This window comes from Zingiber officinale, chromosome 4A (assembly GCF_018446385.1).
Source record: "Zingiber officinale cultivar Zhangliang chromosome 4A, Zo_v1.1, whole genome shotgun sequence".
In the NCBI taxonomy this organism is placed as follows: Eukaryota; Viridiplantae; Streptophyta; class Magnoliopsida; order Zingiberales; family Zingiberaceae; genus Zingiber; species Zingiber officinale.
In genome coordinates this window covers 36,951,105-37,023,193 of record NC_055992.1, presented here as the reverse complement: position 1 = coordinate 37,023,193, position 72,089 = coordinate 36,951,105, and the positions used below count along the sequence as shown (strand labels likewise).

Here is a 72,089-nt window from a genome sequence, read left to right as displayed (position 1 = left end):
TATAATTTAATTTTTAATGAATATTTAAATTTATAATTTATATTTATTAAATTCGTTTAGACTCGATAAAAATTTGAATAAGCTCGTGAGTCATGAATATATTCGTTAAATAAAGTTTGAGTTCAGCTCGATTATAAACGAACCAAACTCAAACATTCAAAAATTTAACTCGACTCGACTCGATTACACCCCTAACTGCATAGACCCTTTGAGCGAAACCAATAAGATAATTACTTACTATACATATACACTAGCTATACTTTTTCAATTGGGTACATGTTAATAACAATTTTCAAAATGAATTTGGTTGGGAATAAATGCTTGTCTAAACTCCACATATACACCAACTATACTTTCCCTATTTGGTATACATTAGTTCTTTCGGATGGGTCTAGTGGCTAACGCATGAGATATTACCTTCATGAGATTTGGGGTTCAAATTTCGATAAAATCGAGGTAAATACCTCCTTTATATGTTAGTCATTATTTCAAAAATTAGTAGTCGTCCGTGATTTACTTTCCTATTTAATATGCATTGAAATTAATTTTCTAATAAATTTGGTTCGATTAGAAAATACAATAAATAAATTTTGGGATTGAACTACACTAGAAGAGCATTTTAAGAATTATGTGCGCCTTTCGATAAAAAGGAGCATTTTAGGAAATCAATTTAGTGCGTCCTTTCGATAAACGCCGAAAATAATTTCTTTAATGAATTTGGCTAGGAGTAAGAACAACTCCCTTAAATGTGCCAACCAATCAAGCATGGGCCAACACCCCTATAAATTGCCATGGGGCTGCCCTTCACTCTCACCACACTCCGTTCTTCTAGAGCAACTCAAAGCCATGGCTCAACCTCAACAAGCACGCAGTGCACTCGTAATATTGGCACTTGCCGTTGTCGGCCACTGTCTCCTCGGCCACACTGAGGCCACTGACTTCGTCGTCGGAGATGCCGGCGGGTGGAAATTCAATGTCATCGACTGGCCCAATGGGAAAAGCTTCAAAGCCGGCGATGTCCTCGGTACATGAATTAATTACTACTCTAGAAATCCATGTTTACATAGTTTTGGTGTTTAGTTTGAAGGAAAAACCTCTGGTGACCTTAGTGAAAGAAAAACCATATATTCTTTTGCAGTGTTTAACTACGCTGTAGGGGCACACAATGTGGTGTCGGTGACCAAAGACGGCTACGATCAGTGCTTGCCGCTTGACGGGAAAGTCCACACTTCCGGGAAAGATCGAATTACCCTTGTCAAAGGGGACAACTACTTCATATGCTCCTTCCCTGGTCACTGTGCTGCAAATATTAAGATCAAAGTGACAGCAACCTGAGCAAGCTTTTTAGATTAAGGCATTAGTGATATTTTCATTTATTGCTCAATGTCATCCTAATAATGGTTTTGTTCTGCCCGAATTGAGGATTTAAGCACTGTGATGCTCTATCATCTTCCTTTGCAGTCAGCTTGGTTAATTTTACATCTAAGACCTTCTTAATTATATTATTCCTTGCAAAGATTTCATTATTTAATTAACATCTAACGTATTAGTAAATGATGGGGCCCTTTTCACGGTTCCTTCTCTACTTCTTCCTCAACTGCGGCGGCGATGGTGGTCCTCCGATGAGTTTGCTCCAAAAAGTCTTATGGATCAAAGCACGTCAGTCAAGGGTTGACGTTGCGCCTCCAACAGTTAAATCAGCGCCGTATTGAATGGATGAAGGCCGGTTTGCGTGAGGGAGCCTTAACAGCTCAAAAGAGATAGATGTAGGACATTATGATGGCTTAGAATCGATTAATAACACACCCAAGACACACACTAATATGCAACAGGAATAGAGTAAAGAAAGATTTTTCCTTCTGTTGAGAAACTTTATAATGAGGCTTTTTAAATACATGTAAGAAAAGACTAATTCAAATATTAACATCACTAAACAATGAAGATAGGAGAGACTAATTCTACTAATTAATCTCTTAAAACTAGGAAAGATGACTAATTCCACTAACTAATCCCTTAAAACTAGGAAAGATTAAAACTACTAATGCAAGGAGAGAAAAAAACGTGACCATTATTTATCATGTCCGGATTATATGCTCACATTACCTCTCCTAATCCTGACATGGTTCTAAGTTACGGACGCCGAGTAGTGTTCGCATGGCAGCTAACTTCACTCCTGGCAATGCTTTAGTTAATATATCGGCTCGTTATTCTCCGGTATTAACGAACTCGACCACAATCTATCCATTCTCAACGCATTCTATGATAAAATGAAATCTTGTATCTATATGTTTGTTTCGGCCATGGAATACCGGATTCTTCATGAGAGCTATGACAGATTTGTTGTCAACAAACAAAGTTACCGGCTTTGGCTTTACACCTGTTAATTCGCTGGCAAGGCTCCTCAACCACAAAGCATGGCATGCCGCAATTGTGGCTGCCATGAACTCTGCCTCACAAGATGAAAGCGCCACTGTCTTATGCTTCTGTGAGTTTCAGGACACCAAACTTTCATTAAAATAGAAAGTCATTCCACTTGTGCTTTTCCTTCCATCGAGATCGTCGGCTAAATCACTATCCGAATAGCCGAATACACCAATTTCCTAGGGTCCCTTTATGTAAGCAAGTCCAAAATGGATTGTACCTTTCAAATACCTGAAAGTCTGTTTGACCACCTTGTGATGCATGATTGTAGGCCTCTCCATGTATCTGCTTGCTATTCCGAAAAAATATGACAGGTCCAACCATATGTGTAACAAATATCTCAAACAACCAATGATGCGCCTATACTCCGTGGTATCAACTGGAGTCCCTTCCAAGTCTTTATACAGCTGTGTCTTGGGTTACATTGGATGTTTTGTTGCATTGCAGTCTGTCATCTTGAACTGAGATAGAATTTTCTTGGCATAAGTTGATTGCCTAAGTAAAATTTGGCTCTTTTGTTGCTTCACTTCAATCCCTAAGTAGTAGGAGAGAAGACCCAAATCACTCATCTCAAATTCTGTCATCATTTGTTGTTTGAACTTGTTGATTTTTTCTATGCTACTTCTTGTCACGATGAGATCATCGACATACACTCCAACAAGTATCCTTGCTTCTCCACATCTTGTATATACTGCATGTTCTTGAATACATTTTTTGAAGCCAAGCTCTTCTAGACTCCTGTTCAGTCGCATGTTCTAAGCTCATGGAGCTTGCCGCAGTCCATAGAGGGCCTAGGACAACCTGTACACCTTATGTTTTTGATTTTGTACCTCAAACCCTTCCGGTTGAGTGACATATATTTCTTCTTCTAACTCTCCGTTAAGAAATGCTGACTTCACATCTAGATAGTGTACCTCCTAGCTTTGGTTTGCAGCAAGTGTAAGAATGACTCGGATAGTGTCAAGTCTAGCGACAGGCGCAAATACTTCTTCAAAGTCGATGCCTTGTCTTTGTACATAGCTTTTAGCCACTAATCTTGCTTTGTGCTTAACGACTTTTTCATCTGAATCTTTCTTTAGTTTGAACACCCACTTTAAGCTGATAAGTTTGTGGCCTAATGGGAGCTCAGTTAGGTTACAGGTATTGTTCATCTCAATAGATTTCAACTCTTTCTCCATTGCTTAATACCAGCAAACCTCGGTTGTAGCTTCTTGATAACATGTCGGCTCTTCAGACTATCATCACCTCACCCTCTTCTTCATCAATACTAACCACTTCCTCAGTGTTGACATAGATATCAGCAATGGATCTAAAATGGACTGGCCCTTCATAAGACTCGGGTGAGTTTGTTATCAAAGGCGAGGAAGTTGCATGAGTGTTCAATGATGGTGTAGATGCACTTGACACTCCTGTCATGGGTACCATGCCTATTGTCGGTGTTATAACATCTTCCGCCCCTGCCTCAATGTCTGCTGCAACAATCACCTCATCGGTGTCAAATGCATCCACTACCATAAACTCTGGTACCTCTTTTTCATTGTTGGCACCTATATTCCAGTCCATTCATAATTTTCTTGAAACATCACATCTCTACTTACTTGTAGCTTGCCATGCCTTGGAGCAAATAGACGATGAGCTTTGCAGTCTTCCTCGACACCCAAGTATACCATGGGTGAGCTTCTGTCGTCAAGTTTCTTGAGGTGAGAGGCTGTATTTTTCACATATGCAACACAACCGAACACTCTCAAGTGGAAAAGATGTGGCTTTCTCCCCATCCAAGCTTCAAATGACGTACGCTCTCCTAGCGCCTTAGTTGGGAAACGGTTTAACAGATAGACAGCATGCGTAACCGCCTCTCCCTAGAACCATGTCGACATGTGTGTACCCTTGAGGAGAGATATTGTCATAGCCATCATGGTGCGGTTCCGACGCTCCAGAACACCATTCTGTTGGGGTGTATAGGGAGCCGTGAGATGTCGCTCGATTCCTTCATTTTCACAGAATTGAGTGAACTCCGTGGATAGAAACTCGCCGCCCCGATATGTCCGAAGTGTTCTAATTTTGTATTCAGTCTTGTTCTCCGTCAAAAATTTGAACTTCTTGAATGCTCGGAATGCATCATTCTTTGCTGCAATATAAACACCCATATCCACCTTTTGAAATCATCAACAATCAAAAGGAAATACTTGTTACCAGCGAGTGTACATGGTGTGATTGGCCCGCAAATATCAGCACGGAGATGTTCCAATGACTTCTCCGCTCTAAAGTTTGCTTGGCACGGGAATGGTGACCTTGCATGATTAGCGATCACACACACCTCGCAAAGCTTGTTCGACTGGAGCAATAGTGGCACATCAACCGCCAATTTCTTCTCACCCAACATCTTCAAGTAATGAAAATTGACATGTCCGAGCCTTGCATGCCATAACCAGGTTGGGTCTTCTAGTCTTGCTAGGAGACAGACCTGCTTGAATATCTTCAAGGTTATCTTGTACAAACGATTCTGTGTTCGCCTTACCAGCATCAAGAGCTTCCCTCTCCTATCAATCACCTTCATGGTATCTTCTTCCATATGCACCTCATTCCCAGTTTCTGTCAATTGACCGAGACTTATGATATTACTACAAAGTTTTGGAATGTAGTATACCTCATGGAGAGTCTTTCAATCGTCATTCTTGCATTTGAACACAACCGTCCCCTTGCCCATGATCTTAATGGTTGATCCATCGCCAAACATCACTCTCCCGGTGATGGTTTCATCTAGTTCTTGAAACTTCTCGTGATGGCCAGCCATGTGGTTGCTGGCACCGTTGTCAAGGTACCAGACATCTTTATATTCTTTCTTAACGTCGTGGTACATCTCCGGTAGCAACCTATCTTCACTAACCAGAATGGTATCCTGCCGCTCACGCCTAGTGTGAGACTCCTCGTGGGACACAGTCATCATCAGTGTTGACTCTTCATCGGTGGCGCAAGTGAGGTGAGCCTCATCATCACGACACTTGTTGTAGCATTCAAACGCATAATGCCCCATTTTCTCGCAATTGAAACACTTTATATGGCTCTTGTCTCGAGTGCCACTATTGTTGCTGCTAGTCCCTCCTGCACTGTCTTGGCGCTACGTACCACGACCATGATCGCGCCCTCGCCCATGCCCACGCCATTTGCCACGACTAGGGCTGCTGGACCCACACCCCTTGCTTCCTGACGAAGTGTCCACGTTGCTCCCCTTCTATCGCATTTGCCATGCGACATGAGTAAGTAGGAGCTCTCCTTCAGTGTCGTTGGTGTTGCCACGTAATCGTAGTGTTCGTTCCTTGTACGCCTTCAGTCTCCCAATAGTCTCTTCAAATGGTATCGTCTCAAGATCATGAAATTGCTCAATACCGATAACAATAGGGAAGAACTTATCAGGGAGAGAATCAAGTAACTTCTTTACCAAAGATGAATCTTCAAGTGTGGCACCAAGAGTGGAGAACTTGCTGCTCATAGTGCTTAGTTTGCCAGTAAACTCATCAATCGTCTCGGTCTCTTTCATCCGAAGGATGTCGAACTCGCTCTTCAACGTTTGTACTCGTGCCTTCTTCACTCGATCACTACCAAGGTACCTCATCTTGAGGCTGTCCCAGACTTCCTTCACTGTATTCTTTTTTGCGATCTGGAGAAGTATGTCTTTAGGGACACACTGTAAGATGTATGCACATGCCTTTTTATCCTTCTTTGCATCCACCTGGGCTCCTTCCACTGGCTCCACCGCCTCCCAGACTCCCTGGGCATCAAGAATCGCCTTTTTCTTTATTGCCCATACAGTATAATTGTGAGGACTTAGCATCGGATAGGGAAATGGCACTCCTCCGTTCTCCTTCGTAGCAGCTGGTGGGATGTCCGACATTTTGTGGAATCATGGATTCTTGGGTGTTCTATACTACCAAAGCTCTGATACCAGATGTTGGCTTAGAATCGATGAATAGCACACACTAATATGCAAGAGGAATAGAGCAAAGAGAGATTTTTCCATCTATTGAGAAACTTTACAATGAGACACTTTAAATACATGAAAGAAAAGACTAATTCAAGTAATTAATAGAAAAGATTAACATCACTAAACCATGAAAATAGGAGAGACTAATTCCGCTAGTTAATCCCTTAAAACTAGGAAAGATGACTAATTCCACTAGTTAATCCCTTAAAACTAGGAAAGATTAAGACTACTAATGCAAGGAGAAAAAAAATGTGACCACTACTTATCATGTCTGGATTATATGCTCACAAATTAGCCTCCGCGTGAGAAGAAAAATTATACTTTCACTTATCTTCGCGGACCCTTATATAACCAAGGGGTGGAAGTCATTAGCCATGCAAGCCCTGGGTGGATAACGTGGACCAACCACACATGCAAATTGTTGTTCTAAGGGCGACAATCGTCTGTCCATACTATTGGCGTTGTCTGGTCATCATTAGCTGGAGGTTGCTTTCTTGGTGGACAACCTTGATCAATTGTGTGTCAGGAACTATCGGAGGTAAAGCCCGCTCGACTAAGATCCCTCCTCTCGAAACCACTCTGAGCACTCGAGTAGAGAAGTTTAGAGCTTGACGGACCTTCTGTGTTGTGAAGGGTGTAAAATACGGTAATTTAAAAATAAGTGTTATTGGAGAAATAACCTTATTACAATTTTTAAAAATTTTTAGAAATTTTTTTGGGGATTTAAACGGAGTCCGTATGACATGTTTAAGGGGATGAGCCTATTGGGCTTAAGGAAAACTTGTTTGGATTATCATTTTAGTGAGAGTTGATTGGATTAATCAACATAAGGTTGGATTTAATTAACCTAAGGTATAAAATTATTAACCTAGGTTTCTCTTCCTTTCCTCCCGATTCCCTCTTCACCTCTTCACCTCTTCATCGCCGCCTACCCCCTCTCTTCATGTGCATCGTCGATGCTACCACCATCATCATCCCAGCAGCCGCGAGCCCCTCTGTTGGCGTCGCGTGGCCTTCTTTCCCCTCCCCGGCAACGGAATCATCCCAGACTTGACCCTACCATCGATTTCACTCTTGTGTCCTACTCCTCTTCTTCCTCGATCCGATCTGAGCGCTGCCTGCCTTCCCGGATCAGTGCCGCTCCGGAAGACCAGCTGGTGATGTAGTAGCTACAACAGTTGCAGGGGCAGCACTATGGGCTATAGCAAGAGCCGTAGAGCCCCTCACTGTCGGCCGAGCCTTACCTCTCTTAATCTGATTGTCGGCTTGTCGTGCCTTAATCCATTGCCGGATAAGGGTTACTGATCTCCTTCTCCCTCCATATCTCATTCTATTCCGTTCGAGCCATCCTACACAAGGGAGTCTTTGACCAAGGGCGGGGGGTCGTGCCATAACCGTCGACCTGCCTTCACCATATATGTGTGCCAAGATTTTGACCTCGGATCCCTCCGGCTAACTCTCTACCTCTAGGGATAGTGTCAACCTCTTCCTCTGCTCTGAAGTGAAGCTCCTGGCCAGAATCCCTATTCCGGCCAGAATCCTTGTAGGCGTTAGTGTTCCGAATAGAAATTAGAGATCAATTGAAGGTAAGATCTCTTGTTTAAGGGTTGTGGATTTAGATTTGGGGCTAATGCTCAAATGTAAATGTGTTAATGGTGTTTTAGGGTATTGATTTGGGAAATCAGCAACTTCACCTTGCCCCAGCTATAATTTCAAGCAACAAGCACTTCTCTGGCTATGAGTCAATAGTTGAGCATCCGGATTTTGGTGAGTTTTAAAGTTGATTTCATTGTTACATTGGATGTGAATAGTGTGATGTAGGTTGGATTAATTGAGGTGGAATTATGTAGGGTTGATGCATGATGTTTAGTAGATGATATAATGGATTGAATGATGAGTTAATAGATTGTAGAAATTGATTAAGTTGTATTAGATTGATTAATGGATTGTAGATTATGATTGGAGAGATTAAAGGATTCATGGATGAGAGTAATTGAAGTTAATCATTAATTAGGATAATTAATGATTATTCGATTAGGATTTTTCCTAATTAGCTTGGGTTTGGGTTTAGCTAGTTGTTGCATATGTAATTAGCTAAATTGTACATCATGTGATTTATAGGACTTTAGTTTGAGACGAGCATCTCAACATGGGATGGTTTGGAATGATCTACATTTAAGACAAGTATTTCTTCCTTAACCTATTTAGTTCTTTGAACTTAGTGCATGATTGTTTGATTGATGGATTATGTTGCTTTACCTTAAATCTGTTCATTTTGATATCCTGCTTGAGACTTATCTACTTGACCTTAGAGATTATTTGGTTATTTCATATACAGTCTTGGCTTTTGGATATCTATACTCTGTTGTGTATATACATGTAGAGTATATATGATAGATGATACTTTGTTGACGGTGTTAACATACTGATTATGCATATGTTGTTGGGCGTACACTTATTGGGTATGAATTATAGGAGTCACCTTGTTGATTGTCTATTTGCATGTTGTATGTGTACACATGTCTGGTGTTTACTATAGGAGGAACCATGTTGATTGTATCTATGTTGTGTGTACATGTGTTGGATAAGTACTATTAGGAAAATTATATTGATAATACCTATGTTGGTGATCATATGTGTCTGGTGTGATATTTGAGGTATCATATTGATTATACATACGTTGTAGGGTGCATATGTGTGTGGTGTATACGTGTCTGGTGATGCTACTTATTGTATTTATTGTTTAGTAGATACCAGATAGATTTACCTATACTTATAGATATATGTGTTAGATGGATCATTGTAATGGAGGTATTTAGGTTGATTGTGTTGTTGCATTGATGATGACTATGTTTATATCATGATCATTACATCATGCCCATCATTGCACTGCATGCTGACAATCAAATGTCTCCCTTATGGTTGAGCGGGTTGTCACTCATTTCTAGAGACGCACACTCGTCAACTCATGCGTAGTGGTAGCTAGAGTAGTTGTCGCTTATCCTATCATGCTCACTTGGCTGCTCAGTATTATACTCTATTTGCCTCGGCCACTCATGAGTAGTGGGTCTAGAGGGTATAATAGTCAGGGAGCTAGAGATGTGAATAGTCAGAGACCCTGATGCTATATAGTTAGATAACTACTTAGCGAACTATTCGCCTTGACCGCTCTATAGTGGTATCTCGAGGGTAGTACAGTTATCACGAACCCAAACCTCTCGGCCATACAAGGGTCGTAGTGTCTTGAGAGGTGGCGAGGGTGACCATGTGACATGCTAAACCATTTGCATATGATGTGCGATGTATCTGTGAAGATATATATTTGCATACATATCTAGTAGATACTATATACATGTGATTGTGATATGTTGCACTTATTTGAGCTATGATTGTTGCATATGGTTGTCATGCTTCATACATTTCATTTATTATACATGTATATGTTATTGGTTACATTGCTCAGGTGTTTCGAGCAGATCTGTTGTTGATCCCTGATGAGTTTACTGATCATTATACCATATGTGTCGGTTTTAGATTGGGTATGTACATTTCTTATGTCAATTATGATTATGTGCGCACTACACCTAATAGGACTTTCCGCAGCGTGAAAATATGCTATTCGCAACCCACATTGCATGTTGCACAACTGCAAGCTATTAAAAGTCATAAAATATCGACAGCACACACCACACGCTGCGGTTAAGAGCATTCGCAGCGTGCACCACACATTGTGGTTATGAGCATTTGCAGCGCACGCTGCACGATATGGTTACAAGCATTCATAGTGCGCACCGTGCGCTGCAATTAAGAGTAATCAACAACATTCACAGTGCGCATCGCACGCTGCGGTTACAAGCATTCGCAGCGTGCGGTGCGCGCTGCAGTTAAGAGCAATTGACAGCATTTGCAGCATGCACCGCACGCTGCAGTTAAGAGCATTAGTAGCACGCACCGCACACTGCGATTAAGATCATTAATAGCATGCACCGCACGCTGCAATTAAGAGCATTCGTAGTGCACATCGCACGCTGCAGTTACAATCATTCAAATACCACATATATATACCTCACAAATTACAATACTACATACAAATTATAATACCACACGTAAATTATAATATCACATACATATACCACATACACACAATTATAAAATCAAAACTCAAACAATTATAATATCACATGTAACCATAAACATCACACTTAAGTAAAAGAATCCAAACTAGTAACAAAAAAAATCACTTAGTAACATAATTTCTTTCCTACAAAAGAGCATATGACTTTAAAATAAATAAAATCTATATTAGTCATGCACAACTATATGTTAGTGTGGTTAGCACTGATGGTCTAACTCAGGTTTTGATAAATGATAAAATAGATTAAGTTAGTTTCATTGTGATATAACACTTTGACGAAGTGTGCAGGAGAAGCCCAGCTAGGTCGACGAGTTGACCTGATAGCTGGCACGAAGTCTAGATTGGTCGATGGTTGACCAGATGTCTAGCACGAAGCCCAACTAGGTCGACGGGCTGACCTGATAGCTGGCATGAAGCCCAGACTGGTCGACGGGCTGACCGAATGTCTGGCACGAAGTCTAGTTAGGTCAACGGGTCGACTGGGTAGCTGACACGAAGTCCAGATGGGTTGACGGACTGACCGGACGTCTGGTAGGTAAGTTAAGGTAAGTCACTGGAGGGGAGTGACTTGGTGAGGACGTGTTCCTAGTTAGCGAACTTAAGCGTCGATCCAACTTAGATCCATTCGGAAGTCTAAGTTGAGATCGTGACTAGATTCCGGTCTCGGTGAGACGAAATCTAATTATTATCCTATTTTATTATATTTGTGCTAACTTTTGTTTTGCAGGGTAGTATAACTTTTATATTTACTTTGGACTAACATTTTCTTGCAAAAAAAGGAGCTTTCTAGAAAATGATGGTCTGGGCGCCCGGAAGGCAAAACTCATCTCGTTGCAGATAAGGTGCACATTGATTGGCCGAACCTACGTCATGGTCTAGGCACCTAGAGCATGCCTATAAAAGAAGGCCTCCACGAAGCATCAAAACAACAACTTTTTCTACAACTGTTCTGTTGCGATCTACCCCTACGACGCTGCGAAGCTACTCTGACAACTTGCAGTTCAAGTTTTTTTTATTATTGTTGTTAGTATTTCATTTTAATAGTTCTTGTACCTTCTATTGTAATCTTATTAGTGAACTATTAGTGATTGCCTAACGAAAGCACTCAACGAGTGCGGACCTTAGAGTAGGAGTCGACGAAGGCTCCGAACTAAGTAAAACTGGTTCGTGTTAGCGTTGTGTTTTGTCTTTCTTTTCCGCTGCTTACTCTATTTTCGATAATGATTTTCTGATCGCTATTCACCCCCCTCTAGTGACTTTCACGATCCAACAAGTGGTATCAAAGCAGGTACCGCTCTGATTTGGTACAACCACCAATCAGACAAAGGGGGTGAAATTTTTTTTCTTCTTTTTGATTTTAAGTTTTACTATATAATCCAAACTGGTATCATTACCTTTTTGGAAATTATTTTTTTCGTAGCAATCAAGCTGAACTGGTGCAACACCAATTTAATTTAATTTAATTTTTTAATTTAATCCCACACTACTAATCCAAGACCAAGTCTTGGGATTCATTTTTTCTTTTCTCTCCTTGTGTGCAGAATCAATGTCTCAAATTGAAGGTTTTAGCATAGTTCATCCACCTCTGTTCAACTGTGACGACTTCCCCTATTGGAAGAAGCGTATGGAGGTCTACTTAAAGACTGACTTCGACCAGTGGTTCAGTGTCACCCATGGCTACAAGGCACCTGTTGACAACTCCAGAAATCCATTGGACCCGGAAAAATGGAATCCGGACATGAAGAAGAAAGCACAGACGAATTTCAAAGCGCTCAACACACTGCAATGTGGGTTGACGAAGGAAGAACTGAACCGAGTGGGACCACACCAAAACGCAAAAGAACTATGGGACAAGTTCGTCGAACTTCACGAGGGAACCAACAACGCCAAGGTAACCAAACGAGACCTTTTTTTAAATAAGTTATTTAATATTAAGATGCAAGAAGGAGAATCCACGAGTCAGCTCCACGTAGGATTAAGGATATCCTCAATGGACTTCACGCTATCGGCCACCAAATGGAGAACCGCAATTTGATCAGGCACGCTCTAAACACATTTCCTCGAAATTCATTGTGGGCATCCATCGTGAATGCCTACAAGATTTCGAAGAATCTTTCTAAATTAAAGTTAGATGAGTTGTTTTGTGAACTTGAGCTACAAGAGAAAACTAACACCCGAACCGAGAAAGGTATCGCTCTTTTTGCAGGTTCCTCCAAGGAAAAGACAAAGACCAAGCCTAAACCTGAAGATGAGTCTGACCAAGATTCAAAAGACGAAGAGTACCTGGTGAACTTGGTAAGAAAGATGTTCACCAGGAGAAAGAAGAACTTCAGCAGGAAGGACCTGCAGAAGATCAACTCCACAACTGAACCAAGAAACATGACCTGCTTTGGATGCAACAAGAAGGGTCACTATAAGAACGAGTGTTCAAAATTAAAGAACGACAAGTCAATGACAACCAAGAAGAAGACATTTAAAGTAATGTGGGATGATTCGTCTTCAGAAGAATCAAAAGCCGAAGAGCAGAGGCATCAAAGCCACCTCGTGCTGATGGCCCACGAATCAGAATTAGAGGACGAATCGGAAGACGGGTCCGAACCTAAATCAAGCCATGAGTCCGTACTTGTTTCTGAAGGTCCCAAGGAAGTATACCTTAGTTTAAATAAAAAGGTTTTGAAAATTATTGCATGTTTAGATACAAAGTTAACTGCAATTGAAAATCAAAATAAAATGCTCCTTGAGGAGAACCAACACCTCAAGGAACAAATTACAAATTCTAATCCAAATCAAGTTTTAACACTTGAGGAGGAAAATTCAACACTAAAAGCTGAAATTGATAAACTAAAATGGCTCTTAGAAAACTTTACAACTAGATCTAAAAATTTAGATCTTATCTTAAATAATCAAAAGGTTGTATACAATAAATCTGGACTTGGATACAAGCAAACGCAAATAAATCATTTATATCACTAATAACTCAAAATAAACCATAAACTAAAGCTTGGATTCCGAAAGCGTGTCTAAACATGCAAGTAGGAATAAATCAATACTATGTACCTAAAAATAAAATATATTATGTGAAATCAAATAAACCAAAGAAAAAAACTTAAATCAACTAAACCTAAATCAAACCATATAAATAATTGTAAAATCAACTTAAACCAAGATTATAATCAAGTATATTATAATTATAAAAGTAATCGACATAAACAAAAAACCAAAACCTAAAACAGATCAGTAATTCAGGGGGAGGCCCCAGAATAGTTGACACCTCCAAAAATAACCTATCCGGCAAAGTAATTATGACTAGTTAAAAAAGGACAAAAGTTTAACTTGACCTACGGTACTGGTGAAGTTTTGGATGATAGTATGTTAGAAAAACTCTGTCTATGCATGTCTAGGAAGATATGACTTCGACCTGGTGCATTTGACTTAGTGGAACTAACCGAAGCTACCCCTTACGAATCCTAACTAGTTAGACCAAGGTTTTGTACTAAGTTCAATGGATTGGAGTATTTGAAAAACCTCGAAGGCATGGTCACTCTAATGATGTCCAAGTGTCTCACCATAGCCCAGAAGTTTATCCAAAGAATGTCTATTTATTGAGCCCAATGCTAAACCTAAATTTAACACAAAGTTAAACCAAACCCTGAAACTAAATCTAATTAATCTCACAAAAATTATAGATTTCCTTGATTGAAAACATAGATCAGATGAGATAACTAAGGACTTCAAATCAAATCAAATCGAATCAAATCAAATCGAATAGAATAGAATCAAATTGAATCGAATCAAATCAAATCGAATCAAATCGAATCGAACAAAATTAAATTAAATCTAATTAAATTAAATTATATTAAATCTAACTAAATTAAATGAAATTAAATTAAATCTAATTGAATTAAATTAAATTAAATTAAATTAAAACTAAATAAAAATTAAAATAAAATTAATTTAAAATAAAAATAAAAATAAAAATAAAAATAAATTAGAATTAAATTAAATTAAACTAAATCAAATTTAATTTAATTTAAAACTGAATAAAAAATTCAATTTCAAATTATTTTCTTTAAAAAAAATATTTTAAAAAATTATTTCAACTTTAAAAAATTATTCTAACTTTAAAAAATTATTTTAACTTTAAAAAAATTATCTTAACTTTAAAAAATTCTTTTAACTTCAAAAAAAATTATTTTAACTTTAAAAAATTATTTTAACTAAAAAAAATATTATTTTAAAAAATTATTTAAACTTAAAAAAATTATTTAAACTTTAAAAAATTATTTAAACTTTAAAAACTTATTTAAACTTAAAAACATTATTTTCAAAAAATATTTTAACATTAAAAAATTATTTTAACTTCAAAAAACGTATTTTAAAAATTATTTTAACTTTTAAAAAAATTATTTTAAAAATTATTTTAGCTTTAAAAAAATTATTTTAAAAAATAAATTATTTTATTTTAAAAATTATTTTAATTTAAAAATTATTTTATTTTAAAAATTATTTTAACTTAAAAATTATTTTTTTAAAAAAAATTATTGTAAAAATTATTTTAACTTTAAAAAATTATCTTAAATATTAATTTAACGAAAATTATTTTAATTTTTTTTAGAAAATATTATTTTAACTTAATTTTTTTTTATAAAAAATCTTTTTAACTTAAAAAAATTATTTTAACTTTAAAAATTATTTTTTAAAAAAATATTTTTAACTTACAAAAAATTGTTTTAATTTTAAAATTATTTAAAAAAAATATTTTTAATGTAAAAAAATATTATTTAACCTTTAAAAATTATTTTATATAAAAAAATAACTCAATAAATTATTTTTAAAATTTGACTTTCGCTTCAAAATTAATTTTTAAAAAAATACGGTCAGAAACCAATGGTGCCCACCCCTGGTATTGCCTTCCGGGCGCTCGGAAGGCAGTCTGGGCGGCTTGCCTCGACTCTCTACTCCTGCCACCCGTAGCCGATCTAGGCGCCCAGAGTGCCCTATATAAGGGGTGGTAGGGGCGCCCCCAAATCCTTGCACCTCTCCTTTCCACTCTTGCAAAGGCTCTCACCGAGGTTTAACGCAAGAGGGATTAAATTTTAAATTTTTACTTCTTCAGTTATTACGCCGCTGGAAATCCTTACACCGGGGTCGTCATTTCTAGTATTTTTTTCATGATGCGTCGGTAAATTTTCTTTCCTTTTCTAAATTTCCTTAAATAAATATTTTCTATAATTTATTGCTTAGCCTATCTTTTCTTTGATAAAGTAGGAAACGTTCTAATACTAGTGCTGGACCCTCTATTGCTAGTACAGACCCTAAGTTTTCGACTGAGGAACTTAGGATTAGGTTTGCTAGTACTATTTACATGCATATCTAGACTAGGTGTTTAGATAGACAGTTTTTCGTACGTTCATGCATTCCTGCTATAGAGGTCATAGACTACTAAAGCTTGCATCGTCTGGTTTATTGTTGTACTAGTTCAGTCAACATAGGTTTATGTGCTGAACTGTACAATAACCTAGTTAGAGTAGATGACCTTATATATACCACGAGGGTAGTTGGTACTGATATCATGCTATCCCTAGCTGTCATCTAGACCTTTTTAGGTCTACAACCATCTACATGTACTTTTCAATGCTACTGTAACGCCCCGGCCTGGGCGGGCCCCACCCGAACCGAACCAGGAACGACACCAGAATTACCTATCGGTTTGATGACTAGCTCCACAGACCACCGGAGGTCCTTTCAGCGTGCTTTGTCCTCACTCGCACGCACCCTGGAAAACTTCCCAGGAGGTCACCCATCCTCAGATTTCTCCAAGCCAAGCACGCTTAACTTTGGAGTTCTTTGAGTTTGGGCTTCCGAAAAGGAAGGTGCACCTTGGTGATATGGATAGTACCATCTAACCTTTTAAGTCATACTTAACCAGAATCTCAGAACCGGGGTATTACAATCACCCCCACTTAAAGACACAACGTCCTCGTTGTGTAACCACAAATCACGCCACAAACAAATCCCAGAATCTCCCTCGCTAGGTGGTGCCCTGGGTGCTCTTACCACAGGCGCACTCACGGTCGCAAGGTCGCTCTGATACCATCTGTAACGCCCCGGCCTGGGCGGGCCCCACCCGAACCGAACCAGGAACGACACCAGAATTACCTATCAGTTTGATGACTAGCTCCACAGACCACCGGAGGTCCTTTCAGCGTGCTTTGTCCTCACTCGCACGCACCCTGGAAAACTTCCCAGGAGGTCACCCATCCTCAGATTTCTCCAAGCCAAGCACGCTTAACTTTGGAGTTCTTTGAGTTTGGGCTTCCGAAAAGGAAGGTGCACCTTGGTGATATGGATAGTACCATCTAACCTTTTAAGTCATACTTAACCAGAATCTCAGAACCGGGGTATTACAGCTACCCTCCTAGGGATCTACTATTTGGTGATCCTTACTAGCATATTACTCTTGATACGATTTATTCGTATTTTTTTGGGGGAGAGCGAGTACCCACTGTTACCATATTTAGGTCAGTTTCCCTTCGAGTCTAGGACTATGTCCTCTATAGGGTTTTAGTCTCCTATATTTTACCGTTGACCACTCGCGATGTCGCGATGATGCGTCCATTTCACTCTTTTCTCCTTTATGCCTTTTGCCATAGATTAGATATAGATATTAGTGTCACGCCCCCAAAGGAGTTCCTGTCAGACAAAAATCCGGCAGAACCTCCCCTGTATCGGTGACAATCTGAAGCATCACTACAAGCAAAATACATCAGCCACATGCGGCTGGAATATTTTTATACACAACCACGCAGGTATAATAACAGCCCACACGGCTGGAATGAAACAATCACAACCACGCAGTTATATATAAAACAGCTCACACGGCTGTACTAAAAACCAACACAGCGGAAAAACGAAAACGGAAAGCCCAATACAACACAATCAACACACTGCTAGCCGGCTAGGCTTATACAACAAATACAACACCCAAAACCATAAGATAGCCACACGGCTATACACAAATACAATGCCAAAAATAAGAAAAGAATATACAAAAGAAAACAATCACGATCTTCGGATGTGACGTAGAACCGCAGACAGGATACTCCGAGCGACACTCCAACCATCTACCCGAAAACAAATATATATACATGCGGTGGTGAGTATAGGTAACTCAATGGGTAATAGAAAAGATAGCATGGTCTATACATAAAACATGGAGATCACAAGTATATAGGGAGGGAATAAAGAACATGATCATACTATCATAATCAATGCATCCGAACCTACCTAACGTAATAACCGTACATAATCATAACTAACCTACAAACTGCACAAACCACTGCCGACATAATGGTAAATACATACCCAATCAAATCGACGCAAGGTACAAAGATCGGTAAACTCACTGGATCCGCAACAGATATACCCGTGACACTGTGCAATATAAGTACAATCGCATATACATGTAAAATAAATGACATGTATGCGATGACAACCAAATGCAACAACCATATCTCAATCAAGTGCAACAACGACAATCACATGCAACTAGTATCTACTAGGCATGTATGCAAATGCAGATGCACCGCGCATCAAATGCAAGAATAATAATTGCGATGCATGCTCCATGGTCACCCCGCCACCTCTCTAGACACCACGACCCTATGGCCGAGAGGCTTGGGTGCGTGACGAGTACTACCCTCCAACCCACTATATAGTGGTCGAGGCGAACCCGCTAGTAGCTATCTAACTACATAGCATCGGGGTCCCTGATCGCTCACAACGCCGGATCTCACTAAACCTCGTGGCCGGGTGGCACGACAGGACTAGCAGAATCGCTCCAACTACCACTACCCATGAGTGGCCGAGTGGGCGGTGCTAAACCAAACCAACTGATGACTCTCTCACCACAAGGGAGACAATGGTCATCAGATGTAATGAATGATGAACATGATATATATATATATAATCATCATCCATGCAACAACCCCAAACCTCATAAATACCTCCAACATGAGTATAATCGTCATGATACCTCCACATATCCCACCAAACATATGTATACAACTACACATGTATAATCAACCAATAGTCCCCAATGAACATATCAGACACACATGGACAACCCCACATATACAATCAATATGTATCCTCCAATAAAAACACATCGGACACGTGTATAAACCACAGACGTGCAATCAACACACTCCTCCAAAAGTACATAACGAATACGGATATACACACCGCATGTAAATGCACGGTTAACCAGATGACTCCTCTATACATACCCGCCTATGTACAGTCCACATCATATACCCAATCAGCATGATAATACCAACCACCCGACAATCCCTACAGGACATACTCTACCCGTGTAATCACCATAGAGTAGATATCAAGAGTTGAGACTGTATATGAATTAAATGGAACACCTCAAAGATCAAGCATAAGTCTCTAGCAGGAAGTCAACAAACAGATATGATATAAGGTAAAGCAGTCTAATCCATCGGATAACAACCATGCACTAAGTACAAGAAAATCTACATAGAGGTAAAGGAAGAAATACCCGCCTTTATCTGTCGATCGTGTCAAATACTCCAACGTCGAGACGCTCGTCCCGATCCCAAGTCCTGCGATCACATAATATATTTAGCTAATTACACGAGTAGCAAATAGCTAAATAAAACTCCCCAATCTAATTAGGGAAACCCCAAATCGAACAAATTAACCTAACCCCCTTAATCCAATTAGGTTTAACTAAATCCATAATCCTTCAAATAATCCTCAATCTAACTCCTTCTAGATCCAAACATAATCCACAATCTATTAATCAATCCAACACCCCATGATTTAATCTATGTATCATCTACTAACCTCAGGAATGAAATCTAAATAGTTCGTCCCCCTCGATTAATCTAACCACAATAATTCCTCCAATCCACATCACACCCTATCATCATCAACAACTAACCAAACCATCACATCTAATAATCCATCTAATGATCCCAATGACAAACATGAAGTCATGATATTCATCCACCCTACATAATCCATCATTTAATCAAACACTAATCCAAACTCATCATAAATCCTTCAAATCATAAACTAAACACCCCACATCTAATAATCAATCTAATGATCCCAATGACAAATATGAAATCATGATATTCATCCACCCTATATAATCCATCATTTAATCCATGACTTCGCATGATCAAACACTCATCAACCAAACTACACAGATTACAACCTTAAATGAAATATGATACATGCTAATATTAACCCAATACCATCATCAACACTCCACCAATTCATCACCAAAAAGGCAAACTCACTTCCAATTCCATAATGAAATCAATCCAATACACTAAACAACCATGAATTTATTTCACACTAAAAAGAAAACTAATGGTAGACACTTACCTTGAGGGATGGCAGCAAATCCCGTAGCTCAACAGTGCTACACTCCACTGTCCAGAACTACAACAGTCAAGCATAACCAACTCTTCTAAGTTTCAATCCAGAAAATAGAATATACACAAAGGAGTTACAGAAAACCTAATCCACAATACAAACTCACCTCAACAGAAACTCCAGCTTACCCAAAACCTTCACAGCTTCAAGAATTTGGGTAAAGACAGTGATCGACAACGGAGGAGGTCCCCAGAACAATGGCCCATTGCTTCATCTAATCCCGAACAGATAGATCATCACAACCAAAACCAATCGACATAATCTTAATCACTTCATGGCCATCACAACTTACCCTAATTTGAATTCATAGTCACCTGGTAAATGGCTTCCGTTGCAGCAACATAGATCAAGGAGTTCCCCAACAGAGCTATAGTGGCCGGAATCAAGAAATCTTCCGCCTTCAAACCCAAAACTGCCAAATCAACACCTCCCAAAGATCACCTACTCAAATCATACCCTAGGTAGATCTCTTACCTTCAAGATTCCGCTAGGGCACAGCGCTACCAAAGGAAGAGGAGGAAATCGAGGGAAGATTTGGCGCTGAGGCTTACGGGAAATCAAGGAAGAACAAGATAGCTCACCTTGATGCTCTGGAAATAGATCTACAACGGCGATCGTTGGTGTCGGTCCGTCCCCGTGAGAAAACAGAGAGGTCAGAGTGAGAAGAAGGGCTTCGGCTAGATCTGAGCTTGAGGGTCGATGACTGCAGAGGGAGATCGCCGGATCTAGAGCCTCTCCCTCATCGGCGTCGCTCGTCTGCGAGGGAGATCGAAGAAGGAGGGGAGGTCGGGGAAGGAAGGAGAGGAGGGATCGGCGTCGGGTTTGGGGAAAATGGCGTTTGGGAAGGGAATTAAAGGAAAAGAAAACCATTTATAATTATAAACATTTCCTCACCTAAACGGGTATCCCAAACAGGCCTTATTTGTACCCGAAGTTGATCCCCTCAAAACTCGTCTTATGAGCTCTGAAAAATTCCCAGAAAATTTCTAAAAATTCCGAAAAAATTCTATAAGGCTATTTCCCAAATAACCCTATCTATTTTAATTTTTCCGATATCTTACAATTAGTCTACATATCTTTCATGCCATTATCTACTTAGCCGGAGTCACCACCAATGGGCGGGTTCATATGCTGTACTATAACATTTTGACAGCATATATTGCCTCCTTAAATATTGACGTCACCAGAGGTGATGTCGAGTTCTGACTGAGTTTAATGTTGTAGGATCTAGGAACTTCTCTTTAGGTGGCATCCATACCGATGATGAGAGTGTCCTATCCTGGTGGAGGGGGGCACAACACCAGCCTGACCCAGATGTAGAGCAGATGCCCAGGAGGAGGAGGCAGGGCGGGATAAGTTTAGGCTTGCACTATTCGGCGAGGCCGCTCCTGCCCAGCACCTCCTCCAGCCTGAGCATCACATCCTGCTCCTCGCACTCTAGGCCACCGAGTGGTCGGACTAGAGCTATCTATGACGAGTCTCCATTAGGAGGTCTCCAATTTTCATCGAGGTATGCGTCAGGAGGTCTCTGACTTATGACGGGATATGCGACAAGAGGTCTTCGACTTACGACGAGATATGCGGCAGGAGATCTCTGACCTTCGACGTGACCTATCCAGCTCTCGAGAGGATGATCGGACTCATCACTCTGAGTTAATGGCGTTGTTACGCTCCTTGGGCTCCGGACCACCTCCTTCATCATCCCAGTAGACTAGGCATTATTGTATTTTCATCATGACTATAGTTTATTAACTGTAGTATAACTTGAGTTATTGACTTTTACTTCATATATTGCCTTGTCATGAATAGACTAGGATTTTTAAATTGTAAAATTATTTTCAAAAATTATCTTTGAAATTCTAGGGCAAAACATTTTATATTTATCAAAATTCCCTATTTTTAGAATTTTTGAAAATCAATGTTAGCCTTAGAATAGATCAATCCCTTAGAAAGCATGTTCCTATAGATATAAGATTTGAGCATCTCACCAACACATTAGGGCTAACTTGTTTGTGTATTTCTGAACTTAGAAAGGGGTGAGATGTATAGGCAAATTGCCTAGACTTAAGGTGCTTTTATCAATGCATCCACATAAGTCTGGGCGTTAAAAACTAAATAAATATTAATCAGGTTAAGTATTTCAACTTAGTCAAACACTAATTGGATACAATTGACTTAACTTGACTAACCAAGTGAAAGCTGCTATCCTCTGATAGTTAGTAAGTAACTAATGGTTAGACAGTTGAAGTTGTTTAATGTCAGGTTCGGGGGGATGATTATTATAAATTATTTTCATACTTAGTAAAACTATTTTTTCTGTGAAAATGTTTTGTCAACATTATTTTTGAGCATAATTATCTTTAAATTGCTTTAATTTTGCAAACTTATTTTTGAAAATTGGAGTTTATAAAACTTGTTTTTGATAAATGTTATGAAAAATTGCTTTAATTTTACAAACCTATTTTTGAAAATTGAATTTTATAAAACTTGTTTTTGATAAATGTGTTGAAAAATTGCTTTTATAAACTTATTCTTGAAAATTGCATTAATTTTGCAAGCCTGTTTTTTTTATAAAAAATATACTCTAAAAATTAATTTTGCAAACTTATTTTAACTTATAAAGTTAGTTGATTTTTACCTTATTATTTTGCAAAATTATTTTAGACAATTTTATTTTGAAAATTATTTATTTTAACTTGCATTTTTGCCTTAAACAACTTTTTTCAAAATATTTTCCAAGTTAACTTCCCCAGTCAACTTGAAAATTTTCTTTGTCATCAAATTTGTTTTCTTTTATCTTGCCATTTTTTTTTACTTATCTATGCTTGTTATTTTTGATGAATGTCAAAGGGGGAGGGTTAGGTGGTTTAAGTTAGTTAGCAACAAAATGGTGGTTTAAGTTAGTTTGCAACAAAATACCAAACATAAAACAAAGCTAACTTAAAAACCATGTCGTTTCTTATAATTGCTTATGTTTTGCATATTTTTCACTAACTTAACCCAGGTTGTCATTGCATCAAAAAGGGAAGATTGTTGGTATGGTTAGCACTGATGGCCTAACTCAGCTTTTGATGAATGAAAAATAGATTAAGTTAGTTTCATTGTGATCTAATACTTTGACGAAGTGTGTAGGAGAAGCCCAGCTAGGTTGACGGGCTGACCTGATAGTTGGCACAAAGTCCAAACTAGTCGACAGGCAGACCGGATGTCTAGCACGAAGCCCAGCTAGGTCGACGGACTGACATGATAGCTGCCACAAAGTCCAGACTAGTTGATGGGCTGACCGGATGTCTGGCACGAAGTCTAGCTAGGTCAACGGGCCGACCGGGTAGCTAGCACAAAGTCTAGATGGGTCGACGGACTGATCGAACGTCTGGCAGGTAAGTTAAGGTAAGTCACTAGAGGGGAGTGACTTGGTGAGGACACATTCCCAGTTAGGGAACTTAGGCATCAATCCAACTTAGATCCATTTCGGAAGTCTAAGTTGAGATCGTGACTAGATTCTAGTCTCGGTGAGATGGAATCTAATTATTACCCTATTTTATTATATTTGTGCTAACTTTTATTTTGCAGGGTAGTATAACTTTTATATTTGCCTTGGACTAACATTTTCTTGCAGGAAAAGGAGCTTTCTGGAAAATGGTGGTCCGGGTGCCCGGAAGGGATTTGAGTGTTTGGGAGGCAAAACTCATCTTGTCGCAGATAAGGAGCGCGCTGATTGGCCGGACCTACGTCACAGTCCGGGAGCCCAGAATGGATCCGAGCGCTTGGAGCATGCCTATAAAAGAAGGCCTCCACGGAGAATCAAAACAACAACTTCTTCTATAACTGTTCTGTTGCGCTCAGCCCCTGCGACGCTGCGAAGCTACTCTGACAACTTACAGTTCAAGTTTTTTTTATTATTGTTGTCGGTATTTCGTTTTAATAGTTCTTGTACCTCCTATTGTAATCTTATTTGTGAACCATTAATTTTGTTTTTATAGCCTAACGAAAGCACTCAACGAGTGCGGGGCTTGGAGTAGGAGTCGACGAAGGCTTTAAACCAAGTAAAACCGGTTCGTGTTAGCGTTGTGTTTTGTCTTACTTTTCCACTGCTTACTCTATTTTTATAACGATTTTTCGATCGCTATTCACCCCCCTCTAGCGACTTTCATGATCCAACACTATAAACTTAGATAATCAAGCGACAGTACTTCCTATTGCATCCTCAAGAAAAAGTATTTCATCATTTGGTCTAATTAGGTCCACCTTCTCTACAAAAACTTTATCAACCCAAACTTTCCAATATGATTCACCAAGAATAATGTGATGCACCTTTGCTTTTGGATCTTTCAATGTCATTTAACCTTTTACCACAACTCCATCAATGTACAATGAAGTAGCTTACATTTAGCATTATCCTTGATATCTCCATGACTCACATCCTTCATTTTTGACTGTATAATAATACAAAATTATTAATTTTACCATATCTATTTTATAACAAATATGTAATTTAGAAACCAAAAATTACAAAATAATTACCTGAGCTACAATTAGAAGTTGGTTAATATTATAAACATTACTACTTTTTTTTTCCATGACTACCACCTCTAAACTCATTACCAATACCGCTACCAATGCCACCACTAGCAATCTAATTTTATAAACAAATTGTGCCAATTAATATCGCCATAAGATAATGTTACCAACAAGAATACAAAATAACTCAAAGTAATTAAGACAAATGATGACAAACTTTTCCATATTACATCTTATGTTGTTAATTACTGACGTGTTCTTGTTCATTTTGTTGCCTCATATTTTGAAAAAACAAGAACCTCATTTCTTGCATTTATTGTTGAAGGTTATTCACCATACTTTCAAGTCATTTAACAATTCCATTTTGTTGCACAGAAGCTCTAACTTTCTATGGTGATACTCCAAAGCCCATTCCACACACTCTACCTCGAGCTTCCTTGCTAAATACAAGACTAATTGCATCATCATGAATGTTAGTTGTGTTGTGAGATTCAAGTGGATATCGTTCTATTTCTTTCCGTAAATAAAAAAAAAGATAACTTTTAAAAATGATAAAATAAGAAATTTAGATTGTCTATTTTTTTCTTGCGAATTCTACAAATAATAAAGAGATGACTTTATTATCGTTTTCTCTCTAATAGCTTGACTACTAAGTTCTCCAATTCTCTTCTTGTGACATTCAATCCAAACTTTTAATCGTGTAATTGGTATATCTGTAGGACTTGCTTTTTCCTTAAGTATAAAACATATAAACAGTGTTAGAACAAATAATGTTACTAATTAAGTGTAAATGTAAAATTTTTTTATAAATTTTGATAAATAAAATTTTTTACCATCATACAAGCCAAAAGGCATAACCTCTACAGCTCATTATGTGACTATGATCTTGATTTTCCCTCATTCTTATGAATTTTACACTTTTTCCTTGAGAGTTATGATCCATTGGATTGTCGCCAACCAAAAGAGTTAATCAAAATTGGAGAAGCAACATGAACATTCACATAATTAATATATTCATATGTTCAGTTATTAATATCAAAAAATGTCTAACATATTCATATATAATTAATGATCCATTGGATCAATAAATAATAATTACTTAGACAAGGGAAATGAAAATAAACCGTAGCAATTAAAATATAAAAGATAAAATATGAAATGGAAAGAAAGTAACAAAAATATTAATAACCCCTCTAAAAGAGTTAATCAAAACAACATAAAGCAACATGAACATTTTGATTTTTCATAAGAAGATTGTCGCCAACATTAGATCAAATGGTGATAATTAATCGAAGATGTAAAGTTTCAATATTATGCTAATTTTAGTATCAGCCTGAAGAGTGCCATCTCGAAGCATATATGTGCCAAGACTCAACTCATGAGCTCAGGTATAACCGTGTGAACAATCCAATTTGAATTGTAAATTATGTCAACTTAAGATCTTAGTTTACTCTACAGCTTCACAAAATTCAATTTTCACATGTCATATAAATAAATATTTATCCATACTATTCTCATATGCTTCTATGTCATCTACACCTACGATATTTCTACTTTCTCCACCCACTTCTTCAGTCTCCTCTGATGAAATGTTGAGAACCATCATCGGTGGAAGCTTTTGGAATCAATGATGTTACATATTCAATGCAGTAGTTGATGGTAGTCTACTAACTGATTACCCAACTCAATGCCAGCAAAAGAGAATCAAGCCAGCATATGTGGACACAGATGAGCTTGGTCTACTAATTGATGCTAGTTTTAACAAGTTAAATCCTCCGCATTGAACATATGTCTTCACCACATATTGGGCAACAAACTTTTCCTTTTGTAGCACATCCAACTAGATTTCTATAAGTAGGAAAATCATTGTTTGTCCACATCAAAATAGCCTTCAAATTGAACATTTACTTGCTAAATGCATCCTAAGCCTCTACACCTGTGTCCCACAACTCTTTCAAATCCTCAATAAGGGGTTCCAAGTAGATATCTATATCATTTCCAGGTTGTTTTTGTTGGCCGATACTCAGAATACCGTTCTGCTTCCGCTGTTCAAAAATTTGTACAAGCACAGAACTTTCCTAACAACCTATGTGTTCTTCACGAGTTAATCTTGAATTGGAAACGAAACTTAACATTTTTACTTCAAGTTCAACTCATGTGTTCTTCAGTAGTTAAAACTTGAATTGCAAACGATACTTAATATTATTAATCTAAGTTCATTCCATGTTACAGAAGTTGATTAAATATCTATTTCAAGGATTGATTTTCAGGTTAAACATGGTGATGCACTTGACCTTCTTGGGGATGAGATCATTCACCACTTCCTAGCCAAAGTCTTTCAAAGAAATTGAATATTTAAACTTCTTACAGTAACCCTAGGTTTAACTACAAAGACTTCAATAGAAGCACAAGATCAAAACACTAAATCGAAACACAAAAACGAAACACGAAATCGCTAGCCTCTTGTGTTGATATTTCAGGATCCATATAAAGAAACCAAACTAATTAATTTGAAGCGGAAATAATTAATTAGTTATACCTTTTCTTTGTAGCTAAAGACCTCTTGATCTTCTGTTGTATTCCTCTCCTCCTCTTGGACGTCGTGTAGGCGACGATTTACCAAGATGAAATCCACCTGAACAACTTCTACTCCTCCAAGAAAAATCCGGCTACCAAATGATACTAAAATAGGAAACTTTCTTCTCTTCTTCTTCTCCTCCAAGTAGCTGGCCACCAAGGAGATGGAACTTCTTTGATGTGCCGCTGACCTTGAGAGAAAGAAAACAAGGAGAAAGAAAAGAAGCAAGGGTCGACCACTAAGGATTAGAAGAAGAGGGTTTCAGCCACAATAGAAGAGGAGGCAAGGCTTAGGTTATCTCTCCATAAGGCACCCTCTCCCTCTCTTTTATAATCCTTGGTCTTGGCAAAAAAGGAAATTTTAATAATAATTAAAATCTCTCTTTTTAAATTTCCTATTGTACATGACTACAAAAGGAAAGTTTTTAAAATTAATCTCTCTCTTTTAAACTTTATAAATGACTACAAAAAAGGAAAGATTAAAATCAAAACTTCTCTTTTAAATCATGGTTACTAAAAAGGAAAGTTTTACTAAAAATTAAAATCTCTCTTTTAAACATTATAGATAACTACAAATAAGGAAAGATTTTAACAAAATTAAAATCTATCTTTAATCCTTTGTAGATAGCTATAAAAGGAAAGATTTTAAAATTTAAAACTCTCTTTTAAAACTATGTAAATGGATATAAAAGGACAGATTTTAACAAAAATAAAATCTTCCTTTTATTCCTTTAGTGGATACTAAAAAAGAAAGTTTTAAACAAAATTAAAGCTTCCTTTTAATCCATTCATGGTTGACCATCACTTGATCATCAAAAAATGAAAAACTTTAAAATTAAAATTTCTCTTTTAAATCCCTTTGTGGATAACTACAAAAGGAAAGATTTTAAAATTAAAATTCCTCTTTTAAAACCCTTCATGGATGACTTATAAAAGGAAAGATTTTAACAAAATAAAATCTCCCTTTTAATCTTATGTGGCTGGCCCCTAGCTTGGGCACCAAGCTTGGTCAGCCACCTCTTGGGCTCCAAGCTAATGCTTGGCCGACCCCCTTGCTCCAAGTAAGGATGAATCCAGCCCATTACTTGGGTAAGAAGTGGACTTGGTGGATACAAGGTTTTATAGAGGCTACAACAGGGACCGAGAGGAGGAATTGATTTTGGTCTCCCGATGAGTTTGAGCTTCCTATGTTCGACCCGAACACCCAACTCAAGTTCATCAATAATAACTCATACTACTAAAGAGTTATTATTGAACTACCGCACCAATCCCATATTACATTATGGGCTCCTTCTTATTATGAGTGCGTTAATCCCCCTGTATTTATGATATCGAATGTCCATTAATTAAATGAGTTACTAACAACTCACTTAATTAATATCTAGCTCCAAGAGTAGTACCACTCAACTTCATTGTCATGCCGGACTAGGTTCACCTGCAGGATTTATATGACAATCCTTATGATCTCCTCAAGGGGACATCATCAACTTAGATTACTAGGACACAGTTTCCTTCTATAATCAACAACACACCATATAAATAATATTATTTCCCAACTTATTAGACCTATTGATCCAACTGAATAAATCACACCCATTGATAACTTAAAGAAATAAATACTAAGTATATGTGCTTGTTATTATATCAGGATTAAGAGCACACACTTCCATAATAACAGAGGTTATGTTCTTTTATGCAGTCAGTATAAAAGGAACAACCTCAAATGGTGTAACGACCCAATTTTCCTCATTAGGAGTTCTAAAAGTTCTTAAAAATATTTATAAATATTTTAGAAATATTCTAGAGATTTTTAGAAATTTTTAGAGTATTTTTATGTAATTTTTGGAGGTCGTTTGGTATTTTTACTAAACGAATGAAGTTTCGACAAAAAAAATGTCCAAGCCGAGAATTGAACCCACGACCTTTGACTCGGTCAAAACCCGGCTGACCAGGTGTGCAAACGGATTTTTCTGTTTAGAAAAGGTAGCGAATTTATTTAAGATAGTTAACAGAATATTGGATTATAAAAGGGATAAGTTGATCTTGGATTTGTCTGTTTAGAAAAGGTAGCGAATTTATTTAAGATAGTTAACAGAATATTATAAAAGGAATAAGTTGATGTTGGATTTGTATGTTTAGAAAAGGTAGTGAATTGATTTAAGATAAGTTAGCAGAATATTGGATTATAAAAGGGATAAGTTGATGTTTGATTTGTCTGTTTAGAAAAGGTAGCGAATTTATTTAAGGAATTAACATAAATATTAAGTTATAAAAAGGGATAAGTTGATGCTCTGTTTTCCCGTGACTTAAATCATTCTCTCCTTCTCTTTTGCGTACGATGGCGGAGCTCGGGCAGAAAATGAAAGGGAGTTAGGGCATCATCTCCGGCGGTCGGCCAAGGTCCTAGAAGCCCTTTTTGTTCGGTTGTAAGTCCAAGAATCAAGGTAAGTGCTTCTCACCTGCAGTAGGAGTAGTTTCGGACCTTTGTTCTTCTTGAATTCGAAGCATGAGAAGTACTTATAGTGCAGATTTTTAATTAAGCCTATAGTGCAGATTTTAATTAAGCTTATAGTGCAGATTTTTATGTAGGCTTATAGTGCAGATTTTAATTAAACTTATAATGTAGAATTTTATGTAAGCTTATAGTGCATATTTTAATTAAGCTTATAGTGTAGATTTTAATTTAGCTTATAGTGCAGATTTTAATTAAGCCTATAGTGCAGATTTTAATTAAGCTTATAGTGCAAATTTTTAATTAAGCGTATAGTGCAGATTTTAATTAAGCCTATAGTGCAGATTTTAATTAAGCTTGTAGTGCAGATTTCTTAGAGCTTAAAATGCAGATTTCTTTAGAGCAGATTTCTTTAGAGCTTGTAGTGCAGATTTCTTAAGAGCTTATGGTGCAGATTTCTTTAAAGTTTATAGTGCAGATTTTTTGTGGAACTTGTAGTGCAGATTTTTGGTGGAATTTATAGTGCAGATTTTTAGTGGAACTTGTAGTGAAGATTTTTGGTGGAACTTATAGTGCAATTTTTAAAGAAAAAGATTATAGTGCAGTTTGGTTAAGTATTATAGTGCATAATTTATGTTTGCATAGTATGCAGAAATAGTGTAGCATAGAATGCAGAATCTTCATTAGTATAGTATGCAGAATTTTGATTAGCATACTATGCAAATTTTTGTTTATACATTTCAAAGTTAGAATTTGTTTAAACATTTTAGTTTTTAAAGAAGCATTCTTTCATTAGAGGTATTAACAAGTATAAGAAAGATAAAGAAAAGAAAGAAAAAGGCCAAGGCCTTAAGTAGATCCCAAAGTCAAGACTTTAAGGATTTTGGCACACAAGGTGCTCGTTAAAATGCCAAGGCATTTAAAGAAGAAGTAATTAAGATAAATAAGCCTATAAATCAATATTTTACTTTTATCAGTGGCACTGTGCTGGACTCTTAGTTGTCCTTGGGTTGGGCTTCCATAGTCGTCCCTAGGTTTAGATAACCTAGTAAACCCTACTAGATTCGGGACTAGCTATCTCGGGTCTAGTTAGGGATGTGCGCATAGCAAGTACAGTTGCCGGGCTCATCAGCAGTTTGATTATTATTTTTATCTATTATAAAAATAGTTTTCAAAACTTCACAAATCAGTTTTAGATTTATTTTATTCACGTGCATATTCGAGTTTTGTGAGTTAGATAGCGCTTACTAAGCAATTTTGTTTATAGTTGCATTTCCTCTTACTGCAGATAAAGGAAAGGAAAAGTTATAGCAAAGGAAGGCGACAAGGAGGTGCGGATGGATGTGTGATGCCTGGACTATAGAAGCCTTGGGACCTAGCATAAGAATTTATTAAGATTGTCATTTATTAAGATTACCATTTATTAAGAATGTATTAGATGAGACATTTAGTCTTCCGCTGCTAGTTAATTGTATGTTTTGAGTTCTCCGAGAGTTTTAGGAATTTCTATCAACATGTGAACAAAGATAGTTAAGTAAAGTTAATAGTCCAGTAGCGCTCTGCCCTCATAGACCAGTAGTGAGGAGGGTGGGGTGTTACAGTTGGTATCAGAGCAGTTCCTATTCTCTAACATCACACATCAGCACCAACCTTGCTGTCTTCAAGTAAGAAAGTACTTAATTTTTAGTATGCTTTTCTTTATTCTTTACAGTAAAGAGAAATCCTTAGAAGTATTAGATTATATATACAGAATAGGGAGATGTTTAGAAGTGCTTATAAAGTTAAGAATTCTGCTTAGTTTCTTTTACATAACAAGATATGTTCTGGGATGGTGATATGATCCGGGGACCTAAGCCCGGTGAGCGCGCCAGAATCAAACAAGATGTGTTCTGGGATAGTGGTATGATCCGGTGACCTAAGCCCGGTGAGCGCGTCAGAATCAAACAAGATATGTTCTGGGATAGTGGTATGATCTGGGGACCTAAGCCTAGTGAGCGCGCCAGAATCAAACAAGATATGTTCTGGGATGGTGGTATGATCTGGGGACCTAAGCCCGGTGAGCGCGCCAGAATAAAGGGGAACTCCAGTCCTAAGTTCGGACCCCTACCAACCTAGCGCTAGGGTAGTTGTCTGATCAACAACTTATGTTACGGTACTACTAAGTGCAACTAGGCCACCATAATAGTATGTTTATAAGTATGCATGCAAGTATGTTCAAGTCATGTTATATTTATATTTACGTTTATGTTTAGGTCCACGTTATGTTCATGTTATGTTCTTGCCTATGCATATGGACATGCTTGTGATCGAGTCTATCATTATGTTTAGTTCATCTACCATGCTTACGTTTATGTTGTCATGCTTATGTCATTGCTTATGCTTATGTTCATTGAAAGTAGGTTAGGAGGTCCTAAGATACCTTTGATGTGGTTTTCCTTAGTATATTAGATTATGGACGCTAACTAATGCATGTATAAGGTAGAGAACATGCTATAGAATTATTTTAAGTTCGAGGATGAACTTTTTATAAGATATGGGAGATTGTAACGACCCAATTTTCCTCATTAGGAGTTCTAAAAGTTCTTAAAAATATTTAGAAATATTCTAGAGATTTTTAGAAATTTTTAGAGTATTTTTATGTAATTTTTGGAGGTCGTTTGGTATTTTTACTAAACGAAGGAAGTTTCGACAAAAAAATGTCCAAGCCGAGAATTGAACCCACGACCTTTGACTCGGTCAAAACCCGGCTGACCAAGTGGGCAAACGAATTTTCCTGTTTAGAAAAGGTAGCGAATTTATTTAAGATAGTTAACAGAATATTGGATTATAAAAGGGATAAGTTGATCTTGGATTTGTCTGTTTAGAAAAGGTAGCGAATTTATTTAAGATAGTTAACAGAATATTATAAAAGGAATAAGTTGATGTTGGATTTGTCTGTTTATGTATCGACCACCCTTCTTACTACTACTACTACTCTCTAAGAGTGACCGTTACTTATCTACTACTCTACTTATCCGGTTTATTAAAAATCTCTAGGAAAACCCTACCGAAAAATTTCGGCAGAATCTCCCCTGTACCGGTGACGATAATCATAAGTACATACATATACAAAGCAATAACATCACCACGCAGTTTATATATAACTAAAAATAAACTATCCTAGCAATAGTAAACAAAAGAACTCCAACAATAGGAAATAACTCAACTACAATGCGGAATAAACTTAACATAGACAAAGGAAAACTACTAAAACAATCTCTATCAATTTAATAACTGAAAGAAAACTCTAAAGAAGGAGTCTTGACAGTTTCCTTAGCAAACTCATGATCTCTCCATAGTCCAGCCATCACACACCTTCATCATCACCACCTTGTCGCCTTCCTTTCATACTTTAGCTTTTCCTTTATCTGCAGTAGGAGGAAAATAGTATCTATAAGCTAAAAGCTTAGTAAGTGCTTGCCTACTCACAAAAACTCGATATGCATGTATATAACGAAAAACATGCTAAATCTGAATGCTTAAAAGAAAGCTACTCATGCTCATCTACTAGTAAATAAATCAGATTAACTGAAATACTAAACATGTAATCATGCTCATAAATAGCATAGAAATCATATTAACTGAAAAGCTAACATGTAAAGCTACTCATGCTATACAAGAATAAAACTATAACTGCATGCTGAAAAGCAAATAAAGCTAATCATGCTAAATAATCTAATAGCAAGAAATCAACTAAATGATAAGACATATAGTCATGCTAAAATAAACTCATAAGGAAGCAAATGAAAACTGATACTGCATGCTTCAAATAACAAGAAGCTAAACTTTCTAATTCTAAACATATTTGATGTTTGTTTCATTTGTTTCCAAAAACTTTTACTTTTATACTTCAAAATAATAATCAACTTCTCTTGGGCCCGACATTGTACCACTTTGGTATTTTACCAATTTGCGCGCATCCTTAATAAGAGTCGAGGTAGCTAATCCCGAAACTACTAAGGTACTTCTAGGCCTTGTGCCTAGGGGCATCTTGGAGCCCATCCCTTGGACCTTGTGTCCGGTACATGCCCTTTAAAAGTAAAATACTTTTTATCTTTAAATACTTCTTATAATAAAATGTCTTGGTATTTTAATAAGCACCTTGTGTGCCAAAATCCCTAAAGTCTTGACTTCGGAATCTTACTTAAGGCTTTAGCCTTTTTCTTTCTTTTCTTTATCTTTCTTTTACTTATCTTTTGGTAATTTAGTAGAGGATCATAACTAAAACCAAAAGTAGATCTGTTCATGCTAAATGAGGTAGTAAAGAAACTTAAATCTAAACTGCATACTATCCTAAACAAATTCTGCATGCTTTGTTAACAAAATTCTAAAATACTATAAATACATGCTATCCATGTTCATTGCATATCTATAAAAACTAAAACTATATATTGAACACATGCTATTCAAGTTCATTGCATATATATACAGAAAACTAAGCAAAGCAATAAGAAAATCTGCTTGTCTAACCGCAATAAGAAAATATGCTTGTCTAATAGCAATGGAAGCTATTGGTGAAGTAAACAAAACATGTTTCAAAATCAAGCAAAACTGAAAGTCATGTTCTTCTTCTCTTGTTCATAATATAGGCAAATATTGATTGACTTTGCATGACCCCTTGGACCTATTCTGTATACAAATCACAAACGTGCTTGGAATTAATGACTTAAATGTTAAACAAGGAAGTATCCACCTCAGTAAACAAAACAAATTGATCATTGCTCATTAAGGTTGATACGGATCAAAGAAGATTCCAAGTTTTCAATATTAAAGCACTCTTCATAAACCAAAACTAGAATGCTGGCCTCAAACAAAATCAGATATTTAAATACTATCATAAAAATTACTATTTCAATCAGTAATACCATATTCCTTATAAACCTTTTAATTGAATCCAAACAGAGACATTATAACATCTTATAACCCTTTTAGCCATGGTTGTCACCTTGAGGTTTGAGTTAATTTATATGCTCAGTTGCGAACTCTGTAGTTCAATCCTTAACTTGAGAATTGTACTAATGGTTCTCACAAGAAGGAATACATGATAGTACAAAATTGAGTAAACACTTAACCTTAAAATGCTATAGGATATTTCCTTTTCTTTTCTTCCTAATGATCTTATCACCATGGCCATCACGTTTCTAAACTCTCCATAGCCATCAATTTCATTATAAGCATCCTGATGGTATTCAACAGAATCTAGCCAGCATTACCAACATCAAGGGAGACATTTATTCCATTATTATCACAAAGCATGAAACTAAGTAGCATAGAATCCGATCAAAAACGCCAAGCACCCTCAAGCTGTCCAAAAGCTTTCGGGAACAAGAAAAAAGAACCAGGAATAAATCTCGGAGCTATCCTACCGCAGGTGAGAAGCACTTACATCGCTGTTCTTGGACTTACAACCGAAAGGAAGAAGAAAAGCTCTAGGGTTTCGAGTGAGGTGAAGATCTCGGCGATTCCTCTACGTCTTCACCTTCTCCTCGATGAAGGGGATCAAAATCGGCAAGGTTTGCCGGAAGAAAGCCTTCGTCGGCCGCCGGAGAAAGGAAGCCTAGCTCCGCCGCCTCTTTCGCCCGAGCAGAAGTCGCGACGCCGCGCAAAAGAGAAAGAAGAAACGAGGGTTTAGGTTACGGGAAAATACCTAAGTTCTCTTCTTATAACTAAGGTTCTTATTCTCTAACTACTGCTTAAGTATTATTTACTCCTTCCTTAATTAACAATCGCCGCCAGCACAGCCGGTCAGGCGGGTTTTGCTCGGGTCAAAGGTCTCGGCTTCGAACCCTCAGCCGCGCACTTTTAATTCCAATTTATTTTAAACGTTCCAACTATAGCTTAAATATATTCCGCTACATACTTGGTTAACAAATCACGCGCAACCCAGTTGGTCAGCCGGCTTTTAACCGAAGCCACAGATCGCAGCTTCGATCCCTCAGCCGCGCACTTTTTTTCCTCATTTATTCCCTAATCATTAACTATGCTATAAGTTTAATTCTCACCATATAAGGTTAACAAAACCGTGTAGCCCAGCTGGTTAGGTCGGTTTTGCTTGGGTCAATCCGACCCGAGGTCGTGGGTTCGAATCTCACCTTCAACGTTTTTTTTTTAAACTTCTTTCTTTTTGTAACCCTACTAAACGACCTTCAAAAATTACGTAAAAATACTCTAAAAATTCCTAAAAATCTCTAGAATATTTTAAAAGTATTTCCAAATATTTTTATGGACTTTTAGAACTTGAAATAAGGAAAATTGGGTCGTTACAGTTTAGAAAAGGTAGTGAATTGATTTAAGATAAGTTAGCAGAATATTGGATTATAAAAGGGATAAGTTGATGTTGGATTTGTCTGTTTAGAAAAGGTAGCGAATTTATTTAAGGAGTTAACATAAATATTAAGTTATAAAAAGGGATAAGTTGATGCTCTGTTTTCCCGTGACTTAAACCATTCTCTCCTTCTCTTCTGCGTACGATGGCGGAGCTCGGGCAAAAAATGAAAGGGAGTTAGGGCATCATCTCCGGCGGTCGGCCAAGGTCCTAGAAGCCCTTTTTGTTCGGTTGTAAGTCCAAGAATCAAGGTAAGTGCTTCTCACCTGCAGTAGGAGTAGTTTCGGACCTTTGTTTTTCTTGAATTCGAAGCATGAGAAGTGCTTATAGTACAGATTTTTAATTAAGCCTATAGTGCAGATTTTAATTAAGCTTATAGTGCAGATTTTTATGTAGGCTTATAGTGAATATTTTAATTAAACTTATAATGCAGAATTTATGTAAGCTTATAGTGCATATTTTAATTAAGCTTATAGTGCAGATTTTAATTTAGCTTATAGTGCATATTTTAATTAAGCCTGTAGTGCAGATTTTAATTAAGTTTATATTGCAGATTTTTAATTAAGCTTATAGTGCAGATTTTTATCTATGCTTATAGTGCAGATTTTAATTAAGCCTATAGTGCAGATTTTAATTAAGCTTGTAGTGTAGATTTCTTAGAGCTTAAAATACAGATTTCTTTAGAGCAGATTTCTTTAGAGCTTGTAGTGCAGATTTCTTAAGAGCTTATGGTGCAGATTTCTTTAAAGTTTATAGTGCAGATTTTTTGTGGAACTTGTAGTGCAGATTTTTGGTGGAATTTATAGTGCAAATTTTTAGTGGAACTTGTAGTGCAGATTTTTGGTGGAACTTATAGTGCAATTTTTAAAGAAAAAGATTATAGTGCAGTTTGGTTAAGTATTATAGTGCAGAATTTATGTTTGCATAGTATGTAGAAATAGTGTAGCATAGAATGCAGAATCTTGATTAGTATAGTATGCAGAATTTTGATTAGCATAGTATGCAAATTTTTGTTTATGCATTTCAAAGTTAGAATTTGTTTAAACATTTCAGTTTTTAAAGAAGCATTCTTTCATTAGAGGTATTAATAAGTATAAGAAAGATAAAGAAAAGAAAGGAAAAGGCCACGCCCTTAAGTAGATCCCAAAGTCAAGACTTTAAGGATTTTGGCACACAAGGTGCTCGTTAAAATGCCAAGGCATTTAAAGAAGAAGTAATTAAGATAAATAAGCTTATAAATCAGTATTTTACTTTTATCAGTGGCACTGTGCTGGACTCTTAGTTGTCCTTGGGTTGGGCTTCCATAGTCGTCCCTAGGTTTAGATAACCTAGTAAACCCTACTAGATTCGGGACTAGCTATCTCGGGTCTAGTTAGGGATGTGCGCATAGCAAGTACAGTTGCCGGGCCCATCAGCAGTTTGATTATTATTTTTATCTATTATAAAAATAGTTTTCAAAACTTCACAAATCAGTTTTAGATTTATTTTATTCACGTGCATATTCGAGTTTTGTGAGTTAGATAGCGCTTACTAAGCAATTTTGCTTATAGTTGCATTTCCTCTTACTGCAGATAAAGGAAAGGAAAAGTTATAGCAAAGGAAGGCGACAAGGAGGTGCGGATGGATGTGTGATGCCTGGACTATAGAAGCCTTGGGACCTAGCATAAGAATTTATTAAGATTGTCATTTATTAAGAATGTATTAGATGAGTCATTTAGTCTTCCGCTGCTAGTTAATTGTATGTTTTGAGTTCTCCGAGTGTTTTAGGAATTTCTATCAACATGTGAACAAAGATAGTTAAGTAAAGTTAGTAGTCCAGTAGCGCTCTGCCCTCATAGACCAGTAGTGAGGAGGGTGGGGTGTTACAAATGGTCCTGCTCAATACACACATAGTGTACTAGTGTAATTTTATAGTCAAGATAAACTAGTACCAAATTACACTACAATCATTCCAATGGTTTGTCCCAATCCATCTTGGTTGTGAGCTACTATTTATAATTTATAAGAAACTGATAACATGATCTTCTGTGTGACACCACATACCATGTTATCTACAATATAAATTAAATGGACAACTACATTTAACATAAATGTAGACATTTGACCAATGTGATTCTTATTACAAAATAAATGTTCATTCAATAAATGTTCATACAAAAAGCTAGGCTTGTAGTATACATCTTAATAATCTCCCACTTATACTAAAAGACTATGCTGCCATAAATGCTGCCATACATCTGATTCCTATCCCCTCAACATGCCGATCAAAAGCTCTCGCCGGAAAGTCCTTAGTGAAAGGATCTGCCAGGTTATCTTCTGATGCAATCTTAGCGACAACAACTTCTCCTTGTTTCACGATGTCTCGTATCAGGTGGTACTTGCGCTCTATGTGTTTACTTACCTGATGGACTCGTGGTTCCTTCGAGTTTGCTACTGCACCACTATTATCACAATAAACTGTGATAATTTTTAGCAAACCAGGAATCACATCCAAGTCCATCAAGAAGTTTTTGAGCCATACTGCTTCTTTGACTACCTCTGAGGCTGCCACATACTCAGCTTCCATGGTGGAGTCTGAAATGTATTTCTGCTTAACACTCCTCCATGTTATGGCTCCACCTCCCAAAGTAAACACATATCCCGAGATAGACTTACTATTGCCCCTATCTGATTGGAAATCCGAATCCATGTAACCCACAGGGAGCAAATCATCTGCCTGGTAAACCAGCATATAATCTCTAGTCATTCTCAGGTACTTTAATATATGCTTTACGACAGTCCAATGTCCTTGTCCAGGGTTACTTTGATATTTGCTAACCATGCACACGACAAAACAGATATCAAGTCTCGTACATAGCATTGCATACATCAGGCTTCCTACAGCTGAAGCATAAGGAACTGCCTTCATATCCTCTATCTCTTTTGATGTCTTAGGAGACATCTCCTTTGATAAAGGTACTCTATGCCGAAAGGGTAAGAAACCTTTCTTGGAGTTTTGTATGCTAAAATGAGCAAGGATAGTATCGATATACGAAGCTTGGGATAAGCACAACATCTTTTTCTTGCGATCCCTTATTACCTTGATCCCAAGAATATGTCCACATTCTTTCAAGTCCTTCATATCAAATTACTTGGACAACCATACCCTTACGTCTGACAACACTTTGACATTATTGCTAATGAGTAAAATGTCATCTACGTACAATACAAGAAATACCACAACGTTTCCATCACTTTTCTTGTATACACAAGACTCATTCAGACACTGAATAAATCTATAAGACTAGATTACTTCATTAAATCGGATATTCTAAGATCTCGAAGCTTTCTTTAGTCCATAGATAGACCATTTCAGCTTACACACAAGATGCTCTTTGTCTTTCGCAATGAATCCCTCTGGTTGCTTCATATGGATGTTTTCTTCAAGACTTCCGTTAAGGAAAGCTGTCTTGACATCCATTTGCCAAACCTCATAATCCATATAAGCAGCAATAGATAAAAGAATTGGGATAGACTTTAGCATGACTACTAGTGAAAATGTTTCCTCATAATCGATTCCCTCTTTCTGAGTATACCCTTTTGCAACAAGCCTTGCTTTGTAGGTTTCCACCTTCCCGTCTATCCCTCTTTTTCTTTTGTAGACCCATTTACATCCAATGGTTTTTACTCCATTTGGCAGTTCTACAAGCTCCCAGACCTGATTAGAATACATAGATTCTACTTCAGAGTTCATTGTACTTTGCCAAGATGCTGCATCTTTATCTTGGAGTGCTTCATCATATGTCCGGAGATCAAGTTCATGTTCACTAGGGATCAAGTCCCACTACAACAAATTTGACTTTCTACAGTGCGCAAATATGCTATCTGCAGCGCGCAACGCATGCTGCACAACTGCAAGCTATTGAAAGTTATAAGACATTGAAAGCGTGCACTACACACTGCGGTTAAAAGCAGTCGCAGCGCGCACTACGCGCTGCAGTTAAGAGCAGTCGCAGCGCGCACTGCGCGTTGCGATAAGAGCAATCATAGTGTGCACCATGCACTGCGATTAACATCATTCACAATGCACGATGCATGTGCAGTTAAAATATCATACAATTACCACTAATATTTACATAAAATATATAATTCAAATTTTAAATTTAGATATTATCACAATTCATCTATCACTTAAAATAGAAATAAAAAAATTATAAAATGTGAATAGATAATTTTTATTCATATAATAATCATTTTAAAACTCATACAATTAGCTAAATCAACTACAAAAATCATGAATCGCTAACAATCAAATATTTCACTATCAATAATGTTCTAACATTGTTTTAATCTAATATGCATCCAACCGTGTTCCCCTGGCCACAAGTGTTCATATCATTCTCAAGACTTCCATCTTTTGTTTCTTGAGCTAATCAAGAGATAAATATATTATTTTAGAATTCGATTACAGATCAATACATAAGTTGACATTTCATCTATTGGTTCTCTTGCCAGGCGAGTGCAGAAACTAATGACATATAGTAGTAAATAACCCCAGGACTGATCAGTTATGAAAGGTGTAGTGTGCATGCTGAGCCAAAAGACTTAGCAACAGATAAGATCGTCTATGTTTGGCTGTGATCCTGTTACGCGTAGGTGGTACAATATTTAGATGAATCTATAGGGCAACGGAAGCTTTCATCTGGAGATCATGTTTTCTGGTAAGGAGCATAGCTAATACTCCGGTTGCAATATCAAGTTGCTTTACACAGTGGCATCTTTCAAGGATTCTTACTTGGTTATACAATAAGTATAAAAGGCATACAACCAGCATGAAAACTTGAATACATTTCATTTCAATCAGCCAAATTTGCCATGTAGAGTGTAGATTTAGGTTGAGAATCAAGCAGGCCAACTCAATTTCAGCAGAGGTATCTAAGCAGTTTATTATTCAAGAGTTCTGGAAAATCTTAATCTGTCTATCTGACATGGTATCAAAGAAAAGGGTTGGTGAAACTGGCTAGAAGAGATTCAAATTCAAGAGCATCTGGGTGATAGGCAAATCTTCCAACATCTTCTATCTGTACAGTAATTGTAGGTTGTCCATTGGTAATTTCATCTCCTGCATAAGAAGCATAATGCATTGAAGTACTGCCATCATTAGAAAAGCAAGGGACTGAATTAGGCATGGGAATCAGATTATTATTCATGGAAGTTAATGCGTCAATCAGCATGGTAGATTGACATGGACTGTTATCCTCGGTAAACCAAAAATAAGTGAGCTCCAGATATTGGTCATTTTCAAGTTCTAATAGCATAGAAGATAAAGCAATTCCCTCAAGATTGTCTCCAGACGCCTTGTTGTTAGAATTCGTCTCATGAGAATATATATTTTCTAATTCAGTAGAGATTTCCTCAGGACCTATGGAAGAGGTTTCATCCACAGTTTTATTGGGAACAACTGAATCAGGGACCTCATGATGAGCATTCTCTCTAGGTGGAGAGTTATTAAGAAACTCTAAAAATTCATCCAGTAGTATTCCATCAAATTCAAGAAGATCATAGTTGGAAGATGTCTCAATGACAGCAGAGGTCATAGCTTGCTCAGTGATAGGATTAAACAAAGTAGTCTGACAATCTAAGGATTCTGGACCAAGAGGAAAAGAATCTTCAGTAGTTGTGTCATCATTATAATCCTCTTCGTTAAAAGGTGCACCATATTGCTCCACAATTTTAGGACCTGAACCACTTTTCTGGAAGATTTTGCAGACAACATATACATCCTAAAAGAATCCAGCATCAACCAGTTCCTTGCTTTCTAGTCTGTACTCATACATCATCCAGTCAGTTCTGCTGTCTTTTGGAAGCTTTCCTACATGAAAAAACAAAGATTTCCTCATCCCAATGGTAGAAGAGTTGTGAACAACATCTTTATCCTTTCCAGTAGCCATTTCCAGTTGTGCGATTTGCTCTAGAGCCATTAGGATATTTTCTATCTCTAGCACAGAAGAAGTACCACTCAAGGTCTTTGTTATGCAATTGAGATTTGCCTGGGAGATCCCAAGGGGCAAATTTGTACAATTCAATTTCAGTAATAGCTTCAAAACAAAAAGGCTTTTAAACAACAAACAGGTTATTAAACAACTAATTCTCTTTTAGAACAACAAACAGGTTAAATAATATTGCTCTTTCTAAGACTAATAACAACAAACATGTTATGAGCATAGAATTGTACCAGATTGTGTTCCTCGACAGCTCCCTTCTTCTCATTTGGCTTCCCAGCTACCAACATTTCTACAATGATTTCCTTCTTTTTCTTCAGTTTGGTGCAGTGCTTCGTCGGCTTTAGGTGGAGCGTCTGGAAGCCCACCATGGCTCTCAGCAACAACAGCATGCCCTCCACCTCCACCCCTTTCCACTCGGCTCCATCACTCGCAACATGCTCGCCACTACCTCCATTGTGCTCACACAACCCTTAAGCATCAGTGTTGTCTCTCCGCAAGTGTACGAAAATATCGCAAGTAATATAAAAGATTATCGTATCCATAGGGACTGGAATAAGCACTAAGAATATCTCAACGTGAATTAGCTAAACAACAATTCAATGAGTTAACAAGTACAAAGTAAATCTACAAAGGTAAAGATACAAATGAAAGGATAGGAAACAAGAATAAGGACAATGATAAGGGATGTTCTAGGAGTTTTGGTTTCTTTGTAAGGTTATTCAATGTAAATGATCTACCAAATCTTATTCCTTAATTGTCTATCATTTGTAGAAGGTTGTCGGTTCTCTCTTGCAATAGACAACCGACCTAGGACTCAAATCTACACCTAGATTGATCAATTAGGAATGAATCTATGTTGTCCTTACACGAGCTTACCTGTCACGTGCGTCCCTAGGATAATCAACATAAGAATTCATCTCTCATCAAACTCATCTAGATATAAAGATTAATGCACAAATCTATCCTACCCCCTTGAATAACCTAATTTTCCCTTCAAGATAATCCCTCAAACGTCCTTACACGGGCATGTTCCTGTCACGAAGATCCCTCGGAAAATTGAATGAGGAATTACCTCTACAAGATCCACAAGATATCCAAACCCTCAATCAAGCATGGTAATTAGGCACAATTACAACATTCCACACAAGATCAAATAGATACAAAATAGGGCAAAATCATAGAAATGAGAAATTGGCATATCCACAAGAGTTTTACATTAAGATATCCTTACAAATACTCCCTCCATCCTAGAACAAAATATCTACTCCATAAATCAAAGAAAGAATCTGAAAGAAAGAAATATTACAAGCATTCTTGATCTCCCAAATCCAAGAAAAGAGAGAAAGAAAACTTATCTACAAAGAAGAACGGTCTTCGGATCCAATCCCACGATCTTGGAGTCGAATCAGTGAAGATCCTCCCTAGAATTGCCAGAAAATTCCTCCAAGATGAAGGGAAATCACCCAAATCTTGCTTTCTTCCAAAGGGGAGAAGATCCCCTTTCAAATCTTGAAGAAACCTTTATATAGAGGTGAGGTTCGGGCGTCACACGACCCCGAAGCACGGCCGTGTGAGGTTCACACGACCAGAGCTACTCTCCTCTCTGCCAACCTTACACAACCGTGTGTGAGACACGGTCGTGGCAAGCATCTACCATGACCCCCCTGCATGGCCATGTAGATCTACATGGCCTAAGCTGCCTCTGCCTCTGGAAACCTGGCATGACCATGTGGTGCACACGGCCAGCACTCTCTTACCCACTAGAAAACTCACACGATCGTGTGGTATACACGATCGAGGCTTCTCTGGTCTTTGGAAAACTTACATGGTCGTGTGGTGTACACGGCCTAGGCTTCATTGGGCTTCAAAACATGGCACGGTCGTGTGAGGTTCACACGGCCAAGCCATCTCCCTTCTCTGTTGCAGCTACACGGCCTCTCATCTCTACATGGCCTGGGCAACCTCCCATGGCAGGGCCGTGTATGGTTCAGGTAAGGTGTCTTCTTCCATTGCTTCGCTCATAGATTTGGCCTTGAACATGCATTTTTCACCAAATTCGACTCATGCATACAGAAAATGCACAAAAGAAGATCTCCGAACAAAGAGAGTAAATATGCTAAAAAGGAAAGCTGGGAGTATAAAAATACGTATACAAAGCATGTGCAAAGTATGTGAATGTGCGTTAAAACATGCTAAACAAGTGTATACAATCTACGCACATCAATCAGCTTTGACTCAAACCTGCTCGGCCTCTCCACCAGTCGATCACATCTACCTAGTGGATCCCTAACAACAAATCACTCGAGGAACGACGCGCTTGTCGCCACCATCTTCTTGGCTTGCCCCCATGTGTCGTCGAACACGACGAGGTGGATGGAGGACAAGGGAACCCCCTCAGTGGAGAAGAGGGAGAGATCCCTGACGCCGGGGAAGAGGAAGATAACGAAGGGGTGAGGCCTCTTCCCCTGCCTTTAACCCGACCGGCGCCGGCTCCACCATCATAGCCTTCGTCCTCTACTCATAACGAGAAGGAGGAGGACAATGATAGCGGATGACGAGGGGCCTTTCTTCGACCTCGAGTTCGCTGTCGTTACAGATGACGAGGAAGAGGATGCGTAGGGAGAGAAGAGGGGAGGAGGTGGAGAGGGAGTTTAACTTCATTGTGGGCACCGATGGAAGCTACGGTGCGCATCCTCTTCCTCGTAGTCAGTTGGCAGAGTGTTTGCAGGCAGAGAGGGTTTGCGACAGAGAGGGGTTGCAGAAAAATATAGCGGAAAGAATTTGAGGGAGAAAGAATTTGGTTTTTTTTTGAAAGGCAAAGGGTCTGTGGGCGGAAAGAATTCATAAAATCTTTAACAAATTATTTACAACGTACAAAAGTAAGATGTTGTTAATATTTTATTTTAATAAATAATATTTATTGATCATGTGTATTTGTTTACCCATCATTTATATAATTATAATAATATTAACAGTGCACTATGTACGCTGTTAATATTATGTTTTAACAACGCACTTTATATGCTTTAGAAAAGTTTATTGACAGTGTACTTTTTTTGCACGCCGTCGTTTGTATAAATATTATACTATCCGCAGTGCACATAATTAGACATGTCGTAAAAACTATTATTAACGACATGCTCTAATTGCATGCCATTAATGATGTGCTGCGGAAAGTCATATTTGTTGTAGTGTCCGAAGACTCTCCCAAAAGCATGAATCTATCAGGTTACTTAACAACCCTCCCACTACGACGAGGCACTTCTTATAATCGTACATCATTTGTGACACGTGTTGCAGTTTCTTGTGGTATCTCATCTTGTACCATTGGTATTAAAGTAGATGTGCCTTCTCTTATTTCCTCAAGAACAATTTTACTCATGGGCTTGTGATTCATTACATAGCCCTCTTCTAAAAATCGGGCATTGGTGCTAACAATGACCTTCTGATCTTTAGGATTATAAAATAAACCTCCTTTTGTTCCTTTAGGATAACCGATAAACAAGAAAACTTTTGTACGTGATTCTAACTTATCAGTGTCTCCCTTCAACATATGTGCTGGACTACCCCAAATCCAAAAATGTTTCAGACTAGGCTTACGCTTATTCCACAATTCTATAGGAGTAGAAGGTACTGACTTAGAAGGTACCAAGTTCAGAATATACTCTGCAGTTTCTAGAGCATATCCCCAAAATGAATTTGGTAATTCTGAATAACTCATCATTGATCTAACCATTTCCATAAGAGTCCTATTCCTTCATTCTGCTACACCATTCTGTTAGGATATACTAGGTGCAGACAGTTGGGATTAAATCCCGACCTCTGATAAGTAATTTCTAAACTCTCCTAAGAGATACTCGCCACCACGATCAGACCGTAGTGTCTTGATACTTTTTCCATGATGTTTCTCCACATCAGCCTTGTACTCTTTGAACTTATCAAAGCACTGAGACTTGCGGCGCATCAAGTAAATGCACCCGTATCTCGAATAGTCGTCTATAAAAGAGACAAAATATTCAAAATCACCTCTTGTCTAGATAGTCATAGGTCTACACAAATTAGAATGAACTAATTCTAACACATCTTTGGCTCTATACCCCTTGGCCTTAAAAGGTCTCTTGATCATTTTTCCTTCCAAGCAAGACTCGCAGGTTGGAAAGTTTTCCACCATCAATGAACCCAAAAGTCCATCGGCTATTAACCTTTGAATCCAACTCAAGTTAATATGACCTAGCCTTAGATGTCAAAGATATGTTTGGTTCATCTCCGGAGGCTGCTTTCTCTTATTAGAATTAGAAGATATGTTATTAATTTCTATTTGTTGCATCATGGGAGTTATTGGATTTAGTGTATACTAATTGCCAACCAAAGCACCAGAACATATAACTGCCATATTTTTCTTGACAACAACTTTGTTATCAAAAGAAACAGAATATTCATCCTCAAATAGTTTAGAAACTGAAATCGAATTCTTTCTAAAACTTGGTACATAAAGAAAATTTCTCAAAATCAATGTTTTATTCCTACAAAAAGATAAATAAATATCTCCCATTGCAACAACTACCACTTTCATAGCATTGCCCATGTAGACAGTGATTTCCCCTTCATGTAGTCGTCGGGTTTCCTGGAACCCCTGCAATGAATTACAGACATAATCAGTGGCTCCCGTATCTACACACCAGGTACCGGTAGATAACACCGCTAAATATGTTTCAACAACTAATGAATAGGATGCACCATTATTGTTCATATGCCTGTCAGCCCGATCATGCATGCTAGGATAGTCCTTAAAAGACATGAACTTTAAGACAATGTCCAAATTTCAATTCCGATCATCGTAATTGGGATCTGTAAGTTTGTTGTCTTTCAATATAACAACAAGAGGATTGAAAGTCATTTAAAATCCTAAGAATTACAAAATATTTGGTCAATACTTTAGAATTTAAAATAATATTGATTCCTCAAACAATATCATTTAAATTCACCAACACCGTGAATTTTGTATGTCATGTTAGTGTGGACGTATACAAATTCAAACATTTGTAAGAGGGGGGGGGGTTCTTACCCATTAATTTTATTATCTTGTCAACCTAACTTTATGATAAATAAAATTAATAGTTGGTTTTTTTTTGTCACACAAATAATAGCAGTGACTCCGTTGGGGAGGATACTATTAAATGCACCTAAGTGTATACCATTACTTGATACTAAGTCCATTAAATAGGATAGTGCCCCTTTAGTTGGAGAAGATCACACGAACCTAAATAATTTCCTATAATAATCCATAAAGGAAGTTTGATCTAGTGATCCGCAAACAAACTCATCCGTTGTGGAGGAAGGCACTCAGAGCCAACACGCAAGTTTGAATGCATCATTTACAAACCAGTAATGGAGACTGTAGAATTTAAATAATTCCTCTCCCACTTAGTTATTTAGAAACGAGGAATTTTAACATGCACACAAGCACACATACACAGCACACACATCACAACATAAAAGGCAATAAATATGAAAAATAATTTTTCAACTATTATGGCCTCATCCATAGCTATCCTTCGTATGCCACTAACCCTTGCCGCCACTGAAGGGTTTACGTTGTCGCATCTATCTTGCTTCCTTTTCCACTGCGCCTCTGGTCCTCCAATAGTACCACACCTCGCAAGGATACGATCCGCGACAAAAATAAAATTTTATATTTATCGATCCTACATTCCACGAAGGAATGTACATGTAATCTAGATCGAACAAAATGTAAAATCCTAATAACTAATATAGCTCCTGCTGTATTTAATAATTACAATCATGCACACACATAAAATGCCCTCGACATGTCCGAGGGTCCAATCACACACAAACACAATAGGGCCATAATAGTTAGAACTAGGATGCCTGCAACCATAAAGTTAATCTATTTGCACATCCTACTATTATCCTGCCTAAATTTATGTATGAACAATGCACAATTTAACTGAAAACCAAACACACAGAGGCAAAAAACTAGCTCTGATACAAATTGTTGGTCGCTACTCAGAATACCGTTATGCTTCCCTTGTACAAAAATTTGTACAAGCATAGAACTTTCCTAACAACCTATGTGTTTCTCATGAGTTAATCTTGAATTAGAAACGAAACTTAACATTTTTACTTCAAGTTCAACTCATGTGTTCTTTAGTAGTTAAAACTTGGATTACAAACGATACTTAACATTATTAATCCAAGTTCATCCCATGTTACAGAAGTTGATTAAATATCTATTTCAAGGATTGACTTCCAGGTTAAACATGGCGAGACACTTGGCCTTCTTGGGTATGGGATCATCCACCACTTCCTAGACAAAGCCTTTCAAAGAAATTGGATATTTAAACCTCTTACAGTAACCCTAGGTTTAACTATAAAGACTTCAATAGAAGCACAAGATCAAAACACTAAATCGAAACACAAAAATGAAATACGAAATCGCTAGCCTCTTGTGTTGATATTTCAGGATCCATATAAAGAAACCAAACTAATTAATTTGAAGCGGAAATAATTAATTAGTTATACCTTTTCTTTGTAGCTAAAGACCTCTTGATCTTCTGTTGTATTCCTCTCCTCCTCTTGGACGTCGTGTATGCGACGATTTACCAAGATGAAATCCACCCGAACCACTTCTACTCCTCCAAGAAAAATCTGGCTACCAAATGATACTAAAATAGGAAACTTTCTTCTCTTCTTCTTCTCCTCCAAGTAGCCGACCACCAAGGAGATGGAACTTCTTTGATGTGCCGCCGGCCTTGAGAGAAAGAAAATAAAGAGAAAGAATAGAAGCAAGGGCTGGCCACCAAGGATTAGAAGAAGAGGGTTTCGACCACAATAGAAGAGGAGGCAAGGCTTAGGTTATCTCTCCATGAGGCACCCTCTCTCTCTCTTTTATAATCCTTGGTCTTGGCAAAAAAGAAAATTTTAATAATAATTAAAATCTCTCTTTTTAAATTTCCTATTGTACATGGCTACAAAAGGAAAGTTTTTAAAATTAATCTCTCTCTTTTAAACTTTATAGATGGCTACAAAAAAGGAAAGATTAAAATTAAAACTTCTCTTTTAAATCATGGTTACTAAAAAGGAAAGTTTTATCAAAAATTAAAATCTCTCTTTTAAATATTATAGATTACTACAAATAAGAAAAATATTTTAACAAAATTAAAATCTCTCTTTAATCCTTTGTAGATAGCTATAAAAGGAAAGATTTTAAAATTTAAAACTCTCTTTTAAAACCATGTAGATGACTACAAAAGGAAAGATTTTAACAAAAATAAAATCTTCCTTTTATTCCTTTAGTGGATACTAAAAAGGAAAGTTTTAAACAAAATTAAAGCTTCCTTTTAATCCATTCATGGCCGACCATCACTTGATCATCAAAAAAGGAAAAACTTTAAAATTAAAATCTCTCTTTTAAATCCTTTTGTGGATAGCTATAAAAGAAAAGATTTTAAAATTAAAATTCCTCTTTTAAAACCCTTCATGGATGGCTTATAAAAGGAAAGATTTTAACAAAATAAAGTCTCCCTTTTAATCTTATGTGGCCGACCCCTAGCTTGGGCACCAAGCTTGGTCAGCCACCTCTTGGGCTCCGAGCTAATGCTTGGCCGGCCCCCTTGCTCCAAGTAAGGATGTGTCCAGCCCATTACTTGGGTAAGAAGTGGACTTGGTGGATACAAGGTTTTATAGAGGCTACAACAGGGACCGAGAGGAGGAATTGATTTTGGTCTCCCGATGAGTTTGAGCTTCCTATGTTCGACCCGAACACCCAACTCAAGTTCATCAATAATAACTCATACTACTAAAGAGTTATTATTGAACTACTGCACTAATCCCATATTACATTATGGGCTCCTTCTTATTATGAGTGCGTTAATCCCCCTGTATTTATGATATCGAATGTCCATTAATTAAATGAGTTACTAACAACTCACTTAATTAATATCTAGCTCCAAGAGTAGTACCACTCAACTTCATTGTCATGCCAGACTAGGTCCACCTGTAGGGTTTACATGACAATCCTTATGAGCTCCTCAAGGGGACATCATTAACCTAGATGACTAAGACACAGTTTCCTTCTATAATCAACAACACACCATATAAATAATATTATTTCTCAACTTATCGGGCCTATTGATCCAACTTAATAAATCACACCTATTGATAAATTAAAGAAATAAATACTAAGTATATGTGCTTGTTATTATATCGGGATTAAGAGCACACACTTCCAGAATAACAGAGGTTATGTTCTTTTATGCAGTCAGTATAAAAGGAACAACCTCAAATGGTCCTGCTCAATATGCACATAATGTACTAGTGTAATTTTATAGTCAAGATAAACTAGTACCAAATTACATTACAACCATTCTAATGGTTTGTCCCAATCCATCTTGGTTGTGAGCTACTATTTATAATTTATAAGGAACTGATAACATGATCTTCTATGTGACACCACACACCATGTTGTCTACAATATAAATTAAATGGACATCTTCTTTTAACATAATTGCAGACATTTGACCAATGTGATTCTTATTACAAAATAAATGTTCATTCAATAAATGTTCATACAAAAAGCTAGGCTTTTAGTATACATTTTAACAGTTTTGGGTCTGAAATCAGTAATGTTTATTGGAACCCTGTGGTAGGTTTGATGTGATCGACCAAGTTAAGTTAGGCCCTATTATATTTTGATCCTAGTGTCTAAGTATGCATGAGCTTAGTAACACAGGAAGTCGAGCGAAAGACACAGCTAGCGAGAAGAATGGTATGGAAAGGGAGTTGACGGGCTCAGTGCATCCGAGGGATGAGGTGCTGTGAAAAAGTACACCAGTGGACAAGAAGGAAGTGTGCGACGTTTCGAGGGATGAGAATTCAGAGCGGAAGTTTGCTCGAGGAGAAGGCCGGAAATTGGGTTCGGGTGAGCCCTATTTCGGTTGGCCGACATCACCCAGGCGATCGGAGTAGTAGGAGAGCGAAAGAAGGCTAAAGATACTGCTGGAGGAGCCTTCAAAGGGAATTGAAGGTGCCTCCGCGCCTCACTATGGAAGGTGCCTTCTATGCCTGGAAGGCACCATCGATGAATAGTACGAAGGCATCTTCCAGCCCTATAGAAGGTGTCTTCGACTAGGTTGTTGTTACCATTGCCATGGGATAAAGTTTTATCCCTAGGGGCCTCGTTGGAGGCGAAGGTGCCTTCCAGCTCTAGATAAGTTTTTCCATGGGCTATAAAAAAACCCCTGGACCTAGGAAATAGGTAACAACTCTTGTAATCATTTCTTAGCAACTGTTTGAGCTTTTCAATGAGTGTAAGAGGCTTCTCCACCTTAAACGAAGAAGATTTTCTTTTAGTACTTTTATTGGTCTTGGATTAACAACCACCTAGGTTGTAACCAAGAAAATCTGGTGCCTCATCTTTAAGTTGTTATTTTCATTTATTATTATAGTTGCTTTTAATTAGAGTTGAAAGAATGGGAAAGATTTTTATTTTCTTTTTCAAGCAATTCGCCCTCCCTCAAGCCGACCGCTAAGGACCCTAACAAGTGGTATCAGAGCCTAATAGCCTCAGAAGGACTAACCATCGGCTGAAGCACCGAAATGATGGCCAGACCGATAATCTTCCCATTGAAGTTCGAGGGAGAATTTGCATCTTAGAAGAAATACATGGAGGTATTTTTCAAATCTGATTTTGAAATACTATTAATAATTAAATATGATTTTGTAGCTCCTAAAGACTCCCAAGGAAATGAAAAGGAAGAACATCAATGGACCAAGAAGGAGCAAGCAGACTTTGTAGCAAACGGACGAGCCGAGTTCCACTTGCTTAGCGTGCTTCTACCCTAGGAAGTGAATAGGATTGGTGAGTACAAATCAGCAAAGGAACTTTGGGAGAAGTTCCTGAAGCTGCACGAAGGAACTTCCGAAACAAAGCTTGCGAGATGGGACCTCCTCCGAAACCAACTGACAAACCTCTGGATGGATGAAGGAGAGTCAGTAGCACATCCACATGGAAGAATCAAGGAGCTTATCACCATATTAACAAACCTCGGAGAATTGGTAACTAATCAGGACGCATAAAGGTATGCATTAAATGCATTCTTAAGAACACCAGAATGGACATCCATAGTAGACTCTTACTATATATCCAAAGATCTCGAGATAAGTACTTTAGAAAATCTCTTTTCCATTTTTGAATTTCACAAATCTTGGAGTGCAAGACAAAGAAAGGGACCGAGTCAGGACATTGCCCTAAAGGCAAGAATGGAAGATCAAGACTCTAAAGCATCAATCAATGAAGTCGAAGCGACCCCTAATGGTAAGAAAATTTAATAAGTTTATTTGGTCTAATAAATTTAAATCACAAACGAAAAAGGATTATCGAAATAAAAGGAAGGTCCGATGTTACAACTACAACGAAGAAGGGTACATAAAGGATGAATGCCCTAAACTAAAGAAGAAGGAGAAAGCAAGGGCAACAGACCAAAGTACAAGAACTTGAAGGTCACATGAGATGAACTATCATCCTCTGAGTTCAAGGTAGAGGCCTTCTCCATACTAGCCCTAATGGAAAACCATCAAATAGAAGACGAAACCAGCTCAGAGATGAGCATTGACGAAGGGGGAGAATCATCAGAAGAAAGCTACGATGAAGGGGGAGCATCAGAACATGAGGTAAGTGAGGTACGTGCATTATCTCCCAAGTAGTTATTTAATTTTATTAAAGTTCTTTCCAAGGATTTGGTAAAATTAGAAAAATAGAATACTGATTTGAAAAACAATTAGCAAAAGCATGCCCATTAGAGTTATTTGATAAGTTAAAATTAGAAAATGCTAAGTTAAAAACTCAAATCAAAAGTTTGAACAATGACTATGCATGTTTGAATTTGAATAATTGTCACAAAATCAAAATTTAGAAAATATGGTAAGCTAAAATGGTATATTAGACATCACTAGGGACAAATTAGGAATATTCCTAAAAATTATGTACCTCTAAATTTTTTTATTAATCTAGTAGGTAGGAACTTATATTGGATTCCAAAATCATACTTAGACTAAAATTCTCTCAATTTCAAAAGGGTTAAAATGTCAGAAAGGAAATTGAATATTAATTTCTTGAAAGGCTTTGTCTAAAAAAGTGGTTGTTGCTCCAATATCTAAAAAGGCCTAGTGCCTCGCTACAACATGGAAGTCTTTTATTGAAATAAATATTTAATTGACTAACTGTTAAAATGATTTACTATTATAATCTTTTAATAAGTTAGAATTTTTAAATATTAGTTGAATTTTTACAATTGATAAAATATTTTTGATTAACTCTTTTATTTTATCAAAATACAAAGTATAACTTTATGAAACTTTTTAAAAATTGTTAAACATTCTATTTACTATTTTTTAAGCACCCCTCAAAATTAATTTCCAAATATTCTATTTTTTTCCCTATTTTTTAATGTGATCAAAGGGGGAGGAAAGTTACAAGTTTAGGGGGTAGAAAAAGTTTGGGGGAGTTAGAACGTTTAAAATTTGAAATTTGAATTTTGGTAACTCAATTGAAACATTATAATGTTATTTTAACTTCTCTCATAATATTATTCGTGCAATTTCATTGCAACTTACAATTTGGTGTGTTTGTTTTTCCCTAACTTGAACTTGGGTTGATGCATATCAAAAAGGGGGAGATTGTTAGAACCTCATAGTAGTTTTGATGTGATCAACCAAGTTAAGTTAGGTCTTGTTATATTTTGATTCTTGTGATTCTTGTGTCTAAGTGTGTAGGAGCTTAGGAACATAAGAAGTCGAGCGGAAGACGCAGCTAGCAAGAAGGATGGCACGGGAAGGGAGTCGACGGGCTCGGTGCATCAGAGGGACGAGGTGCTGTGGAAGAGTACACCGGTGGATGAGAAGGACGTACACGATGTTCTGAGGGATGAGAAGCTAAAGTGGAAGTCTGCTCGAGGAAAAGGCCAGAAATTTAGTTCGGGTGAGCCCTATTTTGGTTGGCTGACATCACTCAGACGATTGGAGCAGTAGGAGAGCAAAAGAAGGCTAAAGATGCTGCTGGAGGCGCCTTCAAAGAGAATTGAAGGCGCCTCCGCAACACCTCTGTGGTGCCTTTTCCCCTCGCTGTGGAAGGTGCCTTCCATGGTTGGATGGCACCTTCGATGAACAGTACGAAGGCGCCTTCCAGCCCTATTGAAGGCGCCTTCGACCAGGCTATTGTTACCGTTGCCAAGGGATAAATCTTTTGTAGGACCGTTAGATTCGATAGAGGGGGGGTGAATATCGATTCGAAAAAGACAAGTATAAATGCAGCGGAAAAGTAAAATAGACACAGTTGTTTTACTTCGTTCGGAGCCTGTGACGACTCCTACTCGAAGGCCCGTGGTCCTTGACCACTTTCGTTGGGCAATCACTAGCAATTCGAAATAATGATTACAAAAGAACCGTACAGTGAATGCTAATGAAAACTAAAAACAAAATACCGACAAGAAGGGAAAAGAATGGAGCGTAGTGTCGGAGCTTTGTTGGCGTCGCACTGAGCGCTGAACAAGCAATCTAAGAATTCTGAATTGATTTGAAGCTCTACCCCTGGGGCTTCTTTTATATCTGCTCCGGGCGCCCTGGCGCGACGTGGCAAGTCTAATAAGCGAACTCCACGTGGCGACGACTCGGCTGGATAGAATTCGCCTTCCGGGCGCCCGGATCCCCTCTGGGTGCCCGGACCACCTTGTTCCAGAAAGACTCCTTTTTCCTGCAAAACAAAGTTAGTCCGAGGCAAATATACATCCTGTAAAACAAATTGTTAGCACAGTTAAAGTTCAACAGATGGATAAAGAGAGTATGACTTAGATTCCGTCTTTCCGAGACCGGAATCTAGTCACGATCTTGACTTAGACATCCGAAATGGATCTAAGCCGGATCGACGCCTAATGTCCCCTTCCCGGGAACGCGTCCTCACAGTCACTCCCCTCCAGTGACTTACCTCACTTACCTGCCAGACGTCCGGTCAGCCCGTCGACCCGTCTGGACTTCTTGCCAAGCGTCTGGTCAGCCCGTCGACCCGTTTGGACTTCTCGCCAGCTATCCGGTCAGCCCGTCGACCTAGCTGGACTTCTCGCCAAGCGTCTGGTCAGCCCGTCGACCTGCTTGGACTTCTCGCCAGCTATCCGGTCAGCCCGTCGACCTAGCTGGACTTCTCCTGCACACTCGATCAAAGTGTCAGACAACAACAAAACTAACTTAACTTATTTGTCATTCATCAAAACCTAGGTTAAATCGTTAGTGCTAGCCGCACCAACAATCTCCCCCTTTTTGATGGAATGACAACCTGGTTAAGTTAGTGAAGGTATATGCAAGAAACAACATGCATTTGTGTGGTTTTAAAGTTAGTTTATGTTTTCAAATTGGTTTAGCTAACTTAACCACCTAACCCTTCTCCCCCTTTGGCATTCATAAAAAAAAATGAACAAAGGTAAATAATCATAGTGAAGAGTTACTGTAACAGGTAATCAAATTTTGAAAGATATCTAAGTTTGGTTCAAAATTTGAACGATAAAAGTGCAATTTTTTAACACCAAGTAAAAAAAATAGTCAAGTTGACTTGGGGGAGACAGGTTGAGTTTTGAAAAGTATAAATTTAAGTTTAATCAAGTTTAACTCTCAAGCGTGTGGAAATTTTCAAAATAGGTTTTTCAAATTTACTTTTTATGTTTAAGTAACATTTACTTTTCAAAAAGGTAAATTTTTTAACTTCGATTTTTCAAAACAAAAAAATAAGTTTTCAAGAAATAAAATTTTTGCCAAAATTAATTTTTAAGGATAATTTGATAAAGGCTAAATTTGGAAATAGTTAATTTTTCAAATCAGGTTTGAAATTGGGTGGGATTAAACTTTCACATTTTTCAAATACTTAGTTAAATTTAAATTTTGTAAATCAATGTTCAAACATAGGTTAGGTTTTAAAAAGCATTTTTCAAACACACAAAATTTGAGTTAATTCTCCCCCTGAACTTGATATTTAACTTTAACTAGCTGTCTAACCAATTAGGTACTAACTAGCTATCAGAAGATAGTAGCTTTCACATGGTTAGTCAGATTAAGTTGATTACAAGCAGTCAGTTTTTTTTTTTGACTTGACTGATTAACTTTAATCTGATTAATATCTGAGTTGTATTTAACGTCCAGACTTATGTTGATGCACTGAAATAAGCATCTTAAGTCCAGATAGTTGGCCTATGCATCTCACCCCTTTCTATGTTTGTCAAACACAAGCAAGGTAAACCTAGGGTGTTGGTGAGATGCTCAAAAACTAGTCCTATGGGTACATGCTTTCTAAGGATTCAAAACTAGTCTAAGGCCAAAACTGTTTTTAAAAATCTAAAAATGGAAAGTTTGAAAACAAATAAATTTGACTTATAATTTGGTAAAATCATTTTTGAAAGTATTTTTGAAAGATCCTAGTCTATTAAGCACATCCCTAATTTTCGTCGTAAGTTGCTAAATTCACTTTCAGGGAGAGGTTTTGTAAAAATGTCAGCTAAGTTTGATTTGGACTCAATGTACTTGAGTTCAATATCGCCTTTAGTAACATGATCCCTGATGAAGTGGTGTCTAATTTCAATATGTTTGGTTCTTGAATGATGCACAGGATTCTTGGTTAAGTTAATTGAACTTATATTGTCAATTAATACTTTTACATTTGTGATATTTAAGTTGAAATCTTTTAGAGTATGCATCATCCATAATATTTGTGCAACACATTCGCCTATAGCTATGTATTCTGACTCAGTTGTAGATAGAGCAACACAATGTTGCTTTCTACTAAACCAGCTAACAAGTGATGCACCTAATAATTGGCATCCACCACTTGTGCTTTTGCGATCTAATTTGCATCCAGCATAATCTGAGTCAGAATACCCTATTAGTTCAAAATTATTTGTCCTAGGATACCAGATTCCTACATTTGTTGTTCCTTTAAGATATCTAAAAATTCTTTTAACCTGTGTCAAATGGGATTTCTTAACACAAGTTTGGTATCTAGCACACATACTAACTGCAAATAAGATATCAGGTCGGCTTGCAGTTAAGTACAGTAGGCTACCTATTGCACTTCTATAATATTTTAAATCAATTGGTTTTCCATTTGGGTCACTATCTAAGATTGTGTTTACAGCCATCGGTGTTTTTATTTCTTTTGTATTTTCCATTCCGAATTTTTTAAGTAATTCTTTGGTGTATTTATGTTGAGAAATATAGTTTCCTTCATTTGTCTGTTTGATTTGTAATCCTAAGAAATAGGTTAGTTTTCCCACTAAGCTCATTTCAAATTCTTTTTTCCATTAGATTAATAAATTCTTCTAAAAATTCTGAATTTGTTGAGCCAAATACTATGTCATCCACGTATATTTGTGCAATAAATATGTTTGTATTTAATGATTTAACAAACAAGGTTGGATCAATTTGACCTTGTTTGAATCCTTTAGATGTTAGGTAAGATGTTAGCCTCTCATACCACGCCCTGGGTGCTTGTTTAAGTCCATATAGGGCTTTCTTTAATTTAAAAACATAATCAGGGTGTTCTAAGCTTTCAAAACCAGGAGGCTGACCTACATAAACTTCTTCTTTGATTAGTTCATTAAGAAAGGCAGACTTAACATCCATTTGGTATAGTTTAAATCTCTTATGGGCTGCATAACTTAGTAACATTCTAATGGATTCTAATCTGGCTACTGGGGCATATGTTTCGTCATAGTCAAGTCCTTCAACTTGACTAAATCCTTTGGCAACCAGCCTAGCCTTATTTCTAGTAATTTCCCCAGTTTCACTTAGTTTGTTTCTGAATACCCATTTTGTTTCTATTATTTTCTTATTCTTAGGTGGTGGGACTAGGTCCCAGACCTCATTACGCTCAAATTGGGCTAGTTCTTCTTGCATAGCTATAATCCAATCTAGTCTAGTAGGGATTCATCCACAGTTTTAGGTTCAATTTTTGAAATTAATGAAATTTGACTTAGGTTTCTAAAAGATGATCTGGTTTGAACTCTTAAGTCTGGGTCACCAATTATTTGATCAGTTGGATGATTTGGGTTTACCCTTATTGTTTTAGGAGGTTGATTCTCTTGATGTTGTTCCTCTTCTTCATGACTTAGTGTTTGGTTGATTTCTGGACCAAACTCCGGTGGTTGTGTAGGTTCTATGTCTTGTTTAGTTTCTTTAAATTTTACATTAGTAGTTTCTTCAATTTTTAAGGTAACCTTATTATAAATTCTGTAGCCTCTACTATTTAGGGAATATCCTACAAAAATTCCATTTTCAATTTTAGAGGTGAATTTTCCTAACTGTTCTCTTGTATTTAAGATAAAAACTGGGCACCCAAATACCTTAAAGTATTTTATGTTTGGTTGTTTATTATAAAATATTTCGAAGAAAGTTTTGTTATGAGTTTTATTTATTGTTGTTCTGTTCTGTACATAGCAGGCTGTACTAACGGCTTCTGCCCAAAAGTATTTAGGTAGGTTATACTCATTTAACATTGTTCTAGAAGCTTCAAGTAAGGTTCTATTTTTTCTTTCTACAATTCCATTTTGTTGGGGGGTTTTAGGGCATGAGAACTCATGATGGTAATCGTTTTCTAGACAAAAACTGTTAAAGTTGTGATTTTTAAATTCTCCCCCATTGTCACTCCTAATTCTTTTAATTTTAATATCTTTTTCGTTTTCAATCTGTTTGCAAAAATTTGTAAGAATTTCAAAAGTTTCATCTTTATGTTTTAAGAATTTTACCCAAGTAAACCTAGGGTAATCGTCTATAATTACTAAATAATATAAGTTTCCATTAATGGATTTGACTCCATGGGAGTCAAAAAGATCTAAATGTAGAAGTTCTAAGATTGAGTCAGTTTGTGGTTGATTTGTTTGTTTGTGGGTTGATTTAGTTTGTTTTCCTTGTTGACAAGCATTACATATAGTTGAATCTAAGTTAGGTAACTTCGGTAAGGCTTTTACAAGTCCATTTAGTTTACTTATATTTCTAAAGTTGGTGTGAGACATTCTCCTATGCCATAACCAAGTTTCTTCTTTTTGTGTTAAATAGCACTTAATGGAAGAAATGGTTAAGTTGATGACATAGATGTTGTCTTTTCTAAAACCTTTTAGGCTTATGGTAGGATTATCTAGATGTTTGATTGAGCATTCTGTAGATAGAAACTTGACCTTATACCTAGCATCACACAATTGACTTATACTTAGAAGATTATATTTAAAGTTTTCAACAAGTAAGACATTTGTAATTATAAAGTCTAATTTTAATTCAATATTACCTATACCAATTACCTTGAGTTTGCCGTTGTTTCCAAAGGCAACTGTTCCTAGGCTTTTGTAAGTGAGTTGAGTGAACTTGGTGTGATCTCCAGTCATATGTTTGGAGCAACCACTGTCCAAAATCCACTTGGTTTCCTACAGTAAGTAGGATTTAAAGTTAGTCTTTTGAGCATGCATTAATTTAAGTTTAAAATTAAGATTTTGAAAATAATTTTTAAGTTTAAAATTAAAATTTTGAAAATAATTTTTAAGTTTAAAATTAAAATTTTGAAAATAATTTTAAGTTTAAAATTAAAATTTTGAAAATAATTTTTAAGTTTAAAATTAAAATTTTGAAAATAATTTTTAAGTTTAAAATTAAAATTTTGAAATTAATTTTTAAGTTTAAAATTAAAATTTTGAAATTAATTTTTAAGTTTAAAATTAAAATTTTGAAAATAATTTTTAAGTTTAAAATTAAAATTTTGAAAATAATTTTTAAGTTTAAAATTAAAATTTTGAAAATAATTTTTAAGTTTAAAATTAAAATTTTGAAAATAATTTTTAAGTTTAAAATTAAAATTTTGAAAATAATTTTTAAGTTTAAAATTAAAATTTTGAAAATAATTTAAGTTTAAAATTAAAATTTTGAAATTAATTTTTTAAGTTTAAAATTAAAATTTTGAAAATAATTTTTAAGTTTAAAATTAAAGTTTTGAAATTAATTTTTAAGTTTAAAATTAAAATTTTGAAAAATTTTAAGTTTAAAATTAAAATTTTGAAAATAATTTTTAAGTTTAAAATTAAAATTTTGAAAATAATTTTTAAGTTTAAAATTAAAATTTTGAAAATAATTTTTAAGTTTAAAATTAAAAATTTGAAAATAAATTTTTAAGTTTAAAATTAATTTAAGTTTAAAATTAATTTAAGTTTAAAATTTTAAAATTAATTTTTAAGCCTTATTCATCTCACCCGATCTATATTATCAATCAGGGAATCCTATGATTTTGTGAGATAAAATTGGTTTGATTACAGAGTTTTGGTTTAACTTGTGTTAGATTCAGACTTAGCTTTGGTTTCCACAAATAGGCATTCTTCGGATAAACTTCTAAGCTTGGTGAGTCACAAGGACATCATTAGAAGTAACCAACCTTTCGAGGTTTTCCGAATAGTCCTATCCACGGAACTTAGTACTAAATCTTGGTCTAACTGGTTAGGATTCGTTTAAGGGTAGCTTCGGTTAGTTCCACTTGGCCAAATGCACCAGATGGAAACCATATCTTTCTAGACATGCGATGCCCAAGTTTCCCTAACGTACTATCATCCAAAAATTTCACTAATACCATGATTCAAGTTAAACTTGGTCTCTAATTCTAATTGCCCTGCCGGGTTTGTTAGTTTTGGGTTACCCTGTCGGGTAGTCAGCTATTCTGGAGCCTCCCCCTGAATTATTGGCCATTAATTTAAGTTTTGATTTTAGGCTTGTGTCGATTCTTTTTATAGTTATAGTTAACTTGGTGATAATTTTGTTGTTTTTTAAACTGTTTAGATTTTGAATTTGATTTAGGTTTGTATTTTGGATTTTGGTTTGGTTTATTTAATTTTATATAATGTATTTTTTCTTTAGGTATATAATATTGATTAAGTCCTACTTGCGTGGTTAGACACGCTTTCGGAACCCAAGCTAGATTGGTTGACTTGTATTGGGTTATTAATGATTTGAAGGTTTTATTTGAATTCGACTTATATCCTAATCCGGTTTTATTATAACATGCTTTTTGATTATTTAGGATTAAGTCTAAATTTTTTGATCTTGTTGTGAATTTTTCTAACATCTCCTTTAAATTGTTTATTTCATTTTTTAATGATAAATTCTCCTCCTCAAGTGTTAGATCTTGAGTTGGATTTGAATTTTTTAATTGTACCTTGAGGTTTTGATTTTCCTCAAGAAGTAATTTGTTTTCATTTTCTACTTTGGTTAATTTACTATTTAAACAAGAAATGATTCTAAAAAACTTTTTGTTTAAATTAAAATATACCTCATTCGAGCCTTCGGAAACGAGTACGGACTCGTGGCTTGTTTCGGGTTCAGACCCGCCTTCATCTTCCTCATTTTCGGCTTCGCGGGCCATCAGTGCGAGGTGGCTCTGATGTTTCTGCTCTTCTTCCTCTGATTTGTCCGAGGAGTCGTCCCACGTTGCTTTGAGTGCTTTCCTTTTTGTTGGCTTTGGTTTGTCGAACTTTAGTTTTGGGCATTCGTTCTTGTAATGTCCCTTTTTGTTGCAGCCGTAGCAAGTCACGTTCTTTTGTTCTGAGGGAGAGCTGATCTTTTGAAGATCCTTTTTGCTGAAGCTCCTCTTTCTCCTGGTGAACATTTTTCTTACCAAGTTCACTAGGTGTTCTTCATTTTCGGAGTCTTGGTCAGATTCTTCTTCAAATTCAGGCTTGCTTTTCTTTTCTTTGGAGGACCCTGCAAATAGAGCTATACCTTTCTCGGTTCCAGCATTAGTTTGTTCGTGTAATTCTAATTCACAGAAAAGCTCATCTAATTTTAAGTTAGAAAGATCCTTAGAAATTTTGTAGGCATCCACTATTGATGCCCACAAACTATTACGTGGAAAGGCGTTTAATGCGTACCTTATTAAGTCTCTGTTCTCCATCTGGTGGCCTATCGCATGGAGCCCGTTGAGGATGTCCTTGATCCTCGCGTGTAGTTGATTCGCCGTTTCACCTTCCTGCATTTTTATATTAAAAATTTTATTTAAGAGAAGGTCTCGTTTTGTTACCTTGGCGTCGCTCGTTCCCTCGTGCAGCTCGATCAACTTGTCCCATAGCTCTTTAGCGTTTTTGTGTGGACCGACTCTGTTCAGTTCTTCTCTTGTCAATCCGCACTGTAGAGTGTTGATCGCTTTATTTTCTGTTGATGCTTTTTTCTTGAGATCTGCTGTCCAGTCTTCAGGATCCACTAGATTCCCGGCGTTGTCCACTGGAATTTTGTAGGGTCTCGTGATGCTCATCCACTGGTCGAAGTCTGTTTTGAGGTAGACCTCCATGCGCTTCTTCCAGTAAGGGAAGTCGTCCCCGTTGAAGAGTGGAGGTCGCACTGTGCTGAATCCTTCTTGTTGGGACATTCTGTGCACAGGTAAATAACCAAAAAAAACCCAAGACTTGGTCTTGGATTAGTAGTGCGGGAAGAGAAAAATAGAAAGGAATCTAGATTTGTGTTGCACTAATTTAAATTGATTAGAGAAATATTAAGTTAACGAAACAACAGTTTTAAAGTTAATTTAAAAAAAATTCACCCCCTGTCTGATTGGTGGTTACACCAAATCAGAGCGGAACCTCGCTTTGATACCACTTGTAGGACCGTTAGATTCGATAGAGGGGGGGGGTGAATATCGATTCGAAAAAGACGAGTATAAATGCAGCGGAAAAGTAAAATAGACACAGTTGTTTTACTTCGTTCGGAGCCTGTGACGACTCCTACTCGAAGGCCCGTGGTCCTTGACCACTTTCGTTGGGCAATCACTAGCAATTCGAAATAATGATTACAAAAGAACCGTAGGAATGCTAATGAAAACTAAAACAAAATACCGACAAGAAGGGAAAAGAATGGAGCGAGTGTCGAGCTTTGTTAGGCCGCACCAACGTTGAGCAGAAGACCAGCAGAGAAGAATTCTCACTTAATTGATTGACATCAAGCCCGCCGGGCTTTTTATATGCCGCCCAGCGCTGGATCCCTCTCGGCGCCTGGAATGTGACGAATCGCACAAACCATGATGCTCCACGTGGCGACGACTAGGCTGGAAGTTGGTCCCGGGCGCCGGATCCTTCCGGGCCCCGACCACCTTGTTCCAGAAAGACTCCTTTTTCCTGCAAAACAAAGTTAGTCCGAGGCAAATATACATCCTGTAAAATAAATTGTTAGCACAGTTAAAGTTCAACAGATGGATAAAGAGAGTATGACTTAGATTCCGTCTTTCCGAGACCGGAATCTAGTCACGATCTCGACTTAGACATCCGAAATGGATCTAAGCCGGATCGACGCCTAATGTCCCCTTCCCGGGAACGCGTCCTCACAGTCACTCCCCTCCAGTGACTTACCTCACTTACCTGCCAGACGTCCGATCAGCCCGTCGACTCGTCTGGACTTCTTGCCAAGCGTCCGGTCAGCCCGTCGACCCGTTTGGACTTCTCGCCAGCTATCCGGTCAGCCCGTCGACCTAGCTGGACTTCTCGCCAAGCGTCCGGTCAGCCCGTCGACCTGCTTGGACTTCTCGCCAGCTATCCGGTCAACCCGTCGACCTAGCTGGACTTCTCCTGCACACTCGATCAAAGTGTCAGACAACAACAAGACTAACTTAACTTATTTGTCATTCATCAAAACCTAGGTTAAATCGTTAGTGCTAGCCGCACCAACATCTTTATCCCTTGGCGCCTCTCTTGAGGTGCCTTCCACTTTATTGAAGGGGCCTTCTAGCTCTGGATAAGTTTTCCCAAGGGTTATAAAAATACCTCTGGACCTAGGAAATAGGTAACACCTCTTGTAATCATTTCCTAGCAACTGTCTGAGTTTTTCAACGAGTGTTAGAAGCTTCTCTGCCTTCAACTAAGGAGATTTTCTTTTAGTGCTTTCATTGGTCTTGGATTAACAACCACCTAGGTTGTAACCAAGTAAATCTGGTGCCTCGTCTTTAAGTTGTTATTTTCATTTATTATTATAGTTGCTTTTAACTAGAGTTGAATGAACGAGAAAGGTTTTTGTTTTCTTTTTCATGCAATTCACCCTCCCTCAAGCCGATCGCCAAGGGCCCTAACAATGTTAGCATAAGATTTTCCTTTGCCATACACATCAATGGAGAAAGTTTGTAATTTACCAAAATAACTGGCCAACAACTATATCTAGAACTAAGGTCACCAAAAGGATTGAATCCATTTGTAGCAAGACCAAGTCAGAGATTTCTAGGATCTGATACAAAAGTCGGCCACTTATGATTTGTTGTATCCCAAGCTACTAGATTAACTAGATGACGCATCATATGATCTTGACTTTTGTGGTTGGAGTGCCAAATCAAGTCTTCAGCCTTTTCTTCTTTTTAATCTTAGTGTCATGGTAAAATACCATAGTACCTTTTTAGGAACTCCTTTACGAACTTTGGTGGTTATTTTATCCACCTGCCATCTTGAGGAACCACACTTTGGACATGAATCTAAATCTTTAAACTCCTTTCTAAATAGACAACAATCATTTGGGCAAGCATGAATCTTCTTATATCCTAAATCAAATGGTTTTAATGTCTTTCTAATTGAATAAATAGTTTCTGGAAGTGTGTTTTTTTCTGGCAGCATACCACCTAAGATTTTAAGAAGCTCATTGAAACTATTGTCAGTGTGACCATTAGTAGACTTGTAATTGTATAATGTGATGGTTGTTGACAATTTTGTATAAGTTGTACAACCAGGGAAGAGAGGAGTTTCAGTATCTTCTAATAAATAAGCAAATTCATAATCTTTTACCTCAAATATAGTGTGTCCAACTGTAACGACCCGCCTTCTACTAACTAAGCTGTAAGGCCGATCGTCACATTATGCTGTGCTGACTAATCCATGACCATCATTAAATCTAAATGCGGAAGCTGTACTAATCAAAATTTTGCTAAACTATTGTCATTTCTTTATTCTACATGTGCTAAGGGGTGTAATCTAAGCTATTCATGACATCTATTACATCCCCCAATGGTCAAGGAACTTAACTAAGGGTTTCTTACTAATATCAGGCCTCCCGATCGATCCACGGATCGATTGGAATGGTCGAATCGATCCGGAGATCGATTCAGAGGGCTGCTGTATCAGGGGCGTGGGTTGGATCGATCCAGCACGCTACTGTGCTCGGGGCAATATTCTGGATCGATCGGCTGATCGATCCAGACTGGCCAATCGATCCAGTGATCGATCCCAGAGCTCTTTGTTCGCGACCAAAATTGCTGGATCGATCGGCTGATCGATCCAGAAGCCTACTATTCGCGGAACAGATTGCCCAATCGATCAGCTGATCGATTGGAATCCCCCAATCGATCCACCGATCGATTGAGGTTTCTGATTTTGCAGCTAAGCTCTGATTTCAGCACTGTTTCGTGCCTCAATCACATTACAAGTTCTAAAATGACTAGGAAACACTCTATAAACAAACAGCTAACATTCTAAACAGGTTTACTAGCAATCTAAGCAGAGTTTCTATTACTCCATGCATGCAAACACTTAAATAAGCAAAAGTAGCGTAATAAGAAATGCTAAAGGTTCTAATGCTTCAAAATAGACTTGCTGAAATTCCCTAAGATCTTTATTCCAAGTTCCTGCCCACACACATCTTCGTAGCATTGCCCTCCAGCCTCCGCTAGTCCATCTTTCCTTTACCTTTATCTGTAGTATAAGGAAAAGAAAGTATCTATAAGCTTTCGCTTAGTAAGAAACCATCTAACTCACTAAAACATGTATACGATGCATTTATGCTTTTAAAAACATGCTATCAAACATATGTTAAACTTGTTAAAACATGGCATACTATCTTACAAAACATAGAAATCAAAACTAGTCATGGCAATAACTGAAGTATCAATACGAAAGGACTAAACTGAACCATAGCTGAGTTAAACTAAAGCTGAACTAGAACTGATTTAGCATATAATCACATGACTGATTGTGAGTTTGGAAAACTAATATCATAATAGATTAAAATACATAATCATGCTGCTAATGGGCCCGACAACTGTACATGCTATGCGCGCATCCTTAACTAGACCCGGGGTTGCAAATCCCGAATTTAGTAAGGTTTACTAGGTTATCTAAACCTAGGGACCGACTATGGGAGCCCAGCCCAAGGACATCTAGTCCCGTACAGTGCCCCTACTGAAAGTAAAATACTGGATCATAGCTAACTAATTTATCTTGTTTTTACTAGGTTATCTGAACCTAGAGACGACTATGGGTACCCACCCATTGGACCGCAGTCCCATACATGCTGTAGCAAGACTAACTAAGCTATTTTAAATGCTTCTACTGCATTTACTGAGCTATTAAAAATGCCTACTGTAGCATTTTACCGAGCTAAGCATTTTATCGAACACTTAGTGTGCTCCAACTCTCCCCTCTATTAGGGAGACCACCTCTAGGCACCCGACGATGTCTAGAATCTCCAACTGAAAGGAGTAAACGTGTCTGGCTCATCTAGAGGTGCTCAACTAAATCCCTAAATCTGCGAGGAGGGTTAAATACACCCTATGCGTCGAAAAATCTACATGTAGCTAATTTAAAAGCATTCTATCTTACGAAAAGCTACTTATACTGCAAGTGAGGGGTTTCTTACCTCCTAGTCGGATTTTCTTACTGTTCTAATCGCTAGATTTCCGGAGGAGACGATCCTTTCGACGATCTTCTCGCGTCTATGCGTTCCTCTCGCGGAGGGGAGCGTCCTCGTGTCGAAGTCGTCACCGGAAAGTGCCCTTGGGCGGAACCCTAGCCTTCCTTGTGGCTGGCGCCGAGAGAAGGAGAAAAGAGAGGTGGGCGGCGGTGAGGTTTTGAGGAGAGGAAAAATCACGATCCAAATAACCCTTCACTTAATTATTTCTTATTTATATTAAGTGATCTAATTCGCCCCAACTCCAACTTAAATAAAATTGATTCCCTTTCCTTTCAGCACGGCCCTGCTGGGTTCACTTGGTCACCATGGTTCACCATAAGTCATAGGACCCAATAGATCTCGGGTTCAATTCCCACGTAGGCTATTTTACGGTTCTATTTGTTTTTGCTACTTCCGCTATTCTAAAAATTCCATAAAAATATCCTAAAATTCCAGAAAAATCATAGAATATTTCTAAAATAGTTTTGAGAATTTTTGGGCGTTACAATCCCCCATACCTTATAAAAAGTTTGTCCTCGAACTTAGAATAACTCGGGATACTTCTGTCTCATACTAGCTTCTGTCTCCCAAGTTGCCTCTTCTGCTGTGTGACTGTGCCAAATAACTTTTACTAATGGTACTTCCTTATTCCGCAATTTCTTAACTGCTCGGTCTATTATCTGAATAGGCCGACTGTCATAGCTGAGGTCTTCGCGGACTTGTACCAGCTAGGGCTCAATTACCTGGGTGGCATCTGGGATATGCTTCTTCAGCATAGAGACATGAAATACATTGTGGACAGCTAACATTTCCTGTGGTAGCTCTAGCTCATATGCTACTTTGCCAACTCTTCTGCTGATAAGGTATGGTCCCACATATCTGGGACTTAGCTTGCCCTTCTTCCCAAAACGCATTACTCCCTTCATGGGAGCTACTCTGAGGAACACTGAATCCCCAACTGAAAACTCTAAGGGTCTGCGCCGTGTATCAACATAGCTTTTCTGGCGGCTCTGAGCTGTCTCTATCCTCTGGCGGATCTGCTGTATAGCTGCTGTGGTATCTGCCACTAGATCTGTCTGAAGTTCTAGTTCTTTCTGTTCACCACTCTCATACCAGCAGATTGGAGATCTACACCTCCGCCCATAGAGAGCCTCGTAAGGTGTCATACCGATAGTGGCCTGATAGCTGTTGTTGTATGCAAATTCTGCTAGACTCAGATATTTGCACCAACTTCCTTTGAAATCTAGGGTACATGCGCAGAGCATATCTTCGAGTACCTGATTTACCCGCTCCGTCTGTCCATCTGTCTGAGGATGGAAAGCTGTGCTGAACTTTAACTTCGTGCCCAAAGCTGACTGTACACACTCCCAGAAGTGTGACGTGAACCTACTGTCTCTGTCTGATATAATGGTTCGTGGGACTCCATGCAATCTAACGATATCCTTGAGATACAACTGAGCTAGCTGTTCCATGGAGTAGGATATCCTGATAGCTAAGAAGTGGGCTGATTTAGTCAACCTGTCGACTATTACCCAGATGGTATCAAAACCATTCGTGGTTCTGGGTAATCCCACTATGAAATCCATAGAAATGTCTTCCCACTTCCATTCTGGAATCTGAATAGGCTGCAGAACTCCTCCTGGTCTCTGATGCTCTGCCTTAATCCTCTGACAGGTTAGGCAGGTGCTGACATATCGTGCGATGTCTCTCTTCATCCCAGGCCACTAAAAATGCTTTTTCAAGTCCTGGTACATTTTGGTGGAGCCTGGATGCATCTCATAGGGAGTCTTGTGAGCCTCATCTAAAATCTTCCTTCTGAGTTCTTCCTGATCTGGAACACATAATCTGTCACCAATGTACAACACCCCGCTAGTGGACACTCTGAATTCTCCACTTTCTGATTCTGCTAATTCTTGCTTGATTTTCTGAATTTCAAGATCCTGCTCCTGAGCTGTCTGGATGTCACCAAGCAAGGTAGACTCTAATGTCATAGTAGAGAGCTGTCCGACTATGAGTTCGAGACCGAAATCTGTAATCTCTTTCTGTAGGGGCGGTGACATGGCTACTAGAGATAATAGGGCAGCACTGGACTTTCTGCTAAGGGCGTCTGCTACCCTATTTGCTTTTCCTGAGTGGTAGAGGATGTCTATATCGTAGTCTTTGACCAGCTCTAGCCATCTGCGCTGTCGCGTATTCAGATCCTTCTGAGTGAAGAAGTACTTCAGACTCTGATGATCTGTATATACCCTGCATTGAGCTCCATACAAGTAATGTCTCCAAATCTTGAGAGCGAACACTACTGCTGCAAGCTCAAGGTCATGAGTAGGATAATTCCTCTCATAATCCTTGAGCTGTCTGGAGGCGTAGGCGATTACCTTGCCATTTTGCATCAGCACTGCTCCTAGTCCCAACTTAGAGGCATCACTATATATATCAAAGCTGTCTGTGTTTTCTGGTAGAGTCAGAATAGGTGCACTGGTCAATCTCCTTTTCAACTTGCTGAAACTGTTCTCGCAGTCCTCTGTCCACTGAAACTTTCTGTTCTTTCTGGTAAGAGTTGTCAGTGGGGAGGCTATCCTAGAGAAGTCCTCTACGAATTTTCTGTAATAGCCTGCTAATCCCAGAAAGCTTCTGATCTCGCTGGCGTTCTTGGGTCTTTTCCAGTTACTCACAGCTTCTATCTTACTGGGGTCTACCATGATACCATCCTTTGAGATGATGTGACCCAGGAAGGACACCTGATCTAACCAAAATTCACATTTTGTGAACTTGGCGTACAGCTGGTTCTGCTGAAGGGTCTGCAACACTGTTCTCAGGTGCTCTGTGTGTTCTTCCTGAGTTCCTGAATAGATAAGGATGTCATCGATGAATACGATAACGAACTTATCTAAGTATTCTCTGAATACCTTGTTCATGAGGTCCATGAAAGTAGCTGGAACATTTATCACGCCGAAGGGCATGACTACGAACTCATAATGTCCGTATCTGGTTCTGAATGCTGTCTTGGGTATGTCCCCTTCTTTGACCTTCACCTGATGATAACCTGATCTGAGGTATATCTTAGATAACACTGCTGCTCCCTTTAGCTGATCGAATAGGTCATCTATTCTGGGAAGAGGATACCTGTTCTTGATCGTAACTTGATTCAGTGCCCGGTAATCTATACACAGGTGCATGCTCCCGTCCTTCTTCTTCACGAACAATATAGGCGCTCCCCATGGTGAGTGACTAGGGCGTATGAAGCCTTTGCCAAGCAGCTCCTGTAGTTGCTCATGAAGTTCCTTCAGTTCTGTTGGAGCCATGCGGTACGACGCTTTGGAAATAGGATTTGTACCGGGAATGAGCTCTATCTCAAATTCAATCTCCCTGTCTGGTGCCAAGCCTGGTAACTCTTCAGGGAAGACTGCTGGGTAGTCACATACGACTCAGACGTCTGCTAGCTGTTGGTCCTTGCCCTGACTGGTACTGACTACATGTGCTAAAAATCCCGTACATCCTGAATCCATTAATCTCTGTGCCTTTATAGCTGAGAGAAATTTCTTAGGCTTTCTCTTTGGTTCTCCGATGTACTCAAACTGCACTTCTGCTTTAGGTTGGAATATGATTTTCTGTTTACGGCATTCTATGGAAGCACCGTATCTGATCAGGAAGTCCATCCCAAAGATAACATCATAGTCAGTCATATTTAGCACTATCAGATCACAAAAGAGTTCTCTGTTTGCTATAATGACTGGCACTGCTCTGAGTCAGTGCGTGGATGCCATAATTTCTCCTGAAGGTAATGTTGTCAGAAACTGACTACTGAGTACCTCTGGAGGTATTGCTAACTTCTCAGCAAATGCCCTGGATATATATGAATGGGTTGCCCCAGTATCGAATAAGACAGTTGTACTTTGCTGTAAAATACTAATCTGACCTGTAACAACTGTCGAGGCATTTGCTACTTCCTCTCTGGTCAGTGAGTAGATCCGTGCATTCGCCATAGCTGGAGGGGCTTCTAGTCTGCCCTGGCTGATGTGTGGACTATCTAAGGCGGCCTGCATCTGATGCAACTGTGCTGGCTTGGCTTCGTACTGGATCAGCTGTGGTGGAGGAAAGCTGGTCTTGTTCGGACACTGCTTGGTCATATGCCCTTCTGTCCACATTCAAAGCATCCTCATGTGCCCTTATGAAAAACTCCTGGGTGAAATTTCCCACAAGTAGCACATTTGGGATAACTAGGCTGTTTGCTGGCTGGTCCTCCCTTTGGGTAACTCCCTGGTTTGCGCTTGTTGCTGGAGTTCCCTTTCTAGTTAGAGCTGTGGCCCTGTTGTTTCTGAGTACCTGAGCCTCCTTGACCTTTAGATTCTGAGAGGACTTGCTTCTGCTGCTTGATATTATTCTGGTAGTGCTCGGTGGTCAGAGCACTGCTGACTAGTTCTTCGGTGGTTTGTGGCCTATGAATGCCGCCAGCTACGTTCATCGCTATTTCCGGCCTCAGCATCTTGAGCATCAACCGGACTCTTTCTTTCTCTGTGCTGACTAGTTCGGGGCATAGACGAGCCAATCTATTGAATTTCTTCACGGCTTCCTCAACTGATAGGTTGCCCTGGCGAAACTCAGTGAACTCGTCGTAGTAGCGGTTTGTAACCCGCATGTGAAAGAATTCCTCAAAGAACTCCTTCTCGAAGTCAGCCCATGTCATCTGGTTTACTGGGCGCTTCGCTCTAATCCTCTCCCACCACATGCGTGCATCTCCTGTCAGACAGAAGGAGACGCACTTCACCTTCTCATATTCTGGTCAGTCCAGAAGCTCCATCGTACTCTCCAGTGTTTTGAACCAGGCTTGAGCATCCCATGGTTCACTGGTGCCTGAGAAGTTCTAGGGCTTGACTCTCTGCCACTGGATCAGATAGGCTTCTCTCGCTGGGCCACTGTGTCAGAGGTCGGACTGGGGGAACCTCTAAGACTACTGGCGTTGCTAGGTTTGGTTCCGGGGTGACTGTGGGAGTATTCTGCTGATTAGCCTTTAAGGTGGCTATCTCCTGTTACTGTTCAGCTAGCTGCTGCTGTAACTGAGCCACTAATGGTGTAAGGTCTGGGGTAGGCACTGAACTGCCTGCCTCACGCTGGGGCTCAGTAGCTGGTGCCCATCTAGCTGGGCGTCCTCGTGCCATTCTAGAGACATAGAGGCATATATTGTAACGACCCGCCTTCTACTAACTAAGCTGTAAGGCCGATCGTCACATTATGCTGTGCTAAATTATTCCCTGACCATCACTAAAACTAGATGCGGAAGCTGTGCTAGTTAAAATTCTACTCTACTACTAACATTTCTTGGTTCTATACATGCTAAGGTAGGTAAACTAACTATTCATGACATGTTTTACCTTCCCCATGGTCAAGGAACTGAACTTAGACATTTTCCCGCTGATATCAGACCTCCCAATCGATCCATTGATCGATTGGAACGTCGGATCGATCCAGCA

General features: G+C 38.0%; 1 protein-coding gene and 1 pseudogene across 1 annotated transcript; one reads left to right on the top strand and one right to left on the bottom strand.

The window, feature by feature from the left end:
• Window positions 1-846: 846 nt before the first annotated feature.
• LOC121972351 (basic blue protein-like) lies at window positions 847-1,335 on the top strand. The gene is made up of 2 exons (XM_042524033.1): window positions 847-1,024; window positions 1,139-1,335. The coding sequence occupies exons 1-2, from the start codon at window positions 847-849 to the stop codon at window positions 1,333-1,335; spliced, it is 375 nt and encodes a 124-aa protein (XP_042379967.1).
• Window positions 1,336-40,899: 39,564 nt separating this feature from the next.
• Window positions 40,900-42,278, bottom strand: LOC121972350 (annotated as a pseudogene).
• Between the last annotated feature and the right edge of the window lie 29,811 nt (window positions 42,279-72,089).

Coding starts and splice junctions, on each gene's coding strand:
- LOC121972351 (XM_042524033.1), top strand. CDS start 847: ATGGCTCAACCTCAACAAGCACGCAGTGCACTCGTAATATTGGCACTT. Junction 1,025..1,138: donor CAAAGCCGGCGATGTCCTCG/GTACATGAATTA, acceptor ATTCTTTTGCAG/TGTTTAACTACGCTGTAGGG.